The sequence below is a fragment of the Plecotus auritus genome (assembly GCF_963455305.1).
Source record: "Plecotus auritus genome assembly, chromosome: 9".
NCBI classification, from domain to species: Eukaryota; Metazoa; Chordata; class Mammalia; order Chiroptera; family Vespertilionidae; genus Plecotus; species Plecotus auritus.
This window is the reverse complement of record NC_137783.1, coordinates 37534559-37606647: the sequence shown is the minus strand read 5'-3', so window position 1 is coordinate 37606647 and position 72089 is coordinate 37534559. Positions and strand designations below refer to the sequence as shown.

General features: G+C 38.7%; 1 protein-coding gene across 1 annotated transcript; it reads left to right on the top strand.

Moving 5' to 3' along the window:
- The first annotated feature begins 22953 nt into the window (after positions 1-22953).
- TMEM26 (transmembrane protein 26) lies at positions 22954-58550 on the top strand. The gene is made up of 6 exons (XM_080640095.1): positions 22954-23247; positions 39126-39204; positions 43202-43315; positions 45226-45446; positions 54329-54405; positions 57245-58550. Exons 1-6 carry the CDS (start codon positions 23057-23059, stop codon positions 57667-57669), a joined length of 1107 nt encoding a protein of 368 aa, XP_080496221.1. The 5' UTR covers positions 22954-23056; the 3' UTR covers positions 57670-58550.
- Positions 58551-72089: the final 13539 nt, after the last annotated feature.

The following is a 72089-nucleotide window of genomic DNA, read 5'->3' as shown; positions in this document are numbered from 1 at the left end:
ATAACCAGGCTATAGCATCTGCCACCCCTGCTGATAGCCAAAGGTGGTAAGTGTAAAAGTGAATACTTTTCCAAGTCAGGGAGAAGTAACCTCCGGTTAACCCCATATACATCACTGGGGTTTCTGCTAGAACCTCCCAGTAAACTTTTTGCAATCAAATTTTTATCATTACAGCCTTAAAGTTTCAGAGAAAGAAATAGTCTATCCCCACCCTGAAACTTAGGTAGAATAGTGTCTGAGGGGAGGGATTTTTCCCCATTGTATCTCCAATGTTCAGCATATGGTAAGCACTCATTAAAATTGATAGACTGCCCCCTTTTTTTCCAGTCACCCCCTACTATTGGCAGGTTCACCACACTGCTTTTAAAACAGCATGGGAAAACTGAGTAGTTTATTATTTATAATACAGCCCTCAAATTACCAGAAACATATGTCTTCTAATTTCCTTTAAAAAGGAGCCTCATATAGGATCTATGCCCAGCCTGGAGTTTAGCAAAAATGGTTTAGCATATGTGGACAATTATTGGACTAATGTACTTTAAATCAATTCCCTCTTCTGTGATAGTAACAAACACCTCAGGTAGGACTTTGGTCATTGTACTTGTCAGCTTGGGCTGCCATGACAAAATACCACACACTGGGTGGCTTAAACAACAGACACTGATTTTCTCACAATTCTGGAGACTCGAAATCCAAGAGCAAAGGGCCCCTAGGATTGGTGTTTGGTGAGACCTTTCTCTCTAGCTTGAGGATGCCACCATTTTGCCATGTCCTCAATGGCTTTTCCTCTGTGGGTGCAGATTGAGAGAGAAATCTCTGGTGCCTTTTCCTCTTCTTATAAGGACAGCAGTCCTATGGGATTAGCTCTACCCTTAGGACCTAATTTAACCCTCATTGCCTCTTTAAAAACACTATTCCAATCACAGTCACATTGGAATAGAGCTTCAATATGTGAATTATAAGGGGACACATTTCTGTGCATAATATTCTATCCTCGTAGTATGTAAGTTATGAGATACTAAGGAGGAGAGTAAATATCATTCAAGAACATTGTGTCTTCTTTTATTGTTGTTACACACACAATAGTTGTGTCATGTTAGGTAAGAGAATAACCTTGTTATTTGCCTTATTTGGAAATGAAGTATGGCTTAAGGAGAAGTGTATGGGTGATAAATTGACAAGGGATAGACTTATGATTAATCTTTGTGTGTCAACATGATTGGGTCATGGGTTGCTCAGATACTTGGTCAAACATTATTGTGGGTTTTTCTGTGAGGATGTTTTTGAATGGGATTTATATTGAAACTGATAGACTGAATAAAGCAGATTGCCCTCCATAATGTAGGTGGGCCTCATCCAATCAGTTGAAGGCCTGGATAGTGAACAAAAGGCTGACCCTTCAAATTGGGACATCTGCTCTTCCTAGTTCTATAGCAGCCTTTCCTCCTTCAGACTTTAACTGAGACATGGGCTGTGCAGATTTTGGATTTGCCACCATCCATGATCACATAAACCAATTCTTCAAAATAAATCTTTTTATATATATAGTCTGTTTCTCTAGAGAACTCTGAGTAATATAATTGCTCATGCACTTAAAGGCCAGCTATCTTCCACTTGTCACTTAATCATGTGTACACATGTTTATGGTAAATGTTTTCTATAGAGTCATGAATATATATATATATATATATATATATATATATATATATATATATATATATTCACCACACTGGCTGGGGTATGTTTATATTTTATTGTTGCAAAATTTAGGTGTCAGAAAATCCCAGCTATAGTTCCTTCATCATTCATCATTCATTTTACTACCACAACATTGTATGGTTCAGGTTCAGAGGGTTGCAGGTTTGATTCCTGGTCAAGGGCATATACCTGGGTTGCAGGTTTGATCCCTGGCCCCCATCAAGGAAGAGGCAACCAATCGATGTTTCTCTCTCTCTCTCTCTCTCTCTCTCTCTCTCTCTCTCTCTCTCTCTCTCTCTCTCTCCCCCTCCCTTCCACTCTCTAAGAAATCCTCAGGTGAGGATTAACAACAACAAAATTCAAATGACTACAAAATATATTTCCTAAATTTTAACCTACTAGTTGCATGACTTAGAATGAATCACTTATCTACTCTGAAATCCAGATCCTCATTTAGAAATGAGGATAAAAATATCACTTTAGAATCTCATGAGATGATACATGTAAAAGTTATTCCAAAGATATACAGCATCATCACATGGTTTTGTTTTATTATCATTAATGTATAACATACATTTGCATTTGTTACTGCAGGTTTATCTAAATTAAAAATTCCCAAACCATAGGACATAGTTTTTATCATGATACACCTTTGAATAAACCAGGAATGATAACTAAGTAGCTCAAGTTCTGCTACTGCCCCTGACCACAGCCCTGGCAGACATCCAAAATCTACCAAGGAGGCACTTTCCTACTGAGTTTGTAAAGAGCCTTAGAATTCTTCTAATGCTTCATATTCTTAGCAGTCACTACCAGTGGATCCCAGTAGGCACACAAGTTGATACCTGGTTGTCATCTCTGAATTAGTGACTAATTGATCACTCCTGTGGGCCAGCTTGTTCTGCCAAAGAATGTCTCAATTACAGTTAACTTATAGACTGCAACATGGATCTATATTGGGGTGGCGAACACATGTCTAATATTAATTGCTGCATTTAGCAAGGGGAATCATATTATCTTGTTCATCAACTTCACAGCATGTCCCTCTGTCTATTAAAATTTTGTGGTCAGAAATACCGACATGCCTGCTCTTCTCTGCAAATTGCCTTCCAAATTCTGCCATTCATGGGAGTCGTCTTTGCAGAAGGAAATTGTTTGAAAGGGAATAAGAATTCAAACAGACTGTGTGCCAAGAGAAGAACATAAGCTAAATTATCCACCTTTCTCAGCACCCCTTTGTCACCTTTCTCCCCAACTGTAGGCACAACTCGTCCTTTGGGGATTCCTTAATTCTTCTTCAGGTTACATAGAAAAAACTAGAGTTCTTTGATTACAGTAAACAGAAGGTTTTATGATTCTTTTATCACTAAATCATAGCAAAGAAACACAACAAAACACGTTCAGTGCAGCTCAATCAAAACCTAACCAGTCACATAGGTTTATTAAACATAGAATCGACAGAACGAAAATATGGAGTTCTTGCCCAGGAAGGAAGAATGCCAAGAACAGAGTGATTTTCTGACTTTGTCTCTGATATCTATAAATTTTATTCTTTGTGCAAGTCACTATATTCCCAAATAGCTGTTGATATTAAGCATTGGGGGAAACTTACAAATGGACAGTGAGATGCATTAGGGATTTCCAGATGTTAGCTAGACTCACTCCATGAAAACACTACTCACATCTGTTTTTGACCTCCAAAGTACATAAAACACTTTATTTTCTCTTCCATTATTCAATCTCCTTATTTTTGCAGCCAAGTATATACTGAATGCAAAAACTTTTTCAGACCAAACTTGGCATGGGAGCTCTTGATTTGGCTGCATTTGGGTTACCACCAATTTGCAAAAATAAAGAATGAATAATAATCCAAGCTGTAAGAGTGCAAAGTAAAATAAATCTTTACTTTACCATCTTATCAGGGAATATAAATCAATCTGGCACATATGTCAACCTCAATTTCTGTGTAAAAATTCCAGATGTAGTTATGATTCTATTTTATAAATATAACCAGCATGTTAGATATAATGAGAGTTAAAGACCCCATGGATCTCATGAATGGCCCTTTCCTCATAAACACAACCTAAGCCCAGAGCCATCAAATTTGATTGTGTTCCCTTGACAATGTTGCCTCTGTACTGATTTTCCTCATCTCGTCCTGTTCTTTATTCAACTCCTTTCTCCTCTCCTTATTTTCTGTCATGTATATGTGTCTTCCATACCTATGGACAATAGATGAACCCTTTTGGGGAACAATCAAGGCCAAAAAAAAGGAATAGCTTTTAGGTCATGTATCTGCAGGAGTGATTTGGGATGTTAACCTCCATCCACCATTTTTTTTTTTTTTTTGTATCTCTAAGTAGGTGTTGATATTAAACTCCTGCTACTGATTTTCAAACTGAAGCCCTTAGTCATAACAAACCCCCACTGCTACTCTGCATGCCTGGCATCAGGACACCACCACCTCTCTGTCCACTGTGTGTGTGCAGGCCTTGCACAGATAGGCCAGACCACTGAAGACCACAGTTAAAGTTGAGATAAAAAAAACCACTGGCTCTCATTTATTATGGACCACTTACTATGGTAAGGCACATTACCTTCCTTAGTGCCACAACAACCTGTTAGAGCAGTATTCTTATGACTGAGGAAAGGGAGGCTTAGTGAGGTTAATGTACTTGCCTGTAGTTACACAGTTCGGTCTGATACCAAAGCCCATGCCTTCACTGTGAGCTGTTTTTCTCCTGGCCATATTAGAAGCATCTATTCTAACCATTGCTCCCATTTCTGCAATCTTTAGTCACCAAACAAATGTCATCTCCACCCAGCTCCTCTCCTTGGTGTGTTTTCATCCCTTACTGTTTTGCAATTCTGCACCCTGACAACTCCAATACTCTAAGATGCGTTCTCACAAGAGTTTCTACCCTCTTGTGAGTGTCATCCTCCGTTGAAAGCAATACCAACTGGGTTTAACGTCCTCTGCTTCTTGAACCTTCTGGACATATCACTTTATTTACTCAGAAGTTTGACACAGGGAGCAGTCTATTTTTCTACCACATTTAGTTTTAAGGGAGTTTTACTTTCCCTTATCCTTATAGAGACATCAAATTCCATGCTGCCTTTATTTCTTCCAGTCTGTTGACTTTCTCCATTTCTTTTTTTGCCCTACCTATCCTGGACTTTATAGTTGATATCTGAACAAGTGATACGTCATCCTTGGTTCCCTTACATCTCTATACTCCTCTGACTCTGCCTGGGAAAACTGAACCCAAGATGAATGCTAGAATCCACTTTATCTGCACTCCTCAACACTGGGACAGCTGCCAGCTGCCAGAAGAAATTGCATATTCCTATATGTTGGTGCTAATATCAGCTCATAATTATTCATTAATAATTTATTTCCTTTTGCTTAGACTCTATTCTCTTTTCCCTCAGATATAGGCCCAAACCTTGACCACTCTCCTCACATTCGCCAACCAATGCTCACCCCTCACTATCAGTGCATGCCCTGGTAGCCAAATTCACTGTGACCACTGAGGTCCTTAGGCCTGATCTCTATTGACTTCCTGTCTCCCTTCAGCCTTTGCCTTATCTACACCCACACACTTCCTTCCTTCCTTGCAATCTCAGAGAATAAGTCCCGTCTCCTGTCTGGAATCCCTCTCCCCTTTCTTCTCTATGTGGCTTACTACTCACTCATGTTTAAGGTATCTCAGGTGGTCACTAGTTCAAGAATGGATTTTTAAAGATGGCACCGTAGTCGGGTCAGGTGATTCTTGTCAGAGTTTCCCACCACACACATGAGCTTAACCATGGGCTTACTGCTTAGGTGTTTGCTTCCCAGATCATGCTGTGCGCTCCTAAAATCCTGCTCAGACTAAAATGCTTAATGCCTAGTGCAGGCCTGCTACATAAAAGGGACACAGTTTTACTTATTTGTTTTTGTTCTCCAACGTCCTACCTTCAAGCAGACCTGAAGAATACAATAATTGAAATGAACAATACATTAGAAGGAATCAACAGCAGATTAGCTAATACAAAAAGATGGATCATTGATACCTGTAAGGTGGACTAGTGGAAATCAACCAATCAGAACAGGAAAAAAAAGAATTAAAAAAATGAGGATAGTTTAAGGAACCTATGGTATAACATCAGGTACTCAAACAATCACATTATAAAGCTCCCAGGAGAACTTTAAAGAAGCAAAAGAAAACCTCATAAGTCTATTAGCTGATTTCTCATCAGCAGCTTGATAGGCCAGAGGGCATGACAGGACAACTTTAAAGTGCTGAAATAAAGGAAGCTACAAACTAGAATAATTTACTGCAAAGATAGCATAGAATTGAAGGACAGATAAAGAGCATCCCAGACAAGGAAAAACTAAAGCAATTCATCACTATCAATCCAGATTTATAAGAAATGTTAAAGGGTCTTTTTTAAGCAGAAAAAGAAACATCATAACTAGAAATGAAATAAAGAAAAATATGAGAAAGAGGAAAATCACACAGGTAAAGTCAAATATTTAATAAACACAATGAGAATCAGACATTTAAGAAGCTACTATGAAGGGAAACAAGTAACTGGAATTACAATAAGTAGTTAGGAGATAGACAACACAAAAATACCTAAAGCATGATATCAATAACATAAAGCATGGAGGGGGCAGTAAAAATGTAGTCCTTATAGAATATATGTGAACGTAAATGCCTATAATGCTTAAAATAGACTGCTATAGATATAGAATGGTACACATAAACCTCATGGTAATCACAAACCAAAAGTCTATAAAAGATACACAAAGAACGAAGAGAAGAGAACCCAAACAAAACACCGAAGAAAACCAGAAAACCGCAAGGGAAGAAATCAAGAGATGAAAAAAGGAACAGAGGAGAACTATTAACACACACACACACACACACAAACACACACATTTAATAAAATGGCAATGAGTTCATATTTTTCAATAATTATTTTAAGTGTAAATAGACTAAATGCTCCAATAAAAAGAGATAGGATGGCCAAATGGATAAAAGAAACATGATCCATCTACATGCTGCTTACAGAGACTAACTTCAAATCAGGACACAGAGAAAGTGAAGAGATGGGAAAAGGTATTCCATGCAAATAGATATGAAAAGAGAGCCTGGTAGAAATACTCAGACAAAATAGACTTTAAACAAAATTTTTTTAAAAAGACAAAAAGGACATCCTACCTAATAAAAGAGTAATATGCAAATTGACCATCACTCCAACACTCAAGATGGCCGCCCCCATGTGGTCAAAGATGGCTGCCCCAATGTGGACACAAGATGGCCGCCACAAGCTGGCCGTCAGGGGAGGGCAGTTAGAGGTGACCGGGCTGGCAGGGGAGGACAGTTGGGGGGGCCCAGGCCTGTAGGGTAGAGAAGTTGGGAGGGACAAGGCCTGCAGGGGAGGGCAGTTAGGGGTGACCAGACCAGCAGGGGAGTGCAGTTAGGGGCAATTGGGCCAGCAGGGGAGCAGTTAGGTGTCAATCAGGCTGGCAGGGGAGTGATTAGGGGGTGATCAGGCTGGCAGGCAGAAGCAGTTAGGGGCAATCAGGCAGGCAGGCAGACAGGTGAGTGGTTGGGAACCAGCAGTCCTGGATTGTGAGAGGGATGTCTGACTGCCCATTTAGGCCCACAGGCAGTTGGACATTCCTTGAGGGGTCCCAGATTGGAGAGGGTGCAAGCTGGGCTGAGGGACACCTGCCCCCCCGTGCACGAATTTTGTGCACTGTGCCTCTAGTTATATATATATAAGCCTAAGCGACTGTCTGGTCATTCAACCATTTGCCTGGTAGCTATGATGTGCAATGTCCACCAGGGGGCAGACACTCCAACCAGTAGAGGAGGGAGCCTGATTCCTCATGGAATTGGCTGTGGGTTAGGTTGCTGCTAGGGCACTGTTGGCTCTGAATCTGCTTCACCCACACCCTGGACCCATGAGTGTCAGATAAAAATTGGAAGGGATATCTCAGATGCAGATTTTCCCCCTGAGGGGAGTCCCAGCCCCACACCAGGCCCCCCCCAGCCCATGGTTCCAGTGCCAGGAAGATAAAACCCCTTAACTTCTGGCTGTAAAAACCAGCTCAGATTGTGGCTGAGTGAGACAGAGGGCCCACTCACAGACTAATTCAGACTCACTCACTCTGAGTTTCAGCACTGGGGCACCAGGCATATACAGGGAGGAACTGAATAGTCTAGCATCAGGGTGAGAGCTGGAGGGGCAGTTTTCTCCTAGATATAAGTGCTGGCAGAGGCCATTGTTCCTTTATTGGGCCTTAACCACAAAGAACCAGCAGGTGGCACCACACCTAAGTCTCCATCAACCTGGCTAACACTGTTTAACCCATCCTGATTATTCCCTGAGACACCCTTTTGCCCCACCAACTAGCTGGCCCAACACAAGCAATTTCCAGTGGTTTTACCATACAAATGGCCTGTCTTGGCTCATGCTTCAGACTTTCCAAAAATATCTCAAACAAGTAGCATCTGGCCTCTGTGTGCCCTGTGCCTCTTGCTAAGTGGCCTGAGGCCCCATATCAGTAGCAGCCAGACTTGGTTTATATCTTGGCCTCTCTGGGCACCTCCAAGCCCAGCACAAGTAGCAGCCACCTGCAGATTGCTTTGTAGCTCAAGTGTCTCCAGGCAGGGCACGGGTGGTGGCTGACCTTGGCCTGCACCTATTGGAAAGTGCTAGAGTCAGTGCACCTGGTGGACAGCTTCAGACCACATTGAAGCACCACCCAATCTCCCCCACAGGGGACACACTCAAGGGATAGACTTAGCAAGCACCAGAGCCTCACTGAAGGAGGACCTGCTCTGTGGAGCCAACCTCTGCACAGCTGATCCTTCACAATGGTCACAGCTGGTCCTTGTAGCTTATTAGTTTGCCAATAGCAATCAAGGCTCAACCATAAAAGGAGGGTGTACACAACCCACATGGGAATTGCCCTGGAGTGCTCAGCTAAGGTGATTGGGGAGCCTATGTCACTGGACTCTATAGGACACCTACTACATAAGGCCACTCTACCAAGCCCAGGAGATATAGCAACTCTACCTACTACATAGAAACAAACACAGGGAGGCAGCCAAATAAGGAGACAAAGAAACATGTCCCAAATGAAAGAACAGAACAAACCTCCAGAAAATGAACTAAGCAAAATGGAGATAAGCAATCTACTAGATGCAGAGATCAAAACATGGGTTATAAGGATATTCAATGAACTTAGAGGGAGAGTAGATGAACTTAGTGAGAACTTCAACAAAGAGATAGAAAACATAAAAACTGAGATAGAAAACATAAAAAGGAACCAGTCAGAAATGAAAAGTACACTAACTTAAATGAAGAATACATTACAGGGAATCAACAGTGGAGTAGATAAAGCAGAGAATCAAATCATAGATTTGAAAATTAAGGAAAGAGAAAGTACCCTATCAGAATAGCAGAAAGGAAAGGAATTTAAAAAATGAGAATATAAGAGCCTCTGGCACAATTTCAAGCTTATAACATTTGCATAGGGGCACTGGAAGGGGAAGAGGGAGAGTAAGGAATTGAAAACCTATGTGAAAAAATACTGATAGAAAACTTTCCTTACCTGGTGAAGGAAATAGATATATAAGTCTAGGAAGCACAGAGATTCCCAAACAAGATGAACCCAAAGAGGCCCACACCAGAACACATCATAATTAAAGGCAAAGAGAGAAACAAAAGTAGCAAGAGAAAATCAGTTACCTACAAGGGAGCTCCCATAAAACTGTCAGCTGATTTTTTAACAAAATCTTTGCAGGCCAGAAGGGATTGGCACAAAATATTCAGTGATGAAAAGCAAGGACCTATAACCAAGATTACTCTACCCACTAAAGCTATCATTTAGAATAGAAAAATAGATAAAGAGCTTCCCAGAAAAGAAAAGCTAAAGAAGTTCATCACCACAAACCTGTACTATAAAAAATGTTAAAGGGTCTAGAAGGAGGAGGAGGAGAAGGAGGAGGAGGAGGAGGAGGAGGAGGAGGAGGAGGAGGATGAGGAGGAGGAGGAGAAGGAGGAGGAGGAGGAGGAGGAGGAGGAGGAGAAGGAGGAGGAGGAGGAGGAGGAGGAGGAGGAGGAGAAGGAGGAGGAGGAGGAGGAGGAGGAGGAGGAGGAGGAGGAGGAGGAGGAGAAGGAGAAGAAGGAGAAGAAGGAGAAGAAGGAGAAGGAGAAGGAGAAGGAGAAGGAGAAGGAGAAGAAGAAGAAAAGAAGAAGAAGAAGAAGAAGAAGAAGAAGAAGAAGAAGAAGAAGAAGAAGAAGAAGAAGAAGAAGGAGGAGGAGGAGGAGGAGGAGGAGGAGGAGGAGGAGGAGGAGGAGGAGGAGGAGGAGGAGGAGGAGGAGGAGGAGGAGGAGGAGGAGGAGAAAGCAATAAATATCTATCAATAATTTCTTTAAATGCAAATGGATTAAATGTTCCAGTCAAAATACATATGGAAGCTGAGTGATAACAAAACAAACCCTTACATATGCTCTCAACAAGAGATCCACTTCAGATCAAAAGACATCCACAGACTGAAAGTAAAGAGACAGGAAAAGGATATTTCATAAAAATGGAAACAACAACAACAAAAAGCTGGGTAGCAATCTTCATACCAGACAAAACAGACTTTAAAAGAAAGGCTATACGAAGAGACAAAGAAGGACCCCACAATTCCACTTCTGGGTATTTATTTGAAGAAACCCAAAACATTAAATTGAAAATACATATACACCCATATGTTTATTGCAGCATTATTTACAATAGCCAAGATATGGAAGCAACCTAAGTGTTCAGAAATAAATGAATGGATTAAAAAATGGTGCATATATCCAATGGAATATGATTCATTCATAAAAAAAAAGAAATGAAATTTTGCTATCTGCAATAACATGGATGGACCTAGAGGGTATTATGCTGGATAAAATAAGAAAGACAGAGGAAGACAGATGCCATATGATTTAACTTATATGTGGAATCTAAAAAACAAAATAAACAAGCAAGCAGAACAGAAACAGACTCATAAATACAGATAACATTTTGATGGTTGCCAGATGGGACGGGGGTTGAGGGACTAGGTGAAAAGTGTGAAGGGATTAAGAAGTACAAATTGATAGCTATAGAATAATCACAGGGATGTAAAGTACAGCATGGGGAATATACTCAATGATACTATAATAACTATGTATGGTGTCAGATGTGTACTACATTTATTGGGGTGATCACTTAGTAAGTTATATGTCTAATCACTGTGATATAAACCTAAAACTAATATAATATTGTATGTCAGCTGTAATTAAAAAATAAAAAAAAATATTTAAAGTCAAGAAAAAATAAAAAAAGGATGAAAATCACACTATCATCTCAATAGATGCAGAAAGCATTTGACAAAATTCAGCATTATTTTATGACAAAAACTGTTAATAAAGTGGTTATAGAGGAAACATGCCTCAACATAATAAAGGCTGTATATGGTTGATAAACTCACAGCTAATATCATAGTCAATGGTGAAAAGCTAAAAACTTTTTCTTTAAGATCAGGAACAAGACAAGGATATCCACTAACAGCACTTTTATTCAACATACTATTGGAAGTCCTAGCCACAGTAATCAGACAAGAAAAAAAAAGGCATCCAAATCTGAAAGAAAGAAGTTAAAACTCTTATTATTTGCCAATGACATGATACTATATAGAGACCCTAAAGACTCTACCCAAAAAACTCCTGAAACTAATAAATGAATTCAGTAAAGTTGCAGAATACAGAATCAATATACAGAAATATGTTCCATTTCTATACACCAGTAATGAATGATCAGAAGCAGAAATTACATTTAGATCCCATTTACAATTGAATTTAAAAGCATAAAATACTTAGGAATGCATTTAACCAAAGATGTGAAAGATCTGTACTCTGAAAACTATAAGACATTAAAGAAAGAAAATTTAAAAGATACAATTAAATAGAGGATATACCTTGTTCATGCATTGGAGTGATTAATATTATTAAAATATCCTTACCACTTAAAACAATATGCAGATTCAATGCAATCTCTATTAAAATACCAATAGCATTCTTCTCATAATTAGAACTAATCCTAAAATTCATATGGAACCACTAAAGATCCCAAATAGCCAAAGAAATTTTGAGAAAGAATGAAGTGGGAGGTATTACACTCACTGATATCAAGCTATATTACAAAGCCACAATAATCAACACAGTATGGTACTTGCATAAAAACAGATATATAGGTCAATGGAAGAGAATAGAGAGCCCAAAAATAAATTCTCTCTTATATGGTCAATTAATCTATGACAAAGGAGGCAAGGATATACAATGGGGTAAAGACTGTTTAATAAGTAGTGTTAGAAAAACAGAAAGATACATCCAAAAAATAAAATTAGACAACTTTCTTACAACATATAATAAATAAAATAAAAATAAATTAAAGGCTTAATGTAAGACCTGAAACCATAAAACTTTTAGAAGATAGTAAATGCTTTGACATCACTCTAAGCATTGTCTTTTTTGGATATGTATCCTAGGGCAAGGGAAACTAGAGAAAAATAAATGAGATAACATCAAACTGAAAAGCTTTTGCGTTGCAAAGGAAACCATCAACAAAACAAAAAAACAACATACTGAATGGGAGAACATATTTACAAATAATAGATCTGATAAGGAGTTAATATCCAAAATTTATAAGGAACTCAAACAGCTTAACACCATAAAAACAAACAATCCAATTAAAAAATGGGCAGAGTCCTAACCGGTTTGGCTTTGTGGATAGAGCATCGGCCTGCGGACTGAAGGGTCCCAGGTTAGATTCCAGTCAAGGGCATGTACCTTGGTTGCAGGCATATTCTGGGGGGTGAAGGAGGCAGTTGATTGACATTTCTCTCTCATCGATGTTTCTAACTCTATCCCTCTCCCATCCTCTCTGTAAAAAATCAATAAAATATATTTTTTAAAAATTGGCAGATAACCTGAATAGACATTTCTTCCAAGAGGAAATACAGATGGCTAAGAGAGATATAAAAAGATGCTCAACATCACTAATCATCAGGGAAATGTCAATTAAAACCACACTGAGATATCACCTCCCACTTGTCAGAATGCCTTTTATCAATAAATCCACAAATGAGAAATGCCTGTGAGGATTTAAAGACAAGGGAACCCTTGTACATTGTTGGTGGTACTGTAATTAGTGCAGTTATATGGAGATTGCTCAAAAACTTAAAAATAGATACTCCATACAATCTAATAATTCCACCTGTGGGTATTTATCTGAAGAAAGCAAACCCACCAATTTGAAAAGAAACATACACCCTATGTTCATTGCAGCATTACTAGTAATAGCCAAAATATGGAAGAAATCCACACCTGCAGCCTATATGTTCAGGATGATCAATGTCACCCCAATAAAATTAATACAAAATATATAAATGAAATAACCAAATAAAATCTTATATTTTATGTAAATTTTAAATTTTATAATAGTTTTAGATTTACATAAAATTTGCAAAGATAATGCAGAGAGTTCTGTATACTCCTCATTCAGTCTCCCACTTATTAACATCTTATGTCACCATGTTACATTTGTCAAAACAATAGAACCAACATTGGTATATTACTACCAACCAAATTCCAGGCCTTATTTGGATTTCACTAGTTTTTCCACTAATACCCTTTTTGTGTCCCAGGATCCCATCCAAGATACCACATTATATTTAGTCATCATGTCTCCTTAATTCCCTTTGGTGTGTGAGAATTTATCAGTCATTGCTGGTTTTTCACGACTGACAGTTTTGAGAAGTACTAGGAGAACATTATCCAAAATGTTTCTCAATTTGGGTTTGTCTGGTATTTTTCTCATGGTTAGCATATGGTTATGGGTTTTGGGGAGGAAGACCACAGATATTAAGTGCCATTCTCATCACATATATCAAAGGTATGCACTATCAATATGATTTATCAGTCAAATGTTAACCTTGATCTCAATGTAGTTTTACAAGGCATTTTCATATTCATTACCTCATGTGATTCTTTTATGGAACATGATATACAAGGTTGGCATTGCCATCTCCATTTTACAAAGGTAGACACTGAGGTAGAGACTGGAACTAAGGCATTATGACTGCCATTTCATCAATCTCTTTAGGGCACCCTGACTAGTTGTTCTAAATCATACCTAAAGAAGCATTTATAAGGAGCAACATCTTACAATGGTTTCCAGTGTAATTCACTTAATGGCTCCTGTGGTTAAAAAGGGTCATGATTTAATGATAAATTACATCTTCATATGTAACTATAATCGTAGGCTTGTAATTCAAAATAGATTAAAATGTCCAATCAAGTAATCAAGAAACAACCCACAAACTACATGAACTAAACATCATGATTTAAATTCACATTTGGAATGAACTTTCTTTTTTTAAACTATGTAATTATTTGATGTTTCATAGTCATAGCTTATTTTGGGGTGTTGTTTATTCAACACCTACTCATAACTTCATTTATCCTATCTAATAAAAGAGTAATATGCAAATTAACCATCACGCAGCTACACCAACAAGCCACGCCCACCAGCCAATCAGAAGTGAGTATGCAAATTAACCCAACCAAGATGGCTGCAGCCACAGAGAGAGCAGGTGGCTTGGGTTTCCCTGGCAATGGAGGAAGCCAAGCTTTCCGCACACCCTGGCGGGCCCAGGCCTCCACTCAAGGCTACAAAGTTTCAATTGTAGAAGATAAATAAATCCCAACAAAAATGGCTGTGGACACAGAGCAAGCAGGAGGCTTGACTCCACTCAGGGCTACAACGTTTCAATTATAGAAGATAAATAAATCCCAGATACCAGGGCCTCTGCTTGGGTCACCAGGAGGTGGGGGGGTGGCGGGCCTGCAAACCACCACAGGCCCCTTGCCCAGGCCACCCCACGCCCCAAGGGAAGCCCCACCCTGATCCGGGACACCCTTCAGGGCAAACCAGCCGGCCCCCACCCATGCACCAGGCCTCTATCCTATCTAATAAAGAGTAATATGGAAATTGACCATCACTCCGACACACAAGATGGCTGCCCCCATGTGGTCAAAGATGGCTGCTCCCATGTGGACACAAGATGGCCAGCACAAGATGGCCGGCACAAGATGGCCAGCAGGGGAGGGCAGTTGGGAGGGACCAGACCTGCAAGGGAGGGCAGTTAGGGGTGACCAGGCCAGAAGAGGAGGGAAGTTGGGGGTGACCGGGCCTGCAGGGAAGGGCAGTTGGGGGGACCCAGGCCTGCAGGGGAGGGCAGTTAGGAGCAGTTAGGGGCAATCAGGCTGGCAGGGGAGCAGTTAGGCATCAATCAGGCTGGCAGGGGAGTGGTTAGGGGGTGATCAGGCTGGCAGGCAGAAGCAGTTAGGGCAGGGGTGGGCAAACTTTTTGACTCAAGGGCCACAATGGGTTCTTAAACTGGACCGGAGGGCCGGAACAAAAGCATGGATGGAGTGTTTGTGTGAACTAATATAAATTCAAAGTAAAGGAGCGGAGGGGAGAGCAAGAGAACCCTCCGCTCTTTCGGCTCCATGGGCCAGATAGAACAGCCGAACGGGCTGGATCTGGCCTGTGGGCCATAGTTTGCCCACGCTGGGTTAGGGGCATTCAGGAAGGCAGGCAGGTGAGTAGTTGGGAGCCAGCAATCCTGGATTGTGAGAGGGATGTCCGACTGCCCGTTTAGGCCCAATCTCGGTGGGATCGGGCCTAAACGGTCAGTCGGACATCCCTCGAGGGGTCCCAGATTGGAGAGGGTACAGGCTGAGCTGAGGGACACATACCCCCGTGCATGAATTTCATGCACCAGGCCTCTAGTTTATTCAATAAATATTTACTGAGTACTTGCTATATTTCAGGCATTTTTTTTCTAAGCACTTTTGAAATATCAGTCAATTTATCCTCACAGTAAACAGGAAGGTACTATCGTTATTATTTTATAGATGAGAAACCAAGGCTCAAAAAGATAAGTAATTTGCCAACAGTCACACTGGTTAAGAGGTATAGCCAAGGCTTGAAGAGGGCAACTTGAAGAAGACAGCCTCACTCTAGATCCTTCACCTGCACTTCAGAATTCTCTTCCTTGCTAGCTGTTGAAGTGTCTGAAGATTGATAATTACTGCTGACTTTACTTTTCTTAAAAGAAGAATAATTATTACCATTATTGCTAACTTAATAAAGCTCTGCTTTTCCTCCATTATCCTATATAATAAAAGGCTAATATGCAAATTGTCCCCTCCACTGGGAGTTCGACTGGGAGTTCAACCAGGGGGTGGGACCAGCTGGCCAACAGCCCATGCAACCCCTCCAGGCCAGCCCTGCCCCTGATTGCCCCACCACCACCATGATCGGGGCAGGGCCAGCCAGGCAACCTCCCACGTCCCCTCCTCCAGGCCAGCCTGGCCCAATAGGCCACAATCAGGGCAGGCCGGCCAGTCCCCACCAGTGCAAGAATTCGTGCACTGGGCCTCTAGTTATATATAATATGAAATAGTTACAGTACTGTTCCCCCTTAATCCACTTGTTTCAGAGCATTAAAACAATCTGTGAAGTTTTCTTATTCAAATTTTTGAACTAGGAACCAAGTCTTCACCTCTGAAATGATAAAAATTATTTTTAAAATAAAAAAAAGGAAGCAATAAAAACAGTGCTAGAAAGCATTAGGGGTGGACCAGGAACTTTGAGGAGTACCAGGAAGGTAGAATACAGACAGGATTGAGCCAGTGGAGAAACCAGACAGAAGAAAACAACCTAAGATAGCAGAAAGAACACAGTTCTTTCTGTGAGAACCCCCAAAGCTGAATTCATACCAGCAAATTCAAAGAGCAGTTCTGCTCATAGCATTTGCTCAATAATTACTTTCAGAACAGTAGAAATGGTTGGAAATAATTTCTGCTTCCTCATGTAGTCATCAGTGATTTCAAGCTAAAATCCGAGAACTGTTCTTTAAAGAAAGATGAGTGGTTGAGACTTCTACCAAAAATGTAAAGAGAATCAGAGCATTTGGGGGTAGATTTGTGTCATGAAGCAGCCAGTGCTAAGAGATGAGGTAGAGGAAGGAAATCAAGGCAGCTCCAACAAGGACTGAGTAAGATGCACTAAGCACCAGCTTTCAAAAGAGCCCTCCTTATGTTGACAATACTGCCGGCTTCTCCCTATTGCACCCCACAGGGAAGCTGACCTGACAAGTGTATCCTGTCCACGTACTGGGACTATAACCAGTTCTTCCATTTAATAGGCAGATGGAAACTCAGAACACTTATACCAGCTATATATGTCAGCCAGCCCAATTCCTTATTTGCAAATATGAATGAACAAAGGATCATTAGATCATTTGAGGATTACCACATTATAAAATCCTGAAATTGAAGGAAGGAATTGAATAAACTGAGCAACCAACAAATGAAAACAAAATAATTCAGGAAAGATGTCATTAAATAGTTATAAGTAATATCTATATATAGAAACACCTAATATGCAAAGTGTCCCCTCTGGAGTTTGACCAGGAGTTCAAGACCTTGCTATGATGTGCGCTGACCACCAGGGGGTGGCGCAGAATGAAGGAAGGCTACGGCTGGCAACCGGCAGCTAGGGGAGGGGGGCCCCGGCTGGTAACTGGCAGCTGCTAGGGACCCTACCTGTGCAGGAATTTTGTGCAGTGGGCCTCTAGTTTCTAAATAATTTAAAAAGATATTGCATCCATCAAAAATGAACAAGATGTTATGAAAAAAACACACAGACTTCAATAATAAGAAAGGTTTGTTGCAAAATATGTTGACTAAAACAATCATTGATAGAGTTGAACAATAAAATGAAATCATCTGAAGGTTCAATTTGACATCTGGAAAATAAAATTAAGAATCTCTACCAGAACATGGATCAAAAAGACCAAGAGAAAGCACTAGCTGGTTTGTCTCAGTGGATAGAGCATTGGCCTGGGGACTGAAGGGTCCCGGGATCCATTGTAGTCAGGGGCACATGCCCAGGTTGCAGGCTTGATCCCCAGTAGGGGGTGTGCAGGAGGTAGCCGATCAATGATTCTCTCTCATTATTGATGTTTCTATCTCTCTCTCCCTCTCCCTTCCTCTCTGAAAAATAAAAAAAGACCAAGACAGAAAATATAAGCATTTCAGAAAAAGCAAACAAAAACAATAAAGAAGCAATTATTGAAGAAATAACAGAAGGTTTGACTCACTTAAATAAAGGCACATGACTACTGCACCTGGTAGAGCATGTAAAAAAAAAAAAGTTCAATATCTAGATACATTGAAATGATAAGCATTCCAAGGAAAACAAAAACATTAAAATTCCAGACATTGAAAAATATTTACCTAAAAAGAAAAGACAATGAGATGAACATCAGACTTCTTATCAGTAATATTGGTTTCTAGAAAAGAATCACTGTTTTCAAAGGTTAGAGGAAATATACATTATATCTGAAAAATACATTGAATAATAATTACATATCTTAGATATTGTTTGTTGACTTTCAATTTTTAGGATTAACCAACTGACAAGACAGTAGATTTACTTACAGCTAGAGAACAGAATGTTGTTATTAATAAAAATTGGGTAGTAGAGAGGGAGTGAGAAATAAAGAAGGCATTATAGAAGTATTGGACACTCCAACTTTCAAACTGAGAATTCAACATTGTTGTAAGGTGGTAAATCAAGAGATTTACCAACTTACAACAAAGGGAGAAACATAGATTTTTTTTAAAGATATAATTGTAACTACCAGAAAAATTAATAATGGAAGGTGTTAATTGTGAATAATTCCTCTGGGGAATACAATATACTCTCTTATAGTGTATGATTTTTCCCCATGAATTATATTACATAACTATACACACATATATATGTACTAGTGCACTGGTGGGATCCCTTGGCCTGGCCTGTGGGGATTGGGCTGAAACTGGCTCTCTGACATCCCCTGAGGGGTCCTGGATTGCCAGAGGATGCAGGCCAGGCTGAGGGATCCCACTGGTGCACAACTGAGGCCGGGGAGGGACCATGGGAGGGCTCCAGAGTGTGTCCAGCCCTTCTCGCCTAGTCCCGATCGGCCAGACCCTAGCAGCAAGCTAACCTACTGGTCAGAGCATCTGTCCCCTGGTGGTCAGTGTACATCATAGCGACTGGTCAAATGGTTGAACAATTGGAGAGACAATTAGCATATTAGGTTTTTATATATATAGACTAGAGGCCCAATGCACAAAGATTCATGCAAGAATGGGCCTTCCTTCCCCTGGCTGTTGGCACCGCCTTCGCTTTGGCCAGAGCCGCCTTTCTGCTCCGCCTGGAGCCACCTTTCTGCCTTCCCATGCTGCCCAGAGGCCCAGAGTGGCTGGGGTGGTGCAGAACACCTGTGTTGTCACCATGGCGATGACACAAGCGTCCTGCCTCACCCCCAGCCGCTCAGCGCCTGCATATGCAAATTAACCAGCCATCTTTGTTGGGTTACTTTGCATACTCACTCTTGATTGGCTGGTGGGTATTGCGAAAGTATGGTCAATTAGCATGTTACTCTTTTATTAGTGTAGATATGTACATGTGTATATATAAGAGTGATGTCTGAATAGGATCAGAATGGAGCTAAGGTAAGAATGACCTTTACTAAGAGGCTGTGGCTTTTGAGACCAACCTGTGCTTGATTTCTGCAGGGTTCCAGCTCCCTTGTTAGGATATATTTACCATTTCAATAACTACTCCTTTTACTTGAGCTAGTTTGAGAAGGACTTTTTTGTGCAACCAAAATCACTCTAATTGAAGAGAATCCTGAAAACTGTGTTCACTTTACAGCATTAGTGGCCCCCAAATACAGATGTGACTTTGGATGGCCTCACTGTTGGGAGCCATAGGTGGGCCCATAATGGTATGCACAATGTTTAGGGCAGGGACATCTCTAGCATTATAGGTACAGGATGTATGCATGTCATCCCAGGGCTGAATGGTACTGGATGTGTCAGTTAATGTGCCTGCTATGCTCCCTTTCTGACCTCTGCTCAAACCGCCCTACCCAGAACCCCATGTTGAAGAATGAAGATAGCAGCACTAAATTGGTCTTTACATGAGAATAGCCAATGACAGGGCTGCTGTCAATGGTCCACTGGTGCCTGGAGTTGAAGAGATTCAACTGAATACCTTTCCTTAGGAATTTGAACTCAGATTAGGAAAAGATTTGGCTAAAAGCTTAGTGTCAGAGTTGCAACCATGAGTCCACAGCTGTCCTCTTCTAGTTGCCCAGGGCCCTGCTCTATTACACCTCTGGCTTGATTTCCACAGGATTCCAGCGCCCTTGTTGGGCTATGTGTACCATTTCAGTAACTACTCCTTTTACTTGAGCTAGCTTGAAAAGGACTTTTTTGTGCAACAAAAATCACGCTTACTGAAGAGAATCCTGAAAACTGTGTTCACTTTGCATTCAGAAAGGAAAAGGGCCTGGTGATTGCTGTCCCCTCAGACAATGGGATGAGTGGGTTCCACGTCTGTGCAATCCCAGCCTATATCACAGGAACTTGGTGCATGAGGCTGAGATTGCTTTAAAAAAATGTTCTAATTTTTTTTCATCTACTCTTTTTTAAAAAACTTTTTAAAAAAGAGTAGATTTAAAAAATTGGCTTTATTTATTTTCTTTTTATAAAATTCTTGAGCTATTGGATTGGAGGTTCCAATATATTTCTCAGAGACTTCAGTCTTCTAAAATGGGGTTAGGAGAAAAGAAAAAATAAATAACCCTAACATTCTCTTTAGTAATGGCTTTGTTTTTCTGATCCAGAGATTACAGAACCTAGATTGAATCTAAACCTTCAAAACATGGAATAGCAAAACTGTGTGGATGATGTCAGACTAACCCTTCTCCCAGAGAGCTCTCCTAGGAGGCTGAGAAAGAGAAAAGCTACCCCTGACAGCAGGCAACTGGTCTGGTACCTTCAACCAGGCATTGGTATCCTCCTGTTGAACCCCAAAATTTCACAGAACAGCAACACCGAAGGCCACTTTGTGAGTGTGATGGGTGAAGACAAAAAGAGGACCACTCTGCAATCATATCTAAATACAGACCAAACATGAATATTGTCTAAACCATGAACACAAACAAACATTCCTCTACCTAATAAGCTTTATTAAGACTCTAAATCACAGAATTAAACCCACTTCCTGAAATCAGTCCCGCTTTGTTAAACCCTCCCCAAAATCACCTAACACCAGCCCAAATCCTTTCCAATCAGTCCTTGCTGAGCTTTCTCACATCTTTTTCTGAGATGCCCCATGGTTCTCCATGGAGCGTGTTCTTCTCTGAAAGAGTAATAAACCAACTTGCTCAGCAACAGATGTGTTCCTGGTGGTGCTCAGCTGGAGGGTTTTGACAGGCCTTAGGAATGCCTTGTTTCTTGGCTCCACTCCTATTATTGTCTCAGGTCATCAAAGAGCAGCTCTCTTTGACTAGCTTTCCTGGTCCAGGCAATAATCACCAACATTTACTAAACACTGATTACCTACCAGATGATTTATATGGATTAACTTAGATGATCCCCACAATGGCCCTATGAGCCCATAGGCTTAGTACCCCTATTATGGATGAGGAAACCGAGCTTACATCACTATAAGTGGCTGAGCCAGGAGTCCAAGGCAGCAAGTTGGCCGGGTGCTATGGCTCCCATGTCCATGCCATGCTGCCTCCTGCTGGACTGGCGGTCTCCTGTGCCATCAGCCTACATTGAAGGGCACTATAACAAGCAGCCCCAGGATATCACTGCTGGGTTTCCTGTAAGATAAGAGAGAATGCAGACCCACAGGAAAAAGAAAAGTTCCTCCGTACTCACAGTACCAGAAACAAATGAACTTCTTGAAGCGGCTGGGTTATTTACCTATTTATTTTATCGAAGAAGATATTAATCATCTAATTCAGAGTTTTCAACCTAACTTTAAGAAAGGTGTGGTAGGATTTTAAGTTGAATAAACCTAACCAAGAAAGGTTTTCCTTTGCATTTTTCTTTCAGTTTTACTAATGTGGTCAAAAAAGCATTCTGGCTTGGTAGTAATATGAGTAGTTATCTCCCCAGAAAGTGGGACCCTAAAGCACAGAGCCCCGGAGAGCAATAATTAATGCCCAGGGAGATTTCAGTGACTTTGTTTCATTTTATTTACTTTTGGAATTACCTTCCAGCTATAGCCTACTCTATTGATTTTCCATTTACAAGTGGTATAAAGTTTCCTTTTAAAATTACTTCAGTAAAAATCTGAGTTTGTTTAAAGGAAAATGTTAAGTAAATAGTGGTACAGGTGGTAGGAGACCAAACAGGGAAACAAAAATCATTAAGGTATTTCGGGAAACCCTGACTTCAGTTTCCTCTTTGCCCTGGATGCTGGAAAGACCAGAGTTTAATTTATTGGTCATAGACCTCAAGGTGCAGTTCGTTCCCTGCTCCATGAATTTCTCCTATTCTAACTCCTAGCTCTCTATCTTCTATCTCCTTCCTCAATTTCCCCTCTGCCCTCTTTTTCTCTACAACATGCTTTCAGAAAAGAAGTGGTGGGGGTGGAGGATGAGAGTGGCAGATGACACAATAAAGACTATTTCTTTTCTTTAATAGCACCGTGTCCAAAGAGTAGAAGTGACCCGGTCACCCATGGATGAGGTTCAAGGAGCTCTCAGAAAGCCCGGGGTGTCTGATTTCCTCTACTCCCTGGAAGTTGTAGCTCTCCATACTAGGCAGAAACCGTGTTTCTAAAACTGCTGGAACAGCAGATTCTTTGGCTCCCCTCTGTTCCAGCAGAGAGTCACCAAGACAGCCCGTTCCTGTAAGAAGTGTGAATGAATTCAAGCCCTTCAGAGGAAAGCAAGGGGGAGATGACCCAGATGCGTCCTCCTCCCCCTTTCTGGCTATGCATCACCCTGTCCACCTCTCCTCCTTCCGATCCCTCGGAGTAAGGAAGTTCTTAGGGACTCCAAGGATGCCGGGGTTGATAGAGGGCAGGAATGGAGACTAGCTCCCGGGAATGGGTGGGGGGTGGGCAGCGCTGGAGAATAATGCCCAGGAACCGGGACTGCGAGCCCCAGACTCCCGGGAAAGCCCAGCAGTTTAGAGAAGCTGGGCTTAGAGGCGCCCCTCTTTGAAGAGTTCTCAGGAAGTTTGGGGGAGGGGCGAATCGCTCTCTCCTGTTGAAAGCGAGCGGGAGGTTGAGGAGGGACCACAGTGGCAGCAGGTCTCAGAGCTGTCACATTCCTGCTCACGGGCGGGTTTGGGTGCTCCTGGAGGGGTCTGCGGGACCGGAGAGGGCCGAGGGCAGAGCGCGCGCGGCATGGAGGGACTGGTCCTGCTCAACGCCCTGGTCACCCGGCTGCTGTTCTTTCTGCACTCGCTCATTGGGGTCTGGCGAGTGGCCGTGGTGAAGAAGGAGCCGAGGTACTGGCTGCTTGCGCTGCTCAACCTCTTGCTCTTTCTGGAGACTGCGCTCACCCTCAAGTTCAAGCGCGGCAGAGGCTACAAATGGTGAGCGCACCCCGGAGGGGATGGGAGGGCGCGGAATCTCCGGGCACTGTCCCCCATGGTACTAGCAGGCTGCCCGAGAGCCTTCCTCCCGAAGCCCACCGACTCTTTACTGGGATTCAGACCCCCTTTGTTCACGCTGGGAGCTTGGAAGGAGCGCAAGATGCGCGCGCGTCCCTCGGGCACCTCAGGGTCCCAGGGCATGCATCACTGGAAAGACTCCAGTCACAGCCAGGCGTCACCCAGTCCCAGCTTTGGCAACTTGGGAAATGAGAAAAAATAAAGGAAGCGCTTGCTTGTTCTACAGAAAGTGCTCCAAATGGGGGACTTGGGGGCAAGGGGGTGTCATGTGACCTGCTTTCTGAATTTGGGGTGTGTGTGTGTCTGTGCGCGCGGGTTACTCTGCATACATGCAAATATGGGAATGCCCTTCGCTGGCCATCAGGGACTTTGGCAAGAGCTTGTGTGCACGGGGCAGCGATGAAGGGCGAGAAGACCCTGACAGCACACCATTCTGTGCTTTCAGCTGCTTAGCTTCCTTCCAGCCCCTGGAGCCGACATGGCACCAGCTTCAGGTGTCTGGGTTTGGTCGCTTTGGAGCTTGGCTAATGGTCAGCTCATCTGGTCCAAGATGGGTTGCCACGCTGATGGAGGGACGAGCAGGGGGTGGTTCAGACTTAACCTCAGTGTCAAGAATTATAGGCTCAGCGTGATGCTTTATTTCCTCCCCCAAAGACTTGAATACAATAGAAGAAATGAGAAAAGGATTCTCTTGCCATTTACAAAGAACCTCCACCTTCATCCCTCCATTCCCAGTAGATTTTCATCCTAAAACTTCTGTATTAATTTTTAAATACACTGAGGCTGTGTTTTTATATATGTCAATACTTTTTATAACTACCCAAATTCTATGAGAAAGAAAAAAATAGTATTAGCCAATTCAAGAATTACACACAGCATGCAATTATAGTTAGCCACCATATTGAGGGAGAAAAAAAACAAAACAAAACAAAAACAAAACCCCTCTCTACAGTTTTACCAGTCAAACTACAAAGGACTGTATTTCATGACAGTGCAGGGGGTGAATGTGTTGTCTCTTAAAATGATGTAAATCTTGCTTAAATTCTTCATGGTTGAAAAATTTCTAAAATTACCAATGAAAAAAAGTATTTGAGTAGGATCTTAATTTAATACAATAAGGATTGGAATGTTGTTGCCTGCCCCCCAACCCCCCGCCAGTCCCCTCACCCTATGAACAGCTTATAAGCAGGGGGTAGTTAAGGTACTTTCCAGTGTGCCTTTTGGAATATCTCAAAGAAAAAATGGTATTAGTTTCTCAATGGTAAAGAAACAAAAGGGGAGAAAAGTGTGCACCCAACCAGGTCATATGAAATTGACTTAGTTTTTACTGAGTAACTTTAAAATGCTAAGGTAGAAAATATCTTTAATAATAGGAAGATGAAGTCTGAGATCTAAAAAATGTTCTACCACCAAGCATTAGAGCTTCTGGAAGAAATGTTAACCTCAGAAGAGGGATTAGTTCAGCAGGCTCTGAAATATACCTCCTCCCCCTCCAAGAGTAAACCAGAATCCTTAGCTCACATTAAATCAAAATTTCCCTCCAGTTGTATAGAAATACTATAGCTAATGGACCTTCATGTCTATATTATCACTGATGGCTGATTCAGACTAACACGTAACTTACAACCAAGAGAGGAGAAAAAAGTTGAGGCAAAAATAGGTGATGGTCAATGTCAAATAAGGGCCTGAGGACATATTCAGACAGATAAGGGGGTGAAATCTGGGCTTTCCTACTTACTTTCTGTGAGGCATAGAGCAAGTTACTTGACCTCTCTGAGCCTCAGTTTTCTCAACTATAAATACTTATCTCATAGATTGTTATGAATTAAATGAAATAACATGTTGATGATTGATGACTAAAAAAGGAATGGTCTTTTCTAGATCCTAGGATTTCTCTTTTTTTCTTCTTCTTATTAAAAGCATCCTGTGTTAACTGGACACCTTTTCTATCTGTACATCTTTATTTGAGGTACTGGCCAATAAACCATTGGTTCAGAGCCAAATGTAGAAAGAAAATTCTTACCTTTATTTTAGAATAGGCTCATGATGTAATCCAGAAAAAATTTGCTGGCTCATTATCTAGATTAATATTTAAAAATAAGAAAAAAATTGATAGACTTGGCTTATTATAAAATTTCAGGGACAAATTAGTCTTTGTAAATTATCTAAATTGAAATGTGATTTGTAATGCCCTATTCTACTGATGTTATAATTGAATCTGCAAATATGGTAATTTTTGTGGGCAAAGCACTCAGGCTATTCTGTCATAAATCTGAGAAAAGCAATCAGAAGATGGAATGATAAAATATATAGAAAATTATCCCTGATGTAATATAGTAATAATTAAAATGTGTTTGACTTGGGACATCTTTCATTCCTAGGCTGATGTTTTCTAGGTAAGGCAAGGCATAATGTTTTGTTTTTTCTTAGTGTTAAGAAAAGTTTTCATCAGAAAATCAGGACTGATGGAATAAAAAAACACACAAAGTAAATATATGGCAGTACCTACTCATTTATATAGGAAAATGTCAATATAGATCTATATAGAGATCTACATTAATATAGACATGTATCTTTTTATTTATTGGTCTTACATTTTGTCATTTACCCAGTGGAACCAAAAGTACCTATATTTGAATATATATGTACAAAAATAATAATTTCCATCTTGTTAGAGGAAAATTAACCTAAAAGCAACCAATTATCCATCAGTAGACTGGTTGAAAATTGTAACATACCCAAATATAAAGTAGTTTGCTGATATTAAAAACAATGAGCTAGATTTTAACTATTGACCTGGTGGGATGTCCATGATATGTTGTCAGGAAAATAACGTTACAGAGTTATGTGTATAAGGTCTCAGTTTTTTTTGTTTTTGTTTTTTTTTGTAAAAAGGAATTGTCAAAGAACTACCCTGCGTATCAGTTGAATACATTATCTATTTACAAGTCAACAAGAAGAAATAGAAGTAGGGGAAACCCTCCCATATAGAATATCAATCAGTCAATCAAGTAATGCCTGAATGGTGGACTAAACTCTGTACAACACATGAGGTGAAAATTTCTTTCTAGAACATCAAATCTACAAACCTCCTTTAGATTACCCTGAGCTAGTTTTTTTTCTTTTTTTAAATATATTTCTTTATTGATTTCAGAGAGGAAGGTAGAGGGATAGAGAGATAGAAACATCAATGACGAGAGAGAATCATTGATCGGCTGCCTCCTGCACATCCCTTATTAAGGATCAAGCCCACAACCGGGGCATGTGCCCTTGGCCGGAATCGAACCTGGGACCCTTCAGTCCGCAGGTCAACGCTCTATCCACTGAGCCAAACCAGCTAGGGCTAGGGCTAGTTTGAACATTGCTCTTTTTACTATATTTGGCACCTAGTCCCAAATAAATCAAATCTAGAGAAATCATGGAACAATAAACAGAGCTATAGAGGAAAATGTGAACAAAATTTCTTGAAATGTAGCAAACATATTACACTGATCCAAAGAATGTTTCTCTAGCTATCCTTTGGAAAGGAAAATGGAACTAGAGCTGCTGAGCTCAGCTGTCCAGGGACAGGCGGCATTACATCAACACTGATAACTTGCCAGTTGGAGAAATTTAACTTGTTGGAATTCTATAGGAGAGGGTAAGCCAACAACACACCCCTTGTTAAGTGCAATAAATGTATGCTAGTGGAATTTGTTTCATTTCACCTCATGTTTATTAATTTCACCTGCCCATTTACTTATATTCCTATAAGATAGAAATTAGTACCACTTTGCTTTATTTTGTTTTTCTATTGTCTGGGCAACAGTCCAATGGACCTGTGAATTACTATTTAGGCAAAAATCAAACAGAAGACAGTATTTTAGTTGCTTTCTAGCCAATAGTGATGACCAAGATTGTGACACATTTGAAGCCTGTTCACTTGAGAGTAGTCAGCATCTGAGAATAAGTAGAAATATAATTGAGTTTATTGGCAAAAGTACATAATTTTAAGCACTGAGCTTTCTTCATTGGAATTTCAAAAACACAAGGTAAATATAATTGAGTTAATAAAATACTTCGCCTATTTGGGTACCTTTTGTCGTATCTCTCTTTCCCTCTTCCTTTATTAAGTGCAATCGGATAACTATTAGTTGAACTGTCTAATTAGTAAGCATGATACTATGTTAGATACTGCATGCGCAGGCAGAGGAAACAGAAAACAAAGACTCAAAATTTTAAAATAAAGGTATCATTTTGATTAAGCACTCAATGTGTGGGAATAAGAATAATTATGACTATTTAGCATTTATTAATGTTGAGGTTCTTTCAAGGTTTTACACAGATTATCCCATTTGATACTGATAGAAGCTACAATTACTTTGTTCCTCTATTTTCACCCATTTTTGGATGAGAAAACAGAGGCACAGAGCTGTTAAAAATCATTTTATTTAGGATCACTTAGTTGGTAATTGGGAGAAGAGGGATATTAAGACTCCAACAATTTAGAGGAGAAAGGATGTGATGGGTACTACCGTGGTGGGGAGGGTAAGGCAGACAAAAGCGGACTTCACAGTATTTTATCTGTAGCAGGAATGGGTAAGAGAGAGGAGTGCAAAGACTGTGTAGATAAAGGATATCCTGAGGTTGGTGAGTGTAGGGAAAGTTGAGCAGATTTCTCTGGAGCAAGTACAGAGCCTTATCACTCTTCATTCAACAAAAATATCTGGAACATCTAATATGTGTTAGACATGGTTTGAGTGCCAAGAATACACAGGTGAATAACACAGGTAAAATCCTGTCCCAAAAGAACTCACATTTTAATCAGGGGGCCCACAAAATATCGAAGTAAATAAGTGAGTGAATTAATAACAGTAAGCAAGTAAATAAATGAATTATTAAAACTATGAAGGCCTTAGGGGTATGGCTTATAGAGGGAAGGAGAACCAGGGGGAAGGTTCCACTGGGTGGTCAGAGAGGCTTCTCTGGGAAGCCATTTGAGCTGAGTCTGTTAAAGAAGAAAGGGAGCTAGACATGAAAGAGCCAAGGAGATGAAAATTCGAGAGAGAGGCGAGCTAGCTGTGCCTTGGGACATTTCTGACATACCCCCAGAAGACAGACAGACACTGACTTTCTTTTCTGCTTTTCCTTATCTCTTCTCCTCCCCATGTATCCTACCTTCAAGGGGAAATTTTCTTCTAAATGTTATATCTTTTAGCACATCTCATTTGAAATATCCATGTGTTATAAATGTCTAGGTGTCTCCCAACTGAAAACAAAAAAGATAAAATAGGAATAAGAAGAGATTCTATCCTAAATGGATTTCAAATTCAAATGAATTCTGTAAAAACAAAACACACACACACACACACACAGACACACAAAAAACACACAACTAAATGAAATCTGTTTTGATTACTTAATTGTATTTAGACAGTTCAAGAGCAGAAATGAAAAACCTAGATTTGACAGAAAACATATGAAGTCTGATGTTGAACAAGTTTTGTGTAGTGTGGAACTCTATATGATGTAATTCTATAGTATTTGACACATGTATCTTCCTGATCAAAATTGTTCATAAAAATGCCAGAGAGGAAGTTGGGAAGTAAAAGCAGTCTTCTCCTGATAATCTTTTTGGATATCAGGGAGGATGAAATGAAGGGATTGGGAAGAAGACCCTGTGATTGCCAGATGGCCAACTTGGGCACTGGAAATTCTCTCAGCAGATAGACTATTTCTCTCCTTGTTCACATTTGCTGTCCATACGTCCTGAAATCTCTCCTTAGTATTTTAGTTATTCCAGTAACACTTTCCACTGTGCATTGGATTTATCCACACCACCTACTATGTGATTCCAGAGTTTTGCAATATTCAAGGTTGTATGTGCACATTTTACCTCCTGAGCCTTGAGCTCAATGAAAAAGGGTGTCTTAACTTTGCATCCTTTTGGGAAGCACATGTTGAATGTTACCAGCAAATGACTTTGTTTTTAGTGACCTGAGTCATGGCTTTAGAAAGAAGAGTCTTATGCTACCTTGAATGAGTACTATGCTTCACTCTCAAGAAAAAGTCTTATTTTTCTATTTCACAATGGATTTAGGATGTATCAAAACAATAATTATGTCTGCTTAATGGGACCCAGGAGAAACTAAAACTTTGAATAATGTCATTGCTTTCTCCATGAGTATGTTCAACTGAGACATTTAGCACTGAAAATTAAGCTTATAATATTTTGTAGCTTCTTGTACCAGACTGGGAGAAAAACCAAGTGTGGGCAGCTCCCATGAACCACTGCTAAATTTCATGCACTTCCCCTTCTCATGGTGGTGGCATTATTATGCATACAGCATCAGGACAAATCTGAATAGTTTAACTTCTTTTCCAACAATGGAAAATTAATCTTTACATCAAGGATTATTCTCCCACTGTGCATGTTCCTCACTACTCTGGAAGTACTGGTATCAGGAGAGTTAAACCTGGGGTGCATAAATCCTTTGTTAAAACCATTTTTTTAAAATAGTTTTTTATATATTGGTATCAAAAAATGCACTTTCTTTGAAACTCACATTCTAATAATACTAAAAGACATCAAGATTGTTAATATAATATGCTAGGTGGAGAAATATTTTGTTTCTTTTTTCTGAATATAAGCCTACTATTCATAGTTGTTTAGGAGAGGGAGGATTATATTTTATCTTCAGTTTGTCTGACTGACCTCAAAGAGGTAGGTAGGGGTGCAACTGCCTTAATGTTGTTCATTTATTAGAGTAAATGTTAGTAATTCTTAGGGGGAAAAAAGTCATCTTGACCATCAGCACTGCTGTCAGCCCTCCTCATGCTTTGCAGTATTTCTTTTTATCTCCCTGATTGAGCCTCCTGTCCCACACACCTATTTGATCCACCTGAAATAGCCTCTTAATAAAATGACTGTGCCATTTTCTGACAGCCTGTTAATAATAGATATGAGAATGATGATGAAGTTGATGGTGATAATGGAGGTAGTAACAGGTATCAATTATTGAGTACTGACAATGCTCCCAGCCTGCTCTACATTCATTTTCTCACGTAATCCTCACAATGACCCTATGAGTTAGTTTACATCTTTATCATTGTTTTATGATGAAGACATTGTTACACAGCAAGGGAAGATTGTTTATCTAAGGTCACAACTAGTAATAATAAACACAAATATAATTCCTAGCTTCCGGTGAGCAATCATATTTATTAAATCAGGCATTGGCATTGCACCCATATTACCTCATTTATTCCCCACAATAGCCCTGGTGGAACTATTCTTGCTCTTACTGACAAATGAGAAAGCTGAGGCTTAGGAAGGATTCCCCACCCCAGGATCAAATTCCATCAGCCTAATTGTTATGCTCTGCTTTTAATAAACAAATTAGATTTTGCCTGTGGATAGTACAACTACATATATTTTTAGGGACAAGGATTCCCTATAGTAGAGAAAGGGTTGCAATATATTTTTCTTTTTCAAAGTTAGGCAGGTTAATCCCAGGTGACCTGCTAATGAGAACTAGGATAATTTTGCTTTTAGAAACAGAATGTAGAAAAGTTCAGACTGCATAGGGACATGACTCAAAGACACTCTTGCAGGAGCAGACATCTTTTTATAAACCAAAACAGAATGTAAAACAAAACAGAAGAGGGGAAAAATTCTAGGTTGTCTTTATTTTTGGTCCTGAAATGGAAAGCCAATCTATTCTATAGAACAGAAATAAATGTCATTGTCTTTTATAGAATAAAATAAATTAAAGCTTTACATAAATAATACCAGCAATGCAGTTTGTCCTCCAAAGACCATTAAAATTCCTGTTCACTTATTCATTTATGATAATACTGGAGGCTAGATGCATGAATTTGTGCACGGGTGGGGTCCCACTGCCTGGCCAGCGATCGGGGCCCAATAGGTCTGTCTCGCCCAGTCCCCGATGGTGGCCAATGGGGGGAGGGGTCCAGAGTGTGTCTGGGACATCTTGCCCAGTCCCAATCCACTGGACCCCAGCAGCAAGCTAACCTACCGGTCAGAGCATCTGTCCCCTGGTGGTCAGTGCGCATCATAGCAACTGGTTGAGCTGTTGACTGAACGGTCGACCAACCGGTCAGACACTTAGCATATTAGGCTTTTATATATATAGAAAAGCGTAATATGCTAATTAGAACAGACAGCCGAACAACCTTCCGGACAAAGCCACAGCTGCGAGGGCCGAGCCTCTTGCACAAATTTCGTGCATCAGGCCTCTAGTTAAACAATAATTTATTGTACTAGGTGCTATGCAGTTGTATGAGAACAGGACAATATAAGCAGTTACATGAGAACAACACTCTGAGAACCAAACACTTTTCCACAAATTAAGTTCAGGAGTGCAGAAAGACTGCAGAATAAAGATACAATCAGTGTGGTAGAACTTGTTAGAGAAAATTTCTTGTGATTTATTCACTGGCTTTGAAGTAGCTGGTGATTTTACAAGAGTGGAGAGAAGAAAGAAGGGCTTTTCCGGTTGAGGGACTATGATGATGGCAGTACTTAGGGTTTTAGTTGGAACCAATTCATTTAGGAAGATGTTATGATTTGCTTTGCCTCAGAAATTTTATGAGAAAAATAGTACATGCATCCTAAAATTGATGCATATTTTGTTCCTACAACTAGTTTACTCGTAGTGAAGCATACTGATGAGGTTTGAATGTGGGCAACTTCAATTTTAATAACGCTTGTTCTTTTTTTAGATATCCTCTTGGGGCATTTTAGGTTAAGTGAAGTCTATAGTTCTGCTGCTACTGGTTTATATCATAATTTGGTATTATGATTTTATTTTTAAAATGGGCAACAATAAACAATGACCATTATTATTAATATTCACCTTCAGAAGTAGATTTCCCTTAACAAAACATAAATGTAGGCATTTTAAAAGAGTTTTGGAAGTATAAAAAATGATTTCATTGCAATGAGTATTCCCAACCCATTCAAAATTCCTCCTTGTCTCTTCTGTTCCTTTTTTTTTATGATCTGCTTTTATTGATTTTTAGAGATAGTGGAAGGGAGAGGGAGAAACTTACTGATATGAGAGCATGACATCAATACAACTCTATCATCTGATGTCAGCACCTGTTAAAACAAACACACTCCAAATTTAATTCTCCATTTGGATGTAGTTTTCATGAGCTTATGGCCATTTAATTGTGGCCTCCCTCCCTCTTTAGTGGCAAATACAGACAGAAGGCTCTGGGAGAGAGGTGGTTGTGAGGGGGCTCTAATTAAGAAGACAAGTGGGTGGTGGCTGGAATCAGAGTTGTGACTTTTCAGGTATGCAAGGGTTGTGTGTTCTGCAAGAGCACTGGGTGAGTTTTGAGGGAATGCAGAGAAGTAGGTCATATGTCGAGGCTGTTGTATTGGCCACTTTTTGCCCTGCATTAACAGAAAGGCCTAACTGAGCAGTCCAGGTGGAGCGGGTGGGTGTTAAGGCCCCTTTAGAGAAAGCACTCTATAGTACATGGAAGGAGGACAGAGAATTCTTAAATTGTTAAACAGGGTTTAGGGGCCCACAAAAGGGTATCTTGACCTACTTTTTTTTATTTCCATGAAAGCAGGCCTATTATTATAAAGTGCTCCAGAAATTTTATTGAGGACACTCAAGGCAGTTTAATGTGAGATTTTGAAACGTAGGTCTAGTATTCTTACAAGTCCACTCTTATTTGTAGAGTAGGAAATACTGAGAAATTGAAATCACAATTTGCACAGAAATAATTTTGGAACATTATTTTTGCTTTACTTAAATCTTATCTATTCTCAGGTTTATGCATATGATTGGAAGACTAGAATCTTCACTGTTTGCAGAGAACAAAGCTAAACAGGCTAGTCAGTGATATCATGGTTAATTTTTCTCCTATTTGCTTTTTTATATTGTTATATGCTTCCAAAATGAACAAATGTTACTTTTCAATAAGAAAACAACAATAATTGTCATATTTAGAAGGATGAAAATGGAATCCTAATTCTAGACTAATGGTGAGTTGAAGTAAATATAATTCATTGCAGGGCTAAATTGCTAAATGTCATGACATAATCATTTTGTGAAAAACATTATAATTTGCTGAAATGACAACTTTGTGTGATAAATAATATTTTATTTTTGGGTGAAATGAACTGAAAAGAAATACAATGAATATAGCTCTTTAAGAGCTCAGAGCAGTATCTAGCATGTAGCAAGACCTATAAATATATTTTATTAGTAAATTAGTCCATAAATAAATAGAGAAAAAATCCTGTAAGATGGTGCTCCTGCTGGGTACTTTAGAGAGAATTGCTATGCTGGCTAAGGGCTGTGAAATAAGAAACAAGCAAACAAACAAAAATGTTTGTGGAGAGAAAAAAATATATTTAGGAAGGTTTTACCAGTAATTTAGAAAAAATGTCTGAGCAAAGGCAAAGTAATTGGGCATTAAAGTACTAATGTTGGGTACCTCCTGTATTCTGATAAGATAGTGGTAATTGGTATTGTAATAAACCTGAGTTTCTAAGGGCAAGGTAGCTTATTAGCAATAGAGTATTCTCAATTTTGTAAATATTTTCCATTTGGATGTGTCTTATTCATTTACTCATACATTTATCAGGTTTTGTTAGTGTATGAATAGTATGTCTTATTTTCATAAACTGGTATCCAGAAACCTAATTTATTATTGAGTTAGTTAGATTCATCTATGGTATTAGTCTTCATACAAAATGCTTGGCACCTACTTACTTCTGATGCCATTAAGACATGAAGACTGAGTAAAATGATTTGATAGCTTCTGAGAAAGGGCATCCGGTTTCATTAGTTACACAGAACAAGGGTAGGATCAGGCCTAGTTTTTAATTTTTAGAATGCATATTTCCCTTTGGTTCCAAAAATAAATTGCACTGACAGTGCATGATCAACAATATGGCAAACTTTCAATATAATAAGTAATGGCTAAAATATAACTTTGAAATATTAAATCTTTCATAGTAGCAGAACAATATTAAATTCACACAAGAACAGAATCATTAGTTTCCTTCAGTAACACCTCTGATAAATCAATTTATGATGATATTTCAAGAGGAGGCTTCTAGTCAAACCAGCAACAGAGAGGCAAGAAAATAGGAACTTCAATCAACCATGGCCTTATCCGATTACTACATATTTGTGAGGAGCCCACCACCACGTGCCACGCACTGTGGAAGGAGATGAGGATACGATGATCAGCAAATAGACCCAGTTCTTGTGCTGGTATTACTTAGAATTGCTGGGAGACGGCCAGGTGCACGCACACACGTGAATATGTAATTATAAATTTTGAAAATATGTGGGGTAAAAGTGAAGAGTGTGAGGGGACAAGCATAACAAGGAGATCTGATTTAGATGCAGGGGAGAGGAAATTTTTTCTGTAGAGTCCCATATAGCTGACATGAACTATGAGAAAGAAATAATCAGGTGAAAGGCGAGGAAGAGAAGTATTTCAAGGGAGAGGAATATATATGAGGGATGGCCTGAGTTAGGAAGGCACTTAGTTTTTATCCAGAACTGAAAGAAAAACACTGTTAGAGCAGCATGGTGAGGAAGAATGGTAAGCAACAGTACCCAAGAGGTAGGTAGCCCTGATGGTGTGGCATTTTATAGGTCATGGTGGGCAAATGGCCCTTGCAAACCATGACCTGTCCAGTGAATGTGAAGCCAGGCATAATGTTGTCCTCAGCAGCACAAACAACTTCCCTTAATTCAACAAGTCTTAAATAGGTTTAGTTTTGAGAATCATAGTTTAAAAATAGGATTGGTTATGTTATTTTAAGACAGTCTTCTAAATGAGTATCCTCTCTATCCTCTTTCATCCAGGCATGTATTTGCAGAGCTGAGCCTGTATAAGGCAGCAACTCATGTGTATTGAGCACATACTGAAATAGGAATTTTTATGGGTGAAATGGGCAGGTTCAGGGAATTTTTAAAATTAAGGGGGTCCATGGAAAAAGCACAGGGCTACAGAGCTGCAAAAGGGTACATTTCCATAAGACAAGGGAGTTGGGTGAGGCAGCAGTTACATTTCCTAAGGTAAGGGAACTGGGAGTAGCAAAAGGTCTATATTTACAAAATAAAGAAGGAGAGCCTCATGTGTCCCATGTGAGTTTTGACCTTTGAGCTCAGGAGTTGCTACAGTGACCAAATCAAAGGGGAGTGGTAGCCAATCAGAGGGGATATCGAGGCACAAAAACTGCAGCCTTTATAAACCAGGGAAAATGGAACTTGGTGAGACTCTTTCCCCCTCTCCACGTGGGAGTCTGTGCTGTGAGATTCTTTCCCCTTATCTACATGGGAGTCTACACTTGTTCTTCAATAAATGTCACCTTTGCTATACCACCTTTGGTCCATGGTTTCATTCTTCGCCTCCATTGGACAAGAGCCCAGGAAACCATCTTGCCCAGGGGGACACCGTTGTGATCCAGTCCAAAAATTCCATATCAATACAATATCAGGCACATAAGTCACACTGTCTCATTTAATCCTTACAACTACCCTATGGGGTGGTTATAGACAAGGGTATTGAGTCTCAGGGAAGTTAGCGATTTTCCAAAGATGAATGAATGAAAGATGCAAAATTCAAATTTGGGTCTCTTAATTTTGTGAACTTTCTACTGCAGTGTGATAATTCCTCAAAGGGCACAACGAAAGAAGCACACTTGGCACTGGACCTCCTGAAATGGGAATAAAAGGTCCTGGTAGATGCTAGTAGCCTCCATTTACTGCATTTGTTCAGTCCTTCCTTATTCATAAATTCATGAATTTTTAAGCAAATAAGCATTTGTTTAACAAGCATTAATTAAAGACTTAGTAAGACACCTGATACCACTGAGGAGAGGAAAAGATGAAGGAAAGGGAAGAGGGAAGGGACATAAAGATAAAATATTCAGGATCTACCTTCAAGGAATTTAGGAAATCTAAGTCTCATATATAAATAACTATAAAACAGTGAGAATGTGCTGGGTCCCAGGAGAAATACAAGTTAAGATTAATTCCTGGTATGCCCTTGGAATACAGGTATGATGTTGATGGGTAGAGACGTTAAGGAAGGGTATTCCAAACAGAAAATTATAAATTGGAGGGACATTTGCCATAAAACCATTTTAGAACCTCTCTTGTAGATTAACCAATGAAGGAGCACAGAGCACTTCATTCTTACAGGGGACCCATGGTCAAACAAAACATAGGTGGCTGAAATATATTCTTCATAGTCAAAATAACAAATTTTAATACTTCTCTAGGTAATAGAGACTTTTATTTTCTCCATATTTTTTTAAGAATTTGAGTTGTACAACTGCTACAGCCTGCTACTGGGAATTAGAGAGGACGGAGAGAAGAAAGCTCCTGATTCAGATTTGCTATTCATCAGTACATGGTACTACATATTGGGTTAAGAGGGTGGGAAATATGGTGAGAAAGACCATGGACTCTGACTCTCATGATTTAAATATGATTAATTCTTGAGACCTCAAGGTGATTCCTTCTTTACCCCCTTTTCACTTATGGCAAATAAGTCTAATGAAGAGGAACTGAAGTGAGGGCAACTTTCCAAAACATTTTGTTTTGTTTGTTTTAAATACATAACAGGTTGGATCTACACAGTGGGTTTCAAGTAGCTCAGCTTGATAGGATGTGGTAAGGGAAGAGGAAGGGGAAGTGGAGATAAAGCTAAATAATGGAAGCTTAGAATATCAGATTATGGGATTTAGATTTTCTGTAGTAGGAAACACAGAAAAGCTTGGATCTTGACTTTTTTTTTTCTTCTAGTTTTTTTTTTTATTTTTGTTTTTAACATAACTAAAGTCCAAGTTAGAGGAAATAAATTGAAACAGGATAGTATTTTTTCCAATTTTAGAAATAAATGTTATACATAGAAATGTTATAGGGCCCTAGCTGGTTTGGTTCAGCAGACAGTCGGCCTGTGGACTGAAGGTTCACAGGTTCGATTCCAGTCAATGGCACATGCTAGGGTTGCTGACTAGATCCCAGGTAGAGGGCGTGCAGGAGGCAGCTGATCAATGATTCTCTCTCATCATTGGTATTTCTAACTATCTCTCCTCCTCCCTTCCCCTCTGAAATCAATGAAAAATATTTAAAAAGGAAATGAAAATAAAAGAAAATGTTATAGGTAATTGTTTGTTTTATTTTTAACCTCTTTCAAGAGCTGTTATATTTTCAATCTATGGTTTCACTAGATTATTTTTGTAACATTATTGTCAGAGAGTTAATTCCAAAATCAGTCTCAAGAGGGTCAACAAAATTACAGTCTATCTAACAGTAGAGGTATCCAAACAAACGTTTACATATTGCAACTGTCCCTCTGACTAGAATTTATTTCCTTTCCCAATCTCACAAAGGAAATAGTCTCTCCTGATGTTTCCTTTGATATGGAAGGTCAAAAAATTAATTGTTTCTTTCCTTCTTAAGAGCATGTTCAAACTGAAGGCTTTTGATATCTCTCTGCAGTCCAGCCATCTTCCAAGTCAGATTTTAATAAAGTGACCAATAACATTTTGTTTCAAAATTGAATTTTGCAAGAAATCAAAGGTGGAAGAGTGTCTATATTAAATATTGACTATTTTTAAAGAGCTCTCTTTCTCTTATCCCTCCTCTCTTCCTCTCCCCATAAGTTAAAAAATATTAGTGAAAGGGTTGAAAACCTTCAAAAAGTCCATTTTAAATGTTCTTTTCCATTTAGATTTGTTCACTTTTCTCTCCTGGATTATAATAGTACAGTTTTACTAGCATTACATCTCAGATAATTCTACTTGTTGAGCAATTAACATTTCTATTTTTCAGATAATTTTAAACCAGTACATGTGTGTACTTCAAGTGTTTTAATAAAATTACATTTGCTTACAATTTTGACTTTGAGATGGTCTATGAGTCCAATGTAAAATAAAATGCAATTTGGTGGCTATCCACAAACTAGGAAGAGAGTCCTCACCAAACCTCAACCATACTGGAACCCTGATCTTGGATTTCCAATATGAAAAACTGGAAGGAAGTGAATTTCTGTTGTTCATGTCACCCAGCCTATGGTACTGTGTTATGACTGGCCAAGCTGACTAATACACTGACTTGTCCCCATTTTGTGGATTAGGATGCAAACTGAGAGGTCAAAATGGGCATTTGAACCTGTGAATGACTTTAAAGCCTGCTCTTTGGATAGCCCTCTGAATTTTGAGCCAGAAAATACTAGTAATTAATAAAAATAGTCTTTTAAAAAGATACAACACCCTTCCTCTGTTGTTGTATTTTTAGCAGATACAGATAAAGCCAGTTGATTTTGCTCATTTCTATTCATTATCATCTGATTTTTGTGTTCTAGCAGTATGTTATTATTTGAGCTCTCAGAATTCCAGATTAATGTTGAAAAATGTAGTCAATGCTCCTGAAATTGCAATGCTGAAAAATCCAAGAAGATTTACTCATGCTGTATTTTCTTTTTGTAAAACATATTAAATACAAAATATCCCGTTTTGTGCCTGAAATTAATTGGCAGTGCCTCATTAAACCATATTAAAATTAACGTCCATTAATTGGATTAGAAATTCAGTGAGAATGACAGCTGCTAGTGCCTTTTACAGTTACTCTGTTTTTCTGTAATCCATATGGCAGAAATCAGATAATTTTTTTTCCCCATTGAAGTAAACACTTGAGATGAAAAGATTTGACTCACTGTGGTCAGGGTATGTGCATTTATTTTCTTTCTTTCCTTTTTTTTTTTTTTTTTTTGTAAAAGCTGAACTATTTCCCCCCCCTCTTTCACAGGTTCTCACCAGCCATATTTGTGTATCTGATTAACATTGTCCCATCACTGTGGATTCTTGAAGTGCAACATGGGAACCAGGTACATCCTTTTGGAAAGTAGAAAAGTGGAACATTCAGCAATAAACTACTTTCACGTTCTAATCCGATTTGTGTCAGAAATGTACTTTTCTAAGGAACTGGATTTATTAAGAACTGAATAAAAAGAGGTCATCAACAAACAGAAGCAAATTCGTGATCTGTCAAAACCAATAAAAATAGTACATTCAAGATTTAAGATTATATAATTAATTAACAATTTGTATTAGGATTTGTTCCTAAGACACCCCCCGCCCCAAATATGCTAGAGTTTACATGAGGGCATAAAAATTTGTTTTAAAACCTTGCAGGGTCAATGAGCTCCTATATGGGGCTAAGAATGTGCAGAGCTCCATAATATGGCATCCTACAAAATGACATTTTTAGGAACCACAAGAACAAAAACAAACCCCATCATCTGTACCGTGCTATATAATGCAATAAAATTTGGAGGGTCTATTTGAGATTAACTTAAATACAGACAGATTATAGGAGATTCACTTTTGAGGGCCCCATGAGCTGATTTAATGAAATAGGAAATCTGCTCTAGAGCTCCAAAATAACATTAAAGAAGAGGACTCATGAGACCCACCATGAGGAAATGTGGACTATATGTATTAGAACCACGTTGACCTAGAAAATAAACAATGGCTTTCAATCAGAGACCCTAGACTATACACAGACAGAGGTTCTGATTTTTAAGTTAGTTGCTTCTTACTTGGGCAACCTTACTTACGTAGCAGGCTCTAGGCTGGATTCAGCCATTTATTATTATTAATGCACCTGTACAACACCAGGGAGGTCGTTAGTAACATCCATCAGACACCAGCCTAGACTTCACATCTTCAGGGTTGGGGTTACAAGACTATGTTTTACAGATAAACTATAGCTATGATATAATATTATTGTATTACCTTCACTAATAAAATATGTTAGGTAAGATCTGTGAGAATTTGCCCCTCCGCAGATTTATTTGTTGCCATTCATCATTTTATAGCAAGGTTAAGCCTCCTATATATGTTTTAGATATTGGAACCTAGAAAGAAAATACTTACTCCAAATTTTAGGCACACAGAGGGGAAGTTAGCTCTGTGGACTGTTTTTGAAAAATTCCACAAGCATGTACCAATAATACAGGCATTAAGGAAAACATTTATCTGCCTTAAATCTCCTGCTTAAAAAATATTAAAGTGATAGGATATTTCTATCCCTGTAGAAAAAGTATTTCTGTAACAGTAGATTGGTTGATACAAGTTATCATGACTTTTAAAAACTGTACCATAGGGAGTTAGGGGACTGTTTCAATTTTCTTACTGCTTACTACTTTCAGGGTTATGGAAATAAGTTGGCGATTTGAATCATTTTTCCCCTTCATATCCAATTCTATGACATGGCTATCATCCACAATAACAATTCATTTCTCCAAATGCTTTTATAATATAAGTGTATGGCACAGTTAATTGATATACAGGTCAAATCCCATTACAACAAATAGCCTGCAACCAAATGCTCTCTTTTTAATAAAAATAAAAAAAAGATTTTTTGAGCCACAGGCAGTACCTCTCTAATTTCCATACTACAAAAGAAATTGGACCTTTAGTAGTAATGCAATTGACTCATTTTGACATGAAGAATTAAAGCGAATGCCCAAAGATTGGATTGGGCAGGGTGGGCAGAAATGGAAATACCTGGTAGAAAAAAGTGAGAGAAAAAGAGACAAGAAGATATTGGAATTGCATTTAAAAAGATAAGAAATGGCAGAATAAAGGAATTATCTATGTCCATTCATTTAAGAAATTTTGGTTTTAATAATAATCACTTTTCCTATTTATGTCAAAGTATTTTCAGGTATGTTTACTCATTTATAAATCCAGCAACTACATGAGTTCGGCATGGTATATATACTTCTGTTTTATAGAAGAGGACCCCAAGACTCTAAAAGATTAAGTACTTTTCTCAAGGCATACAGTTAATCAACAACTTTCTGGGGCTTAGAACCTATGGCTTGACCCCGACTCGGTTAACCACACTGCCTTTCTCAGTTATGTGTTCCATGTTTTAGAGGACTTAGCATCAAAATCATCTAAATTCTTCTTGATGGGAAAGAGTAATTTAATTTCCTTTCACTTTTTTCATTTACTTTGAATCCTAAATGTTCTAATCTATGATTTGGCATTAGGGAAACATTCTGACCTACTTTAGGCAGACATTCCTCTTTGACGATCAATTATGTACTTTTATTTCTGAATCTGACAAGGTCTGCATGAGTGGAAACAAAATGGTTATGACAACAGTTATGACCTTACCTCTTAGGTTTACTTATGAAGTGGTACAGTTAAAGCAATGGAAACTTGCTGGTCTTGATGGCATCAGTTTGGTTTGACCCAAAGGAATATTTTTGAAGCTAATAAGAGTTTTTAAGACATAGACCATAAAAAAGTGGCTTGTTGGCACCCTGGTCATCACCTGAACTCACCTACATGGTGCTGATGTAAACAATATTACCATAAAAACAATAAAGTCAGATTAGGTTTAAGGAGTCAAACCAGTTGCTCTTTGAAGTCCTAATATAGCTGCCACTTAAAGGGAAGTCTCATCAATGTATTATAAGTAGAATTATGAGAGTGGAGAGGGACTCGGGTTGGTTATAACATCATAATATGGATGACAGCTGTTTGCTGCTAAGTTATAAAGCAGTGCAGGTGACTTCTTTAAAATAAAAAGATGTCTATGGCATTTTAGTGACAAGGATATAAAAAATTCAAGTTTTTTGGTCAAATTTTTGTTTTTTAACTAGAGTCACAAAACTACTCTGCAATTAGAATTTGTTACTTGGTTCAAATATTTAATTTTTTATCTTTATTATATTTTCTTAGAGCCTTAGCAATATTAAAAAAGTGTGCAAACAGTTGTATTTTACTCTTAGAGATATGGCACATGGCCATTTTTCTTAATTATTCTTGTCATCTCACCCATAACACTAGTACTTTTGATGGAGGGTAGGAAAAAACAGCCTCTTGACAGACTTTATTTTCTACTTTTTAAAAGAGCTCATAGAATGATTGATGAAGTATCCAGAATAATTAAGAAAAATTCACTTCTTATAGCTTTAGTATTTAAAAAAATAGTTTCTCTCAAAATCCAAATGTATGATCACGGATGGGTGGTGGTGGTGGAGTGTGTTTCAAAAGTATGCTAGCCCTGCAGCTGTTTAAAGAAATCTTAAACCTTATTATTATTATTTTTTTACCCATTTGTGAAATAATCATGGGTACAGTTACATTTTTCAAGTGCCACTTTTTTCCTCTCTTACTTTCTCTACCTCAGATTCCTAGCACCTGGCTGGATAAAAATCATGCACAGCTCACTTGCAGAAATTTACATGCAATATGAAGGAAAAAGAAGGAGGAACAGGAAATCTATTTTAGGTCTATTATCAAAATTTCTATAAACTTAAATTGACCTCTAAGCTGACACTAAATCTATATTTTGGTGGGCTAATGTTAATTTTTTTTATTGTTACAGTGCTTAACAGGCAAGATGGAAAAATAATTGGATCATCTACCTAAGCAAAATGGTATTTAGATAAAGAGGCTTCTTGGGACAAGAAACAAACTTTTAGAATGAATGCTTTGACCAGGATCATGCGTTTTAATGTTGTCATTGGTTGTTGGCTTATTTTACAGTTGTTCCAGGGTTCAAAACAGAACCCCATTGATCAATCTATAAATTCTACAGTTCTCTACAATGAACTCAGAGAGTCAACATCCTCATAGACTTGTGGAACAATAAGACATATAGTTGACCAATTAAAAAGTGGTTTTCTATCTCAAGCATATAATCTGAGTTTTGGGAATGTTTATGCATACTGTTTAAATTCCACATATCTGCTCATAATTTCTATGATATATTGAAGCTATTTTCAATTTTACCTATTGTGGGGTGTGAGGTTTTTTTTTTTGTTTTTTTTTTTACATATTGCTTTTTTACAAAATTCTTAGTATTGTGGTAGCCAATCTGAAGGAATGTCGCAGAATACCAGTAGCAAAGAAGACTTCAACCAAACTCTGATGTCAAGTGAAGAAGCCCATGGAGGCGATAGTCTCATTGAGACGGTAAGAGCGTCCCCGCAGTATTTTAAAAGGATCTAGCAAAGCTTCTCACCTAGCAAGGAAAGTGTGCTCCACACCTTTCAGCTTGTTCTAAGGAAATTTGCTCATTGTTTGTTTGACTCAGGAATTTGCAAAATAATTGTATTTTTTGGTTTAATTAAACATAGTTAACATGCATAATAGGCATATATATGTATATTTACACACACACACATATGTATATATATCAATAGATACCTTTAACTTGCAGTATTAACAAACCTTTAATTCTTAGGTCAGACAATATAAAGTGAGATACATATATTTGTTAAGGGATGATATAAGATTGGGATCTGCCCTACATTGTTTTAGGTGTTCATATTAATAAAATAAGAAAGGTTTCCAGCCAAAATTGAATCACTTCTTTGTTATTCACATGCCTGATATTTTGAAAACTAACCATGACCCTATTAGAAAATAATATATGGGAGAGACTCAAGGCCAAGGCCCCTACCATTGAACCACATTTCAACAATAAGATAAGCTATTGATTCTGTGAGGTTCAATAGAACTAGCCTTGGGTTCTAATTAAGCTCCAATCACAACTTACCAATATCACTTTGAACAAACCACTTAAGACTCTGTATCTCAGTATTTTTATCTGGTAATTGAAAATATTAATATATTCCATGCTAGTATGCTCCCTGTAAGAAATAAATAAGATGTATGTGAAGTCTCATAGAAGAAATATAAAGAAGTGTGCAAATGAAAGATTATTGATCTTCATGCATGGCTTTGATCAGGTTAGCATTCTGACTTATCTTGTATTTTCCCTCTACCCTTGCACTTGACATCAGCAAGTGATCTAAAGGGATAAACAGATTTACACAAACATAGTTAAATTACTGCATAAATCAGTTGGAATCACTATCCAATCCACTTGAGACCTATGCTCTGTAGTCTTTAAAAGATCATAACTTTTAGGGTCAATGATATACTTTAAAAACTTTTTTAGAAGTTAAGTGGGCAAGAAATATTATCCAGAATACATAAATGGAATGTAAATTTTTCTTAGAGTCCAAGAATAAAGGTAGAATATAATGTGATTGTTAGCTTCTGAACTTTTGATAACATGTCAAATATTCAGAAAAAAACTTATAGTTATTCTCTTTATTTACACTTAGGTAATAATTAAACATTATTATATATTTTCTCATATATATATATGAATAAATAATAGAGAAATATGCTAATTAACCAGGACACCATAATGGGTCCACTGGACAGGAGGAGGTTGCCCACGCAGCGTCAGGGGCGGGGCAGCAGGGGCCTCTGCGCGCCTGCGCTGGGGGAGGGCCTGATCAGCAGCGGCTGCAGCTGCTTCAAGGGCCGGAGAGCAAGGCAGGGCCTGACTGGCGACTTGAGGGTGGGTGGCTCCTAGTTTGATATAATAGCGCTTTCAATAAAAACAAGAGAGAAGATTTGTACCATGCTAAGATATTCCCAGACTTGTAAATTCAGACTTAAAATTGCTGAAAGAAAAATATAGGAAATTTTTTAATTTTAACATGGGAATTTAAAAATTTGATATGTGTTATACTTAGTTACAGAGAATAATAAAGTAAAAAATGATCTTTAAAACATCATAAAATTGGCCCTTTAAGTATCATTCAGAAGAATCCCACTAGCGAGTGTAAGGTTTCAATTACTTCTAGTTATAAAGCTGCTCCTTTCAAGGACCATATTAGCTTTTTAAATTTTTTCGGAGTGTTCAATTAAAGGAGTTTTACTTTCTTCAGTAAGTGAAGAATCATCCTCTGAAAGTAACCTTCCGCAGAAGCTAACTCTTGATTGAAAGCCATGGTGAAGAAAGTATCTCTCTCCAAGGTGGCAACTCATAATCCTTTTGTCTGTATGGCATTTCTGTTAAACAGGCCAAAGTGTTTGTAAATAACTTATCTACATTATGTGAGAAAGACTGGACTTTGGGACTCCATCAGACATTCCTGCTAATGCTAATAATTGGAAGATGGCTTCTACCTATTGGAGGCACAATCACTCGGGACCAACTCTCTGAACTTCTCCTTTTGTTTGTGGGGACAGCTGCTGACATACTGGAATTCACAAGTGAGACCTTGGCAGAAAAAACTGTGAGGTAAGCAGTGAAAGGCCCTGCAAGGAAAAGACCTTCTTTTCAAGGTCAGAGCTCATACAACTGTCTCTTTGTTCCATTATTTCTATTCTGTATGAATAAGGATTTTTAGTATACTATAAGCCAAATGGTAGAATCATAGAATTTGATGCTGTTCAGATACATATTGGGTACCAGCCCAGTGGAGATGAGATAGAGATAGAGACAGAGACAGAGATAGACTTTAATACAAAAAGGAAGTTCCTGCCAGAGAAAATGGGCAAATAATATTCCCTATGAGTGAGACAGAAAAGCTCTGCATGTCTGCAGGACCACAGGTTAGGCAGGACCATGGTTACCTAAACATCTTCTGGAGATGGATGACGGTCACTAGCTCCCCTTTCACATTTTCAAGTGTCCAGGAATGTAGTAAGATCCTCTTCCAGAGCACAGCACAGCTATAATTCCAAGAAAGCACCTAGAAGAGACTTGACAAAACCTCTCCCCTACCCAGCTGGGAAATGTATATTCCCTGGTGTGAATGGAGAATGGGGAATATTAGGTTTCATTTTACTAAATTTTATTTTTAGTCAGTTTTGTTCAAAGTGCCCAAGGCTTTCTGGAGTAGATGCCTATAAATTAAAACTTATTGAGTTGGTACTTTATTTTTGCCACAAGCAAACAAACTCAGAATCCATGATCACATCTGTTTATGGAACTACTTTCTTACCATAAGGGATTTAAATCTCAGTGCCTGAATGTACTTTCAGCTTGGTTTGCTTTGCACTATGCTGTAAAAATAAATTGCAATGAGGCTGGCTGTTAATGCTACAGTTTACTGTATGCTGTGTTTTTCAAACAACGAAACATAAAGCTGAACAAAATACACTAACTGAGTAAACTTAATACCCCAATTATAGCGCAAAGTATATCTATAACCACAGGTTACCTTTACATGATCATTTCTTGTCTCACTTATACTTGTTTTTCTTATACCTCATTAAGTGGGCATAGAATTTTAAAAAGAATCCAATCTAAGTTGATCCAATATCTTCAAAATGTTTATTTTAGTTTCGTAGCTTTAATACCTTCTTTTGGGTCAGTGATTTTCATCATATAATTAATTTTCAGATACGTTAGGACACATACAATAGAGTTACAAGAAAAACACAAAGAAATCCTTACCAAGTACATAAAAACAATAAATAACTACAGGTACAGTGACAGGAACATGAGAATATAAAGATAATTAACTACACCTCTATAGAAATAAACACATAAATGCTAAATATCATGGGGGGTGGGAGAGATATTAAGTAGGAAATGGGGTATTTAGGAGCTATACAAATGCCATGATACATTCATTTTTCCACCCTCTGTTGACTGATTATCTAGTATGTACCAGGCAATGTATTGGTCAGATTGGGGAGCAAATGGTGAGCAAGTGATGAGTGAAAGAACATACAATCCTATCTCAACTGAGGCAATTTCAATTCAGCAATTTCTTCTGATCAGAATGTTTCACAAATCTTTTTTTCTTCTTCTCATTTTAATCTTATATCATGTCCTGAAGATGGGATCGAATAAATTATGTCATGGTTTCAGTTTTTAAACTTTTCAGGTTTCTTGGTCTCAGATGGAAGTAACTTTACTTTTAAAATAACTGCATTGTGTCTGTGACTTTCTGTAGTCCCTACTCCATTCCTGCATATTTCTGTTACTCTACTCAAAGACTCCAAAATCAAGGCCCAGAAGAACCTAGAGCTTTTGCTCTCCTAAAACTCACCTCACAAATTCTGATTTCACCTCAGGGCCCATCTATATTGTAAGAATTGACACTGCTAATCTCCCTTTCTTTAGAGGAAAGATTTAAACCCCCTCCCATTATGGCATAGCTTTTCCCTGTGGTCTCAAAAAGACAATCACAAAGAATAAATTTAATATACACAGAAAGGATGTTTACATGTAGTATCAAAGGAGGCTACTTCATTATAATTTACTTAGCGTTATCTATATTAGTCCAGTATTTTATTTTCTATTTTATTTTAGTCCATAGTTTGGACTGATTAGGACAAAGCTTGCAATGATATGTACATTCCAATAATATCTACCTCTTTTTTATATCCTGACTAAAAACTCAAATCCAATTTTTTAACCTAAATCAATTTCCTTCATTATGCCCATATGTAGTTAATCTGCCTTATTTTTATAAATTTACATACTGCAAATTTTTCTTAATTACTTAACTTTATATAGCATAAAAGTCAACTATTATAATTCAATGTTTCAATGATATTTATTAAATGTATAGATTTGTATAACTATCACCAGAATCTAGATTCCTTATGGCTGTTTGCAGTCAATTCTCACTCCCACTAGCTAGCCTAGGTAACCATCGATATGCTTTCTGCGTGTTTTTTTTTTTTAATTTCATGTAAATGGAATCATGAAATAGGTAGTCTTTTGTGACTGGCTTTCTCATAGCATCATGTTTTGGGGTTCATTCACATTGTTGCATGTATCAGTAGTTAGCCTCTTTTAAATTGCTGAATAGTATCCCATGCATATACCACATTTTACTTATCCATTTCATAGTCGATATACGTGTATTGCTATTTTCTTGCTACTAAGAATGATATTGCTATGAGCATTCACTTACAAGCCTTTGGATGGATCTATTTTCATTTCTATTGGATTAATAACTAGAAGTAGAATGACTGGGAATGACTGGGTTTTATTTAAGTACATGATTAATGTTTAAGAAACTTCCAAACTTTTCCAAAGTGGCTGTACCTTTTTATATTCCCACCAACAATGTGAGTTCCTTTTTTCCCCCACATCCTCAATAACACTTCTTTTTTTCAGTCTTTGATAATCGCCATTGTAGTGGGTTCATAGTAGGATCATATTGTGGTTTTAATTTATATTTTCCTAATGACTAATACTGTTGAGCATCTTTCCATGTTCTGATTAGACTTTCATATATCTTCCATTGTAAAGTGTCTGTTCAAATTTTTGCCCATTTTTCATTGGATTGATTATTATTATTATTGAGTTATGAGTTCTTTATATATTCTGGATACAAATACTTCATTATATATATAAATGTAAATGTTTTCTCCCAGTATACATATTGTTTTTTATTCTTTAATGTCATTTGAAGAACACTTTTAAAAGTTTTCATATAGTCTCATGTACCTATTTTTTTTCTTTTATGTAGTACTTTGGGTGTCATATCTAAAACATATTTTCCTCACCTAAAATTAGAAATATTCTCCTCTGTAATATTTTGACTTATTTTTTTGGGGGGTAGTGTGTGTGAGGTAAGGTTCTAAGTTCATTTTTGTCTTGTTTTGTTTTGGGCATTGTTCCAGTACTATTTTTTCCCCCAGCTAGGACCAATCCTCTTAGCAACATTTGTTGAATAGTCTATTCATTCCCTATTAAATTGCTCTGACATCTTTGTCAACTGATCACATATGTAAGAGTTTGGGTTTTTTTTAATGGACATTCTATTGGGTTCCATTGCTCTATATGTCCATTTTTATGCCAGTACCCCATTATTGTGATTACTAGAGTGCTATGGTAAGTTTGGGAACTGAATTCTGTAAGTCTTCTAACATTGTTCTTTTTAAAAATTGTTTCGGCTACTCTAGGTCCTTTCTATTTCCATAAAAGTTTTATAATCAGTTTGTCAAATTCTACAAAAAAAATCTGTGGGAGTTTTGATAAGAACTATATTAAATCTAAGCATCAATTTGTGAAGAAATGACACCTTAATATTGTCTTCCAATCTATGGAAGACATTAACTATCTCATATTTTATTAAAATGCTCCTTAATTTTTCACAATAATGCTCTGTAAAATTTTTTGTTAATCCTCATCCAAGGCTATTTTTTCCATTGATTTTTTTTTTTTTTTTTTTTTTTTTTTAGAGATAATGGAAAGGAGGGAGGGAATAAGAGAGAAAGAGATTGATGTGAGAGAGACACATTGATTGGTTGCCTCCTGCATGTACTCCAATCAGGCCCAGGAATTAACCTGTAACCCAGGTACATGTCCTGAACCAGGAATGGCACCCATGACCCTTCAGTGCCAGGGAAGGCCAACACTTTAATCTCTGAGCCACATTGGCCAGGGGTGCTCTGTAATTTGTAATGTATAGGTCTTACCCTGCTTTTCCCTCTCTAATGTCCTTTAGGACTTTTACACTAGTTCACCCAGTGCTTAACATCTCTCCTGTCTTTTGTTTCAGTAGAAGTGAATTCAATCTCTCTCCACTATTGCAACAGTCTTGAATACAATCTTCCTTGCCTTATTAACTCAGTTGGGTCCAAATTGTCTTTGACATAGCCAAGCTGGAAGAGTATGGGAACATCCCATGGGCAAGAGTGCCTCAGACTCCACTGCTCTTAAGTTCTACCAGATTTTCATGAATAAATGTTACTCAGTTTATTATTTGCTTTTGTTGACTTCCAGAAATGTAAAGTGGTTTTTGTTTTGTTTTTTAACAATTTGTCCAGTGTTAGGTATGTTTGTTGGGGAGAGGATTTGCTGACTTTCTCATTCTGCTACAGCCACCCTCCAACACAGTAACAAGTCCGAATTTCAATGTCATTGCCAGGAAGAGTTAAGTGGTCATTACATCTTTGGTGATCAGTCTGTTCGGTCTTTTCCAAGCATAGATCATTTATTAAAAAGAACAAATTTGTTCCGATAGCATTACTATTATTTTACTGTGAGTATCTGACCACACAAAGGAGGGTTTTCTTATGTTTACTCTATTTTCCTTTATTTGGCTCTTTTTGCTTGGTGAATCATTTCTTCCAGGCTAAATTATTATTTCATTTTCTTGTGTGTTTTTTTTCTCTCTCACCTTTATCTTCCACCTCCCAAAGAGGTTTGTTTGTAAATAAAGATGAATTTTATTCACTGATTGTCTCTTATCTACAGGAATATTTACAATTCCAAAAAGAAATAGTTAAGCAAATTAGCAATGTCTGACTTTATTTTTATCACTTAATAGATATGATGCACCAAATTCCAGTCTTTTATCCACTCAGTTTTCCAAGTATAGAAGTGATGCTCACGTCTACAATTATATGACTCCAGAGCCTTTGTCTCTTTATGAATAGAGTCCATTGTCTGCTTACATGCTTTTCAGTTGACATTTATGGAGACAGATTACACATGAGAAAATGGGGCAAGACAATTGCGGGAGACAGTTACACAATGCAGACAATGTTGGACAAATACACTCCAAAATTCCTGTACAATTTTTTGAGTGTTTGCCATTTAAATTCAGTGATTTATTTATATTCTAACCTTTAACCTTTCTGAGTAACTTTTACTGTTTGATTTAATAATACAAATTTATCTGCTTCAAAAATTATCTGGCCATCATTTTCAAAGTTATTTTAATAACTTTACTAATAAGTTTCTCAACACACACATTCTCCCATTTTTTGTGTGTGGTCAGATAAAACTTGCATATGCAAAAAACATGCATTCATTATTTTAGGGTTAGAATTTGGGTTACTTAGGGCTAGGGTTAGTATATTTTTTATCCCTATTTTGTATAATAAAATTAAAACACAAAGAGTTTAAGAGGTATGTTCACTTAATAAAAATACAACAACTACTAGATAATATTTATTTATTACTTGCTGTGTTCCAAGCACTGTTCTAAGGGTTTTAGTTGTGATAAGTTATTTAGTCTTTATAATAGCACTATGCAGTAGATACCATCATTTAAATCATTTAAAAAAATATGTTGTACTTTAAAAAATATTTTTATTGATTTCTGAGAGGAAGGAAGAGGGAGAGAGAGATAGAAGCATCACTGATGAGAGAGAATCATTGAATGGCTGCCTCCTGCATGCCACACACTGGGGATTGAGCTCACACCCGGGCATGTGCCCCAACAGGGAATTGAACCATGACCTCCTGGTTCATAGGTCAATGCTCAACCACTAAGCCATGCTGGATGGGCATTTCCATCATTTTTCAAGCTGAACAGTGACAGGTAAGAGAAGTTGACAAAGTCTCAAGCTCAAATGAAAATAAAGGCAGTAACTAACTTGTAGTGATCTTTCGTAGTCTTTATGGAGTATTGTTCTAAGAGCTTTATATGTTTAATGTATTTAAGCAACATACTTAATAAAATTATCATATAAAATGCAATAGCTATTATTATTATTACCTTCATATCAAAGATGGATATAGTATAGCATATCGGTGTTAAGTTAGTTCTTCGTATCCATGTAGCTAGTTAATGATCAGTCTGGCATTGGAGGCCCAGATCTTTCTGGTGAGGGTGGAGCTAGTATTTGAACTTGAGCAACCCAGTACTAGAGCTTATGCTTTCCCATCACTTTCTGCTGCCTTAAAGAAAAATTGTACATGAGTTTTTGGTAGAATTATTGAAGTTTTGGATTAGAAGAAACTTCAAAAGTGACCACCTATTTTACTTCTATTATAAAATCCTTTCCAAAAATTTCTCAATAAGTTTTGTCCAGCCTTTCTTTGAAATTTTTGCTAACAGAGAATACACTACCCCAGGGGCAGGTTATTCTATTTTAAGTTAATATTATTAGAAAGAATTTTCCTCTATTGTGATGAAATTTGGATTCTTATATGTGCAACTGAAGTCCTTTTAACCTGAATTGGCTCTCTGAAGTCATAAGAAATAAGTTTAATTTCTTTCCCACATGATAGCCCTTTAAATGTATGAAATAAAGTTTTAAATGAATCTTCTCTAGATTTCAGTTTCTTGAACTACTCCACATATACCATGGCTCTAAGTTATCTACCATACTGTCTCTCTCCTTTGATCCAAAAAGTTTTTAATTGTTCTGCCTAAAACAAAGTAAAACACATAATATTTCAGATATACTCTGAACATTGTAGAATAGAACAGGAGTAAAACTTTCCATTTCCTTCATGGAAATAATATAGTATAATGGTTAAAAGGGTGGATGCTGAAATCAGCTATTTAGTTTTGATTTATACACCCAACACTTATAATCATATGACTTCAAGCTTCTTCAACTTTGTATGCCTCAGTTTCCCCGCTGGTCAAGTAAGAAAAATAGTGAATGTACTTTGTAGAGTTGGTATTAGGATGAAGTGTGATCATAGAAGTAAACACTTAGAAAACTGCCTGAACATAGTTCAGACACTATAAGCAAAATTATTAAAAAATGCAGGTACTTGTTGAAGGTCTACTATATATAGACATTGACAATGCAAAAAAGGAAAAGTAATTGACTGCGTTCCTTAGGCATTTCCACTTAAAATGCTAGTCTTTATTCTTTTTGTAAAGCAACTTACGATTGCATTTGATTTTGGAAAATCATAAATCACGTAGCACTGTACACTCATAATTAGATAATAGTAAGGAAAAATATTTGAGTGTTTTTATGACTGTTTCTATGAAATGCTACCTTTTTTATCCTATTCTAGATTATCCAGTCAAGATCTTTTGGGATCCTGACTGTGTCTCCTGGAGTTTTAGCTTTCCATCCAACCTCCATGTCATATGTGCATATGGGAAGCCTTCCATCAATGTCAGCAACCAAGTCATTGATGAAATACGAAGTAGAACGGGATCAAAGGCAGAGCCTGCAGCAACCCATTAGAGAGATCCCTTTGGAGAGTCATTTTACGCAGTTAGGACTCCACCTAACTATATTCATACCCAAAATATTTCTTAATCTTGTTAATAGGAACACTATGAGAGGCTTTTCATAAGCTTTGGTAAAATCCCAATGTCGATTATTAATTTATATATCATTACCTGCCTGGTAATCCTACTTCTATTTAAAAGAAAGAGAGAAAAAATAATCATAGTGGAGTGCTAATTATTCTCGGGTTACCTGTGCTGATTCCTAGTAATTACTGTCTTCCATAAGGGCTCTCAGAAATCTTTTAAATAGTCACATATAATCTAACTAGGGATTAGTAGTAAGTGTGCCTTTTGTAGTTTAAGATATCCTTCTGCTTCATTTTGAAAGTTAGGACTTCAATTTTTTATTTTTTGTCACCAACCTTGTCTCCACCATTAACTGCCAAGATAGATAATGATGGCTAAGAATTCTCATTTACAAACTCTGAGTTTTGAGATCTAATTTTTGAGCCACTCAATACTTGAAGCATTTAAAGATATTCCTTACAATCACTTCATGCAGTTTGGTTTCAGTTATTCTTCTCTGATACTTTTCTCTCTCTCTCCAAACTGAAAAGCCCTCTTGACAGGGAAGTTGGCAACAAGATCTGTATTTATACCACTAACCTGAAATTAATAACTTCATTTGAATTTTTGCTAAAAAAGTGACTTTGATACTTTGAAATATGTTTTGTATTTTTGTAACCTCTATTCTTTATGACTTTAGTCTTCTAGACTCTTCTTCTAGATCTAGGTCATTTGTTTATTTGCCAAGTGTGGGTCCTTCTTTTGTACATTCAAAAGTTTCTTCCATAGATATTTGGTGAGTGTATATTATTGGCCAGGCACTGTTCTAGGCACTGGGGATACAGAGGTAAATAAAAGTCATGTTCCTTGACTTACATTCTAAAATCTGGAGTAAATCTTTGATAATTGGATTTATCTCCCCACTTGTTTTCCAACTGAGGATAGCTTTCTTTCAATGCTGAGCTTTTAATTGTTGGGCATCATCTAGCACCGTGGTCGGCAAACTGCGGCTCGCGAACTGTGTCCGTCCCCCCCCCTTTTTTTACATTATTCCATTGTAATTATGCATGGATTTTTCATGGATTTATTATATCAGCAATATATAATAAGATTTATTAGGGTATACTAAAATATGAGAAGAAAGGGAAAAGAGTTCTCTTTTCTGCATGTGATCATGTTTTAATTGCTAATTTAAAATTTGTCTACATTCTAGGAATAACCCTACCCTAGTCTATGGCATCCTTTGTATTTGGACCTGGAGCATGCTGCAGTTTCCACTTGACCTGGCAGGTAAGTGTCTTGATGTTTTCTCAATGAAACAGAAAAGTACAACTCTTGATCATAAATTATAATAAAGCTAAGGTGGCATTTAAGAGAATTATCATTTTTATCTTTTGATATCTCAGTGTTAGTTCCAGTTCAGTTTAGATAAAAAGTAGATTAAAACGTAGGAAAGCCATCTGCAGATTCACTCTGATACATGGTGAGTCTGAGAAAGTTGAGGGGATAAGAGCACAATTTTACATTCACTTCATACAGTGGTCGCATCATTTAACATTTGTAAAGCTCGTGTAACTTAGTTAACACATCTGAGTGTCAGTTTTTTATCCATGAAATGGAAATGATAATCATAGTAGCTAGGGTTGAGAATTTCCTTCCTTTTGACAGCAGAGTAGTATTCCATTGTGTAACTGCACCACAGATTTTTTATCCATGTGTCTACTGGTGGATACTTGGACTGCTTCAAAATCTTGGCTATTGTAAATAATTCTGCTGATTTATTTTTTTATGGCACCCTCATAAGTAATATTAGGGCAAGTATATTGCAATAGTTAAGATTTGCAAGTTCCCAGGTGCACATTAGTAGATGAGTGGATAAAAAAAACCCCTGTGGTACATTTACACAATGGAATACTACTCAGCCATAAAAAGAAGGAAATCTTACCTTTTGCGACAGCATGGATGGACATGCAGAGCAGTGTACTAAGTGAAATAAGCCAGTCAGGGAAAAGACAAGTACCATGTGATTTCATTTAAATGTGGAATCTAATGAAAAAAATAAACTAACAAATACAATAGAAGCAGATTTAGAGAGACAGAGACTAGACTGACAACTGTCAGAGAGGAGAGATTGGGGGAATGGGTGAAAAGATGAAGGGACTGAGCAAAGATAAAAAGAATACATTGACACAGAAAATAGTGATTATCAGAGGGAAAAGTGGGTGGGGAGAGGTAGAAGAAAGTAAAGGGGGAATAAATAGTGATGGAAGTAGAGTTGACTGGGTGGTGAACACACAATACAATACAGAGATGATGTATTAAAGAATTGTATACCTGAAACCTATATACTTTTATTAACCGATGTAACGCCACTAAATTCAATAAAATAAAAATAAAAAAATAAAATTTTCTGCATCTTTTTTTGGCTCACTTTGGTAGGCCTAGACATTTCAGAGGTCATTTTAAACCTTAGTATCTACTTTTCTGAAACAAAATTGTCACTAGGTTAGATGGAAAGAGTGGCTGTAGCTTTTTGGAAATACCAAAAACCTAATTACCAGTTAATAATTACAAACAAACAAACATATGCCAATAACACACACACACACGAGAGAGAGAGAGAGAGAGAGAGAGAGAGAGAGAGAGAGAGAGAGAAAGAGAGAGAGAAAGGTTTTGTCATAATGTGCCCTGCAAGGTGTACTATACCCATTGATCAGCTGGTGTCTTTGGACAGAATATTCGGCAACATCACTCTACATATGGAACAATAATACTCTTAGGAAGTCCACTGGGAGCCTTTTCCTGACTCTAACTTCTTTGGAAATACTATTATTGACCTTTTGTTGTTGTTGTTGTTTATTGTCTTTCATTCTGCAGGTCTTCACCCTCCCATATCTTGTGGTTTATAGCCTTGCTAAGAAAATTTTTATTTAAGAAAGAAATTGTGTAAACTTTCAGGGGGTGATAATATTATGCAGCTGTTTGAAAAACAAAGACCAAATGTTACTTCTAACTAAATTACTATTGTATTTTCCAGGGAACAACATTATGTTTATATGAAAGCAGCTTCATAATATTTGCAAGCTTTAGCAGACAGGCATTCTTTGTTTGAAAGCTCCAAATGGAAGGCTTCATTATTAATAAAAGATTATTTTCTGCCCTTGACCCTAAATTAAATTCACATTTCAGAAATTATAACAAAAAGGTTCACTTGTTGATTAGACCTCATTTTGTTCAACTGGAAAATCAGTTTTTCTTGTAAACTGTGAAACAAAACCATAAGGAATTAGACAAAATAAAATAACAATGGCCATTTTTTTAGTTTGTTTTTTTTCACCACCATTAGAAAAATATGTTGAACATGAGTTAAGTTTAAATTTGAAGATAAGTGCTTGAATTTTCACAACACAATGTACACAGAGGATGAAGTGAGTCAACCCATAAATAGGTAGATCTCAAGAAGAGCCCGAAGGTTCTGGGTCATGTTTACTCCGTTGCATCTCCAGATGTGGCAGTCAGGGAAGTCACTCATTATCCCAAGGAGAAGATAATGTGAGAAAGGAGAAAGGAGCCAGGGGTATTATTCTAATGGAAACAGACAAGATTCAGTGAAATGGGGACTTTCTCCTCACAGATGTCATTGTTATCCCATTTTTCAAAGAAGGAAAATGAGACTCAGGCAGATTAACTTGCCCAGCATCTTCCTGCCAAAAACTGAGGCAGCCAAGGAGAGGCAGCCAGGCCCCTGACAAGGCCCAGGGCACCAGCTGTGCAGCCCCCCCTCTCTGCAGACCCAGGGACCAACGTGGTGGTTTCCTCTGTTCTTGAGTCTCCCTATCCTGGTTAACGGTGCTTTTCCCAGTGTGAGGACGAGAAGGCAATCTGAACTGTTTACATATACATAAACTAGAGGGGCTTTCTTTGGTGTGTTTTAGTGGAAACATAGCATATCATTGACTATACAATGACCAAGGATGTTTCACCTGTTCCGACTGAATGAAATCGCAGAGTCACTCTCAGTCTTGAACTAGCAGGGCACCCAATGTTGAAGACTTGTTCCCATTTCATTCTTGTCTTACTTTTTGACATTTCAGAGAGATACATTAATTGGTGTGTCTTGTGTTTTCAGTACAGCATGTCGTGTGCCCCTTGTCTCTGAGAGCGAGGGGGTTCCCCAGCCTGTTCTTTTGCCAATACAGTGCCGATCTGTGGAACATTGGAATCAGCGTCTTCATACAAGACGGTCCCTTCCTCATCGTGCGTCTCGTACTGATGGCCTATTTCAAAGTTTTCAACCAGATGCTGGTGTTCTTTGCAGTTAAGAATTTCCTCGTGGTGATGTTACACCTCTACCGCTTGGTTGTCCTGGCATTGGGTGCCCGCGCCTCTCTGCGAAGGCAGCCAGAGGTCCTGAAAGGAGAGCGGGGCGGCCCAGCCGAACCCGTGGAGAGTGGGGTCTCCCCTGGGGCGTGGGAGGGCGAGTCTAAGGAGGGCGTGGCTGTGCCTTTGCGGGCCTCGCCCGGCACCTCGGAGGACTCTCCCCCCACCCCGTAGTTAGTGATGGACAGCGGCATGCCACTGAAATACTTGACTTCCCATTTCTTCTTACGAACAGAATGCCCCTCTCTTTTTCTAAACCTTACATGTAATAATTTTCAAATGAACAACAAAAGGGTCCCGAACCCGTCAAAATGATATAAATGGGGCCCCTTTAAAATGGAGCGGGAGCTGCCACGCCAGAGGAACTGCCTTGCAGGTCACATACCTCACACTTTGGGATGTTAAAACTGGGCAAACCAGCCTCTGGACGGAGCCTAAAGCACCCACGTGTCCCAAAGAAGTGTTTGCAAGGATAGTAAGAAAGTAGGTATTTTGACTACTGGACTGATGGCTACCTGACCAAAACTTAAAAACACGTTTAGAATTAGCGTCACTATGTTACCTGCACCAATAGGAAGGCCTCTCTTCTATTGAGGTAATTGTTCCCTTTCCCTTTCTCATAAATACCCTTTGCCGTTGTCTCCTCATCAGAGCATGATCTGGGCTTCGGCCTACATCCATGCATTCTGAAGAGCTATGCTTATTGATCTCAAATAAATGCTTGTTGCCTTTCACTTTGAAAGGCTTTTACTTTTAGGTAATCAAGCCAGAGCTGAGAAGTTCTCTTTTTTAAACTGAATGGAAAGAACTTTGATTAGTGGCTATTGTTACAGTTTGTGTGATGGTATCAGATGTTAGAGTTGTTCAACAACTAAGTGATTTGTGTGTCTTGAACTGTTTGACAAGCTATGGCCAGGGTTACAACGACATGCCCTCGAGAGACTTCGTGCAGACAAACTGTCTGGGGCTGTTACCTGAAAACAGAGGAGCTTTCAACTTGGGCTCCCTTGTCAGACTGTCTCATCTGATCTTTTCTGCAATGTCTCTCTGACATTAAAAAAAGAAAAAACTACATTCAGTGAATGCAGAACAAATAAAGGGAAATGTGCCTTTAACATTACCTCACTGGGGGCTAGAAACAGTGAAAATCTCTGCCCAGCTTCTCTGCACAGACCTTCCCGGGAAAATCATTTTTCTGGACTGATGTGGTATTCTGTCATGGCGCATATGCTCTTACAGAAATTTTATTGCTTCTGGCTTGGGCACTGCAAAATTCACAGCAAGCCATTTCAGTTACAGATCCACCGGTGGCGAGGCAGGAAATACTGGTAATGCCGCGAAGTCAAAATTTCCACTCGGAACGTGATTGGCGGTATTTGTCAGTATTTTCTTTACTGCACATCACAGTTTTCTGTATAGCCAAGTCAAATCATGTGGGCTGATGCGAGGAAGCACTGAAGCAGTGCAGAACAGGGCTACAGGCCCTTTAAGGGTTACCCTAGTTTCTGGTGTCTGCCAGCAGTCTGAACTGCCACTACTGGAGGTGGCCTTTGGTTCCAGGGAAGATGCTGGGGACTGGGCTTACATCAGCCCTACACACTGCCAGCAGCCCTTGATTAGTGACGGGGTCAGAAGACGTATGGCACAGCATTGTGGAAATCGGGAAATTCACCACTCTTCCCTGCGTTAAGAGTTCATTTCCCCAATATTGACATAGTCACACTTTTCCTTTATACACTGCTATACATTTCAGATGGAGGCGATTCAGAACCTTTTAAAACAACTTTTGCTTTTAAGGATACAGTGGGGAAATTTACCTGGCTGTGTCACAGTAATTATATGAGGCAAACTGTGTCCAAACTGTCCTTTTGGGGTTCAAAGCACAGTTCCTCCTGTTACTATGCTCAGGAACTCAAAAAGAGATCCTGCTAAAGGTAAGGCAGAGTGGGTCCCTAAATTGGGTGGGACTTACTGACAATTAATTGGGACAGTTTGATCTATAAATCTGTGTGGCATGACATCTGTTCAAAACATTTGATAAAAAGTTCCATAGGCATTTTCTGTTTTGTTTTTTTTTTTATACAGAGAAATTAATAATTTCCAATTATTGGCTTCTTCAGTGCCTGATACCATGTTTCTATTTCTTTTCTCCCATGTGTTTCTAATTTTAACAATATGATTGTAAAATTACACATGAAACTAATGGGATCCATTTATAATTTTCCATAATAATTTTATGAAAGATCAGGAAATCATATCTATCTAAAGGAAGAAACTTGACAACTTTTAAGGGCTTGTTATTTAAAATGCTTCACAATTGAAAGCAAAATAATAGCTGCTATTTATAAAACCGCCTTCGCAGAATCTGTTTTTATGTTGACTGTTTTATGGTGAATGTTTTCCTCCACAACATGTATGTGCTACTTATTACTGCAGATTTGCTCATGGCATACTTTTCATGTTTTAATTTTTTCTTCCAGCAAAACAAACATTGAGGCTCTAAAAATAGATGAGTATAAAGTAATACGGGCTGTTGCAAGGATATTTTTAAATGCTTTCAAATCTGAGACTTGGCTTGGCTTTGTGAATGAGTTTCTAATGTTGAAGTAAAGTATTTTGTAACTAGCACTCCTCCGAAGGCCTGGAAATGTAAAGTCCAGAGTCTAGCTTCATTTGGAGTCCCAAGAAGGCAAAGAGCACCCAGGACCATCTCAGAAACATTTTCCAGGAAAATCCACCAAAGGCATCCTTTGTTCACCTAACTGCCAGCACTCCCACTCTTTTGAACTTAGTGTTTTATTGCAGAAAAAGAATCTCTTTTCATTTAGCTTATTCAAAAATAAAACTTAAGTCCAGGTTTTATCTCTAGGACCCCTCATGAAAAATTAAAAATATATTGTTACGTACTTCTTTATTGTAGATTGGCAAACATGGTAATGTTTGACAACATCCAATTGTTTGCTATGCAGGGGCTAGAACAGCAGTTACATCCCATATGTTGACATCCTGGGACTTGTTTCCTTTTAAGTTGCAATAAGATAAGTGCCTCAGATCATCTGTTTACTGTGATGCAGCCCATACCTCTGTACAGACACACGCCAATCCCCCAACCACTGAAGAAATCGACGTATTTGTTGTTGTTGTTGTATTTTAATTTCTTGGTTAAAGTTCAGTCAAGTGCCCAGAACATAGCTCACTTGTGAGAAAACACAGTGTGCATGTTTTAAGGATGCTGTGTGAAAACCCACCTCGCAATCACCTTGTTGGTGTTGCTTCCCCTCCCTAGATGGGTCTCAGAGGACCTGACTTGGCATTGCAAGATGAGTACTCTGCTTTTGTCTTTGATGATTTTCTTAATTTTTATTGAAGCTGGTACAGATAATGTATGAAAATAAAAACTTGCATTGTCAATAACATTCTTTTTAATCTTCCAAAATGAAGATTGTTGTACAAATGTGTCAATTGCCTTTGCTGAAGTTCATAGCAACGCCTCAGGATTTGTAGACCAGAAAGACGATGGCTAAGAAAAATCAGGATTCGCTATTGCAATATTGATTATTAACTCAATAGCAACTTTTCAAAGCCGTGGGAAGGCATGAGTTGTAGGTGTGCGTGCTTTAGGATTTCCATCCAGGTTTCAGAGTTCAACACTGACTTTTATTATCTTTGGCATTTAATCTCAATGACTCATAATCAACTCTCCTGTTAAAAGAAACAATTGCAAGAGGCCAAGTCTCTGTCCACGTTCACTCTATTGCCAGGAAAGTGAGATACTGAAATATTACAGAGCCTCAGAGAAGTAAGTGAAAAACCAAACAATCTTGAATTATAAGAGGAGATTGTTACACTTTTTCTAATTTCAGACTTGGTTTTTTTACTTAAAGGACATTCTGATCCACTGTCAGAAACAACTGATTTGGGGTTAAACTAGGCAGCTGGAGGATGTTTATAGCTCCTAGGCTTCAAATAACGTTCCATATGATGGGAGTTATTCTAAACAATGTTTCCATAATCAACCGCTATAACCTTATATCTTATGGGTGTTCAGCCTCTGAATATTTTATATGAATATTTTCTCTTAATTACTCATATTTATACTCTTTTGCTATGAATGGCATTTGTATTTTATTATATATACATTAAATAGTTTGTTTACAACTTTATCTCAATGTTCACTTTTTGTTTGAATTACTTGTCTTTGTTCTCTACTGTAATTCATTTCATTTAGATTGTAAGCTCTGGTTTAAAAAAAAAACCGATCTATTTAGAGTATGACTAAAATGGCATTTCAAACTAGTGAAGAAAGACTGACCAATTTTATAAATGATGTTGGGAAATTTTGCAAACCATCTGGAAAAAATAAAGTTAGATTTTTATCTCACGCAATATATAGAAATAAATTCCAGATGGATTAAAGAATCTAAATGTAAAACTGAAAACTATAAAATATTAGAAGAAAACATGGAATTGTCTTTAGCATTGCGGAATGGGAAATATCACTCAGAGAAAGATGTGAATCTCAGAAGCTCTGAAAGCAAAGACTGACAGCTTTTCCTAAGTAAAGTTGTAAAATTTCTGAATAGCCAAAGGTATCATGAATACATCATTATTTTTTTCCTTCCGGTGCACTCATACAAAAGAAATGAGAGGTACAGAAATTAGAAAGGACGAACCAATTTTATAATTTCTTTGTTGAAGATTGAGTCTTGAATAACCAAGAAAAGCACATAAAAACCAAAGGAACCATCTATACTATATAATAAAAGGCTAATATGCAAATCAACTGAATAGCGGAATGGCCGGTTGCTATGATACGCACTGACCACCAGGGGGCAGATGCTCAATGCAGGAGCTGCCCCCTGGTGGTCAGTGTGCTCCCACAGGGGAGCACCGCTCAGCCACAAGCCGGACTCATGGCTGGTGAGTGCAGTGGCAGTGGCGGGAGCCCCTCCCACCTCACAGCAGCACTAAGGATGTCCACTGCTGGGATGACCCACTGTTGTTTAAGTAGAGTGCGGGCCTAAGCCATCAGTCAGACATCCCCTGAGGGCTCCCAGACTGCAAAAGGGCACAGGCCAGGCTAAGGGGACCCCCCACCCCCAAGTACATGTATTTCATGCACTGGGCCTCTAGTATATATATAAAACCCTAATATGAAAATAGACTGAACGGCAGGACAACTAAACAACTAACTGAACAACCGGTCGCTATGACGTGCGCTGACCAACAGGGGGCGTGCGTGGAACATGGTTGGCATCGGCAGCAGGCGGCAGAGCAAGGAACATGGCAGGCATAGGCCACAGCAGGATGGTGGAGTAGGTGAGGGGGGGGGCACCAGACCAAGGTGGGGCGCCAGTCGCTGTCATCGGTGTGAGCCTCTGGTGGTTCATGAAAATTCTTTGCTTTCGTGCACTGCAGTCCCGCCTGCCACTCGCACCCGCTACCAGCGCCCAGCATCAGCCCTGATCGCTCAGTGCCGTCAGCGGGTGTGAGTGGTGGCTACTGGCCTTGATTGCCCCTGAGGGCTTCTCCACCTCCTCCTGCGCCTGAGGGGTGATCGGGGCAGCAGCAGCCGCTCACACCTGCTGCTGGTACTGGCCCCAATCTCTCCACACCATCAGTGGGTGCAAACGGGGCGCATGGGAGTGGCGGCTGAGGCGGGGCTGCCAGCTGACAGGGGTTGGGGGGGGCACAGTGGGAGGGGCCAGGCGAGGGCATGGAGAATGGGCCAAGACCCGCCCCTGTGCTCACTGCAGCCTTGCGACCCATAGTTCCTTTCAAGGTGCACGAATTTGTGCACTGGGCCCTAGTTAAAAATAATCTAACATCCTGAAAAAATCAATGGCTTATCTCTTTATAAACAAACATCACACAGAATATGTATTTGAAGAAGAGATTTCCATACAAAATGAACTAGAACTGAAAAATACACAGAAATAAATTTAATGAATGTATAAGATCCATGTGAAGAAAACTTTAAAATTATTTTGAGGACCATCAGTGAATAATTTAACAAATGGAAAGATATATTCTTTTGGGGAATGGTAAGAAGATGTTATTTAAAAATGTATTAATTTCTCCTAAACTGATGTATAAATTTAAAACAATCTTTATAGTGATATCAATAAAATTTCAATTTAGCTGATTCTAAACATTTTATGATAAAACTAGAGGCCTGATGCGTGAAATTCGTGCAAGAGTAGGCTTTCCTTCCCCCTGCTGCCAGCACCAGCTTCCCTCTAGCACCCCAAACCAGGCTTCCCTCATAGCCCCTGTTTCATCCGGAAGGACATCCAGTCTAATTAACATATTCCACTTTTATTATAGATAAGCATGAAGGATACCTGGAAAAGACTAAAAGGAGGAAAAATGAGAGAGCGAGCTTTCAGTATATTTAAATATATTATAGAGCTACAATAACCAAGAGAATTTGATTCTGTCGGGCAGAAAAATGGAACAGAATAAGGTCAAAAAATAGACTAAATTACATAAGGATTTTGCTATGTGATAAATCATGAGGGTGTGATAGAGTATTATAGCTGGTTTAAGGTTTTTAGAATATCAAAGTGGACCCTTACCTCAATCCTTTTATCCAAAACACTTTCAGATGGATCAAAGAATTAAACATTAAAATTAAAAAATAAAAACCATAGAAAACTTTGTTTTTATATTTACAATATAGAGAATGTTTTCTAAGAAAAACAAAACTATAAAGCTTCAGACAATTCATAAATTTCAAGTTGCAAAATTGAACTTTTAACATCATAAAAACACCATTAAGTGAATTCACAGGTTGAACTGAGTAAGTATTTTTGCAACAAATGTAACAAAGCATTGATTTTCTTGATGAGCGAATGGGTTCTTACAAATTAGAAAAAAACAACAACACATTGAAATAATGAGCCAAATATATAAGTATATGGTTCACTGAAAAAGAAATAGTTAAGGAAATGCAAATCAAATCACAATGAAATACCATTTCTGAAATGCAAACTAAACCACAGTTACCATTTTTGAATCATCAGGTTGGCAAAGATTCAAAAATATTTTAGAATGTTGTATTAGAGGGGATTGGGGGAAGCAGGCATTTTTATTCACTGCTAGTGAAGATGCAAATTGTTACAACTTCTTTGGTAGACAATTTGGCAATATCAGTCAGAATTAAAAATTCATTTATCATCTGAGCCAGCAACTCAACTTCTAAGAATATATTCTACAGATAAATGTATGCAAAAATGTGTGTATAAGGCTGTTCAAAGCAGTATAATACCCACCAATAGTAATTTCTATAGCAGCACCAACAGGGTCATTATTGAGTTGTGGAACATTTATACTACATATTACCATGTAACTTTCAAAAGGAATAAAATAGATCCATAAGTGCTTATGAGGAACAATTACAGATATTGTAAAAGTAAGAGCACAAACCATGAGGTTAGTATGTCACTCTTTTTATAAATATGATCCATAGCTTTAAGTGTATGAAATAACGCTCATGTTTCCAATGATCCTGGACATTCCCACCTTTTCTCTCTCTCTCTCTCTTTTTTTACCTTTATGCTTTTTATAGTTTGCAGGTTTTAAGTATGTGTTCCTTTCATAATTTTAAAAACAATTATTAATACAAAGAATCCTCACCAACTCACAGAGCCTACTACCATGTACAGGGTATTCTGATATCATTTTGTAAATAAAGCCAAAAACATCACTTTCACCAAAGCAAAAGACTACTTTTATAACTAAGGATAATTTTTAGGAGCTTTAGATAAATCAAAATTTTAACCCATGCCAAATACTACTTATCTTGGGAAGCAACAAGCCCAGGGAAGTGAAATAATGACTAGACCTTTAAGACCACAGGAAAATCAAACTGACCAAAATACTTCATAGGATATTGGTGAGTACCATGCAATACTTTGACAACTGCTCTGACATTTTCACCCTCTTCGGCATTTATGGTGCCACTAAAACAAACCATAGAAGAATTTCACATTGAATTTCATAGTCAAGCTGATTTCCCTGGGAGAGATAAGGAATGAAGGAACCCTGAAAGAGAAAACTTCTGAAAGAATATGTGCATCTGTTTCCAAGTTCGTAGCCATAGCCCATCTAACTTGTGTGTATGTAAGCTTTTTAGATTTTTGTTAAATATTTACTAAATTTACAATTGATTGTGGTAAGTGATCAAATGGATCATATGCAAATCTGATCAAATTATTGAAGAAAACAAAAATTCCTAAACCAACCATATGTCAGATATCATATAGTCTTTCTATCCAAACTAAGAATTTGGGCAAGGAAAATTGGATCTACACGACAAAATATGTTTTCTCTGTGGATGCTGTTGTTCAGCTTCTGCCAAGTGCATAGCAGGAGAATTCAGATGGCTCTGGTTCTGGGATATTGGGGGTTGTTTCTACCTTCTGGCAAAGGATGTTCTTCCCTATTATTCAAAGGTTCCCATATGACCTGAGTGACAGCTAACAGCTGGGTCAAAAGCTATAATTATATTCTCAGCTCTCTTGTTTCAACAAACTCCTGTAAGTATTGGTTTTTTATTGGGATCTAACTTCAATCTTTCCTGCACTCCATACCTGAATTTGCAGCCCCAGTCTTGGATATTCTTTAAGTATCATACACTCACTCTATATGTAGAATACATATCTTTTAAAAATATATCCATATTTTTATTGATTTCAGAGCGGAAGGGAGAGGGAGAAAGAGATAGAAACATCAAAGATGAGAGAGAATCATTGAATGGCTGCCTCCTGCACACCCCACACTGGGGATCAAGCCACAACCGGGTATGTGCCCTGATTGGGAATCAAATCATGACCTCCTGGTTCATAGGTCGACGCTCAACCATTGAGCCATGCTGGCTGGGTTAGAATACATATCTTAATACGCCCAGTGTCTCATGTTCTCCCCTCCACTCCCCTCTCTGTACCCCATACAATGTTAGCAGCATCTCCAGCCATTCAGGCCCCTATGCTAAAACTGACCCTTTGCTCTTCTTTCTTATCCCTCCTATGAAAGTAATCCCCAAATTCTTTTTTTTATTGATTTTTTTACAGAGAGGAAGGGAGAAGGATAGAGAGTTAGAAGCATCGATGAGAGAGTAACACGATCAGCTGCCTCCTGCATACCCCCTTCTGGGGATATGCCCACAACCAAGGTACATGCCCCTGACTGGAATCGAACCCGGGACCCTTCAGTCCGCAGGCCAATGCTCTATCCACTGAGCCAAACCAGTCAGGGCTCCCCAAATTCTTTCAGTTATGCTGCTTATAATTCCTTTCAGTCTTGCAGCCACGATCTCTACTTCAACTGCTACTCTCCTAATTCAGTGTCTCATCATTCCTTGCCTCAGTGACTGCAATCATTTTTCAACTGGTCATCCAACCTCCTAGTTTTATACCCCATAATAATATTTCAAACTGCATTCAGAGTTGCTCTAAAATGCACAATTGGGCATATGTCTCTTTTATTTAAAACGCTTTGATGATGCCTCAGTGCCAACAAGATCAAGCATGAAGTCCTAAGGAAATCATTTAACAACTTTCACAAGCTGGTCACAAACTTTTAAACTTTGTTTCCCTCCACTTCACACACAGCTGCCACCATAACATACTACTCATGCTCCCCTAAACTTGTCTTTATTCTGTACATTGCTATGTGTTTGTGTAAATTGCTGTTTCTTTTCCAGAAATGTCCTCCATTGCCACCACTCTGTTACCGACTCTTGTTTATCCATCCCTCACTTCTCAGGGGAGGCCCATTTCCCCAGGCAGAGTTGATGACCAGTGGAGGAGGAGACTGTTCTATACCCCATGGGAATCCCAGGAGAGTGAGGGTGGGCATCATCTGATAGCAGAGACATTCTCTAGTCCTGGGTTCCTAATTTCTAGGGCTTCCTTTGAAGAAGAAGCAATGCTGATGAGAACACCAGGTAAGACAATGCAGGTGTAGAGCTATGGGATTTATCACTTATTGTGGTCTTGGACTAGGGTCTACAGGATAAGCAATGGTTCAGTGGTCCCAGAATATTTCCCCTCTTCTTCTCAGGTCTGGTTGAACTACGCAGTTTCTCCTGTATTTACTAACCTAACAGCTTCTATTTATATTTCCTTGGTGACACCATCCCTGCTCCTTACAAAAATTCTCCCCCTAGCAATAGTCACCAACTTGGCAACCCTCCCCAAAAGCTTCAGAAGCTTAGCCAACGATCACGTCTGCTTGCTTCCAGAACTGACTCTTCTCCTTTCATAGCACTTTGTACTTTCTCTGTCCCAGTATTTATCATAGTACTAGAGGCCTGGTGCATGAAATTTGTGCATGGAGGGGGGTGTCCCTAAGCCCAGCCTGCACCCTCTCCATTCTGGGACCCCTTGAGGGATGTCCAACCACCCGTTTAGGCCCGATCCCACTGGACTGCTGGCTCCCAACTGCTTGCCTGCCTCTGCCTGATTGCCCCTAACCACTTCTGCCTGCCAGCCTGATCACCCCCTAATCACTCTCCTGCCAGCCTGATCGACGACTAACTGCTCCCTGGCCAGCCCAATTGCCCCTAACTGCCCTCCCCTGCCATCCTGGTCACCCCTAACTGCCCTCCCCTGCCAGTCTAGTTGCCCCTAACTGTCCTCCCCTGCAGGCCTGGGTCCCCCCCAATTGTTCTCCCCTGCAGGCCTGGTACCCCACAACTGCCCTCCCCTGCAGACCTGGTCTCCCCCAACTGCCCTCCTCTGTCGGCCTGGTAACCCCTAACTGCCCTCCGTGCTGGCCTGATTGCCCACAACTACCCTCCCCTGCAGGCCTGGGTTCCCCCCCAACTGTCTTCCCCTGCAGGCCTGGTCCCCCCTAACTGCCCTCCCCTGCAGGCCTGGGTCCCCCCCCAATTGTTCTTCCCTGCAGGCTTGGGTCCCCCACAATTGCCCTCCCCTGCAAGCCTGGTCCCCCCGCAACTGCCCTCCCCTGCAGGCCTGGTCCCCTCCAACTGCCCTCCCGTGCCGGCCTGGTCACCCCCAACTGCCCTCCTCTGCTGGCCTGGTCACCCCTAACTGCCCACAACTGCCCTCCCCTGCAAGCCATCTTGTGGCGGCCATCTGTGTCCACATGGGGGTAACCATCTTTGATCACATGGGGGCAGCCATCTTGTGGCTTGGATTGATGGTCAATTTGCATATAACTCTTTTTTAGATAGGATATGTAACAATTTGTTTATATGTCTGTCTCCACCAAGCCTGTCATCTGTCTGAGGGCATGAGCCATATCTTATAATAACCATGTAGCTCCAGACACACTGAAATTTTGTCTGTTCCCAGAATTCATAAGCTTCTTTCTGTCTTGGAGACTTTGTTCTTCCTGGGAGAGCCCCCAGCTCCAAGTTCCATTTTCTGAGAGCGGGATTCTTCTTTTCATTTGGATTCCAGCTTAAATGCAAGGCCCTTAGAAAGGTCACCAATTTGCCCCTTTCCCAATAATCTCCATCACATCAATCTTTATTTTATTCATAGCATGTATTGCTAGTCAACATTATCTTTATATGTGTATTTATTCACTGTCTACCCTACCTATAATGTAGAGGTCAAGGGTACCTGTCTTGTTCATCTCTGTCCCCAGTGGCTAGCTGCTCCAAAACTACTGCTGAGTGCATTCTTATTTCTGTGCTTATTTATACCTAGAATTCTTTTACAAAATTAAATCCATACTATATATATTCTGCTTTATTCATTTGTTATCATTTATTAAGCTTTTCCTAATGTTAACTATTCTTGAGGACATAATGCCCACCTACTCTCTGCGTGAATATAGAAATAGGCCTAATCATCAAATACCACAGGCTTTCACAGCCATTATCCACTTAACCCTCTGCCTTTGGTGCTGTGAAATGCCTTTTCCTTGTGGCCTCCTCCACTCCCATGGTGATAGGTTCCTTCTATAGCTATGGGTCTGTTTAATTCCTTCATTCTTTAAATGTACAACTTTTATTTTGTCCATTTGGATTAATCTCTCCCTTTGCCATTTCACTCCCATCAATGGCCCCTTAAGTATATATCACCAGCTTTTCTCAATCCTCTCCCACATTTCCAAGGAGATGCTTTTCTGGCACTTCCAGTTCAACATGTCCATGGTTGGATTTGAAATATGTCCTCTTCCAATTCAGTTCCTTTTCCTGAACCCTCAGTTTCTGTTCTGTTAATAGAACCTCCATCCCAGTCATTTTGGCTCAAGCATTTTGATTGACTTGCCTCATTCACACATTTGCTGAATCCTATTTCTTGTTTTGCATAATGAATACACTTTTGTTGCTTTTCTCTGATTATATGTCATATGTGTCCAATGTAAGATTTCAAACATACAGAACAATAAAAGGGAGAGGGTAAAAATCACTTGAAAGTCCACCTTACTACAATGGACATTATGAATACTATGGAGGCCATTCTTTCATGAATATTTTATTTCACATAAAAATAGATAGAAAATGATAGATAATAGATAAGTAGATTAAGTTTACATAAACGGGATAATTTTCTAATTAAATATTTAAAGATAAAAGACATAAAAATGTTACAAAAATTGTGGCTTAACTTAAATTTGTTTGATGAACAACTTCTGCTCCCAATCTGGTCAGTATTACTTCTATGAAGGCATTTATATCTTAATTTGAAGAAATTAAAAATGTCTATGGTTCAGACCTTTTGTAAATTTGAAGTCTGGACTAAATGGTGCTGTGATAGACTCTGGAATTGGGACCTTGTTTTATTCATCTTTCTGTGTCCCATAGAGACTCTAATGATACATGTGAAATAATGGTGTATTCTGTGGATGATCAATGGCATCAGCAAATATCCTTCAATGTCTTTTATATACAAGCCACTGCTGGCTATGTGAGGGATACACAAATGAGTAAGATATTATTGCCCTTGCTTTTGAGAAAATTTATATGCACAGTCTTTGGGAAAAAAAATGCTGCTATAACCTCCATAAACTTTGGTCCCTACCACCTATCTTCATGCCAGTGAAGGGCTTGTTTTGGTTCTCTATGGGTTTTGTGTAGAGCCTGAAGACCCCAGCCTTGCTCCCAACATGCACTTTGAAATATGAGAGGGATGAAAAAAAGAAAGGAGATCTGAAAGGGCTGATTTGAAAGAAATGAAAGTTGTTTGTTTTTTGAATACAGGTTTTGTAGGTTGATGGCTCTTGATCTCTGTGGGCTGGCCACTGTAGGATCCCTCAAACATTGCAAGAGCTCATCTTGCACCTATAACAATTTTGGCTATAAACTGCTGTCTTCTTTTCAAAGGATGCAGCTCTTCTGGAGAGGCTTCTGTCTGAACTCAGCCATAGTTCTATGCTTAACGTGGTGGGACACTATTCATGTGAAAGCACCATGGAAATCTTAAAAGCACTGTATGGACCTTCACAACAATCTAAAGTGTATTCCTAGTAGATGTCCAAGGTAGAGGATGCTTGTTTATCACATGTGAGGGGCAGTGAGCTTTTTTTTTACGGGGTCATCACTTTCTAGAAATCTCAATGATAGCCAAACAATCTTAGAAGAAAGACATATTTGGTCTATAGTTGAAGATTACAATCTCTTTCATGAACTCTTTGCAAGTACTTTTTCAAAAAAGTTTAAAATTATACTTAAGTGATATGTGGCATAAAAGCCTTAGAGAAAATGCTAGTTGGGGAACATGCCAGTCATTTTTAAAAGCAGATGTCCACCACTTCTCTCTTTGGGGAAGCAGCCCATTAAGCTGCATGCTGCTGAATCAAACCTGACAAAAAAAAATTAATCTAGCCCAGTTTATTCTGGCTTGAGAGTCAAGGCATGAGTGGCAACAGCTGGTATTTCTGGATCCACCGCTGCTTCCACTTTGGAGACTGTTGAGTCAGACCTGACTGAACTCAGACCTCTCTGGTTCTGCTGCACATGCATCCTGAGCACTGGTTGTCTACAACATCCTGGTAATCTGTGTTTTAAAATCTCACACCTACCTGCACTGATGTAAAATCAGCACCAAAAAAAATAAGCTTGCCCTCAAATCTTTGTGTTCTTCCATAGAAGACTAAACATCCAAGCACTGATCCATTTATTAGACAGAACATGGCATCTCTGGGGATGACAGCCACATTCATCAAAGCTCCCGTCCCTCGAAAGGAATAATGTTCAGGAAGTATTTGAGCAGCTATCACAGAATTCATCCTTGCCTTATGGCTTTTCTAAAACTTAATAAAAATCTTCTTTTCAATCAGAATCTTCCAAAGAACAGACCTCATTTCTCCAACTTCTTGGAGAAGCCAGAGCAAATGATTATAATTTCTATTTTTTAGCTTTCAAGTACCTAAAAAAATGCTCTTTCACTTCGTATCATGCTATTGACTTCCTTTCAAATGTTGCCCACACAGGATTTTACTCAAGATAGATTCTGCTCTTTATTTGTATTTTGAGTCACATACCTTTGGAGCCTTTGAGCTTGAAGGGATGTTAGATCTTACCTCTTTCAAAGCTGAGGAATAAAAGCTGGGAGAAGAGAAGGGCCAGGTCATCCTAGTTATACTCCAGTGGATGGCAAATTCAAGACCAAAAT

Coding starts and splice junctions, on each gene's coding strand:
- TMEM26 (XM_080640095.1), top strand. CDS start 23,057: ATGGAGGGACTGGTCCTGCTCAACGCCCTGGTCACCCGGCTGCTGTTC. Junction 23,248..39,125: donor CGCGGCAGAGGCTACAAATG/GTGAGCGCACCC, acceptor CCTCTTTCACAG/GTTCTCACCAGCCATATTTG. Junction 43,316..45,225: donor GCGATAGTCTCATTGAGACG/GTAAGAGCGTCC, acceptor TCTGTTAAACAG/GCCAAAGTGTTTGTAAATAA.